Source organism: Passer montanus, unplaced genomic scaffold (assembly GCF_014805655.1).
Source record: "Passer montanus isolate IOZ18808 unplaced genomic scaffold, ASM1480565v1 scaffold58, whole genome shotgun sequence".
Lineage (NCBI taxonomy): Eukaryota > Metazoa > Chordata > Aves > Passeriformes > Passeridae > Passer > Passer montanus.
This window is the reverse complement of record NW_024370816.1, coordinates 588,759-660,847: the sequence shown is the minus strand read 5'-3', so window position 1 is coordinate 660,847 and position 72,089 is coordinate 588,759. Positions and strand designations below refer to the sequence as shown.

The following is a 72,089-nucleotide window of genomic DNA, read 5'->3' as shown; positions in this document are numbered from 1 at the left end:
GCTTTTCTGTGCTTTTCCATTGCACTGTGTGCCTGAGGCAGGTCAGTGTCTGGACAGTACAGAAGAAAAATAAATAATGTGGTTCTCAAGTTCTCTAACAGACTTCTCCCATTCAACTTTTCTGCCTTTCATTTTATGCTATAGAGAACTTACAAGATGTTGAGTATAGAGACCTTACAAAGAAAACCCTGGTGGGCTGAAGTCTTTTTCTTTGTTCCTCAGCCCTCAGAGATTTCCTGCTCAAGAGTATTTGCAGTTAGATTTAAGACTTCCTAAAACAAAATATTAAGCTATGTAGGTTCATTGATTACAAAGATGATGCAATATTTGATAGTCCTTGCACAAAGATATTTCTGTAATTGCTTAGTCTGTAGAGATTCAAGATCCTGGCTGAGACATTGCTCATTTCTGGTAAATAGTTGACAAATTATCAAACTTAAAGCAAGGCTGCAGATTAAATCTTACACAGATGACAGCAGTGAATGTGTTTGGACATCCTGTCCAGCCGTTGCATTCTTTCTTTTCCCCCACCATTGTTTCCTAAACCTTCTTTGTCCAACTTATGATCTGTGTATTTGTCATAATTTAAATAAGGATAAATGCCTCTCAATGAGGTTAAGAGCTGATAACATATATTAATTAATTCTGGTACAAATTGGTCTTAATTGTCACTGCATTATGCTACCTGCTATAATGGCATGTAGCTGTTTGGCAGCTCATGCAATGACTGAGAAGTGTGTTCATTGGCACAGATGCTCACTTATCCTCCATTGCAAAGGTCTGTGGTGCTGTGGTTGTCCTGTGTGATGGGGCCCCTCCCTGATCCTGTTATGCCACTTGCTTTTGGAGGAGTCTATTTTTCTTGGATGAAATTAGAGAAAATACTAGCACTCACGCAGCTTTGCCTGTGTTCTTGCTGGAGCAAAGGGAGGGTGCAGGCAGGGTGTGTGAAAGACCAGGTTCCACACGGGAGTGGGCTTAAACAGTTGGAGATGCTGAACTGTGGCAGTGGAGTGGGCATCCTCTGCACTCTGAGGGCACAGATGCCCATTTCAGGTCTTTGTGTTTGGGACCAGTTCCTCATTGTGCTGATAGTTCATTTTAGCTTAGTATTAAAGCAGGAAAAGATCAATCAGAAACATCAACTAAAGAAAAAAAAAAACTTTTGTTGTTGTGGATTTCCTGTCTTTAAGGGACAGTGACCCTGCTTGATTCAATATTAGCTTTCAGATTGTTGTGGTGCTTCTCTTTTCCCCCCAGCCTACTATTCTTAAACTGCAGGTTATTTTAAGCTTATTGTTTTAAATTGCAGAGCATTTAAGACATTGTAGGCATATAGAATTAGCTTGGACAGTATTGAAGGTCACACTATAGAGAACTAAATTACAATGACAGCTGGGTAGTCTGCATGATAGTCTTTTTATCTAGCTTATGTATCTGATTCAAGTCTTACTAACCAGTGTTTATTCTTTATTACACTGGTAATTACTTCAATACTTCAGCAGGGATGTTTTAAACTTATTTTTGTTCAAAAAATTTTTGTTTGAGCAAACATCAGATTTATTTGGTTACTCTCATCTAGTCAAGTTTAAATGTGTTTCCCTCACCATAAATTTTCCTTGAAATTAAGCTTTTCTGTTGTTTTGTTTTGTAACGCTGTAATAATCATTGACATGGTGATAGATGAACAAAAACACTGGAGGCATAGTCTTCATTTATTACATGAAGTTTGGGAGAAGATGGATCTGGACAAAGATGTAACTGATCCTAGTGTTGCAATTGATTTCAATTAATTGTAGCTTTAAAGTCTTCTGACATTGTAGTAGCTTGTTAAAACAAAGTGCTGTGCTGTTCCTCATGGGCTTGGAGCACAGAGGTTGGCAGTGGATCTCTGACTTTCCCGGGCTTTTTGTGCAAAAGACACCTGAGTCTTCCTGCTCTGTGTAAATAGAATGATGGCTGATGAGAAACATGCAGGCTGTTGCTTCTCACTCCTTCCTGGCAGGGTCTCACATGCAGTCCTGTCCACTCCCACACGGTGACCTGAACTGTGGCTCCAATTATAATCATGGTTATGTTTTCCATCACAAAGTTCTTGAGCATCTTTTGATTTGTTAGTATATATTAATTATTTAATAAGCTGGTTTCAAAGTCTACTTAAAATCTAAATTTTACAATTGGCTACATGTCTGTAAATGGTACCTGCAATTGTTCAATAATTATTTGAAGAGCAAGGCAATTGGTATTCCAGACAATTGTTTTGTGAAGGTTGAAATCTAGATCCACTGAGAAATATGTAGAGAAAAAAACTGCAGATAGACTCCCTGGTGCTTCTCCTATAAAAAATTAAAGACAAAACAGAAAATGACAGTGCATAATTATAAAGAAATAGATCCATTTGTTAACAGTTCTATGGTGAAATTTTTTATTGGCACTAATAACAACATAAACATTTGCATTCGGCTGAAAGCAGTCAGTGATATTCATAATGTGGTCAAAAATGTCCCTGTAGAGTTCCCAATGAGAGGAGCATTGCTTTGAATAAAACCTATCAGGCCACTGAAGAATGTTGCTATTGTGTACTTCATTCCCTTTTTTTTTTTTTTCTTTTTTCCCTTTTTTTTTTTTTTCTTTTTTTTTTTTCCTTAAGGCCTATTCTTCTCTAAAATATTTTCCAGTATTAAGTTCTCCCACGGACTGGAAGCTATCTTCCAAACATATTTTCTAATCTGTATTTTTAAACTGTTTTTCTTTTTTTTTTTTCCTTAAGGCCTATTCTTCTCTAAAATATTTTCCAGTATTAAGTTCTCCCACGGAATTGGAAGCTATCTTCCAAACATATTTCCTAATCTGTATTTTTAAACTGCCTTTTCAAGTACATAAATGCACATGCTACAATTTATTTACTCATTATTCTTTAAACTTTGAGTAGGCTCTTTGAATGGAAGTAGAATAAATTCACTAAAGCATCTGCAAAATGAGGAGTGTTTAGTAAGTGGCTGGTTACTAATAAATCCCAGGAAAAACATGCAGAAATGAAATAAGATATTGATATAAAAAAGAGACGTAAGCAGCATCAGTACAGTGCAGTAGCTTGATAAATCTGGTTTGAAATTTTAAAAAAAGGGAAGACAGTACTCCTGCTCCTGAGAAGCAGAGCTGTAGCTGGGCTCTGTGAGTCTGGGGTACATGAGTTTTCCCATAGCAGGTCCACCTCCCAGCCTCCAGAAAGAGCTGGTGTCAAGAGCTGGGAGAAGTGATGTCCCTTTGTAGCAGAGAACATTGCACTGTGAATGCCAAGTGTTGATAACGCTGTATGTGCATCTATTTTTTTATAGTATGGGATTCCTTCTACTGAAAATCTTGAAACTCTGAAAATATTACACAGGCTTTGCAGTAGAAACTGTTATATGCCAGAAATTCAGCTGAACACTTTTTGGATTTCTCTGTATGAACACCATGGAGATGATGTCTGTCACAATTGTACAGCTGCTGCAAGTGGTAATTTTCTAATCAGATGAAGCATAAGAAAAATAATTCCTTGTTACATACCTTTATGTTACTGCATTTAACTTCTTTTCATTACCATGTAATTATCTTTTCATTCTATAGATGGTGTGATAATTTCCAAAGTTGTTTGTGTCTGAAAATTAAGTGAAGTTGTGACATGCCTGGAACAGTCTTACTTCAGTGACCTAAACTACTCAGCTCTGGTAAATGTTCACAATAATAAAAGCTGCCTATGCAATGCCCAGTCATCACAAGTTATCCAAAACAGCTGTGACAGAGACACTGTACTTTAGTCCTGATAAAATTCGCAGCCTCTGACTCTTTTATCTTTTTTCTAGTTGCGATGATGTCTTTTTTCTCTATACTGTAGTTGCATTTATGGTTCTTGTAGCTGTTGTAGAAATCAAAAGGTGAAGTTGTGTTCTAGGCCTGTTGTTTTCAGTAATCTTTAAGAAGATAGGGAAACTAGCATTTTTCTGTCAGAAGAGTATTTGTTCGTTTGAAGGAGATCTGAAGAAACACAAAGGGATCTAGCATAGTAGAAGGAACCCGAACAGCAGATAAAACATGGAGAAAACAAAGGTAATTTTAGTAGTATTTGAGAGGTGTTTGAATTCTGTAAAAATGGTGCATTACTAAATATATTGTTTGAGAAAAGAATTATAAATTATCAACAACTATATATATGTTCCAATCATACAGAAAAATTGTGTGTAAATAGTGCTTATCAAGGCCAGTAAAGAGTGTTAAAATAATTTAGGACTACTGAGTCTGCAAGCAGTGTGTTAAACAGACCACTGATTTGCTTATAGTAAGCCAGCTATTAAGCAATTATTAATCTTTTAAGAACTGATATGGAATTAATGTAAAACATATCTGAGTCTCATCATGCTGGTGTAAAATAAGATTTATTGTAGTTTGTCAGGCGTTTTCTTCCTTCCCTCTCGCAAATGTTGAGAAGGATACTTTGATAGAGGAAAGAGATTTTAGACTTGCACATTTGGCTCTTTTTGTAGTCATTATTACAGGTAGGTTTAGTACTTTTGTAGGCTCCATCAATTGACTAACTATATTATGAAAAAATCATGTTTCTTGTTTGACAAAAAAACAAGGAAAGAGAGAAGATGTATCAGTGTATGTGTACGTAAGTCAAGAACAGCTAACAGCCAAAGGGCAGTAACTCAACCAGAAATGGATATTGTAGTTCTCAGAGAGCAATTGCCTTGGCAGTTATTTCCCCTAGGAATGGGATAAAAACACTTCCAAAATACAGACACTTGCCTATATGTGCTTCTAACCAGTTTGGGTTCTCCCAGCCTACTTAATTGTGAATAAAACCCAAGTTAAAAGATTAACCTGCTTTATCTTAACCTACCTCTTTTGAGACATGCACATAAATGTTTCTTTTCCTTTCCTTAGGAGTATTTTCCACTGCCCTGAGTCTGTTTCTTTGTTTGCTGCCCATCGTGCACAGCCCATGTGGTGAAGAAAGCATCATGTCTGGGGTAATGTGGCTGGAAATCCAGTAAAAATGAGATGTGGAGTGGGGTGGGGAGGTTGGAGGGATGGGGAAGCCAGAGGAGCAGCAGCCTGTGGGGCTCAGAGTGGTTCCTGCCGGGAGCTCCGGTTCCTTGTGCTGCCTCCAATGGAATCTGATCCAACCCATAAGGGAATGGAGATTTAGCAAGCTCGTATCTGCTCAAGTGCTGGACTCTGTGTCTGCTTTTATGATTGATTGGCCAGTGGAGAAGGCTACTGTAGAGAAATATGGCAGTGAGATGACATGAGATGAAATATTTTTTCAGTTAGAAGTGACCTCGTAATTCCCAAATGGTGGTATGAAGTAGTACTCCAAATGAATTATGTGGGGACATCCTAATGAGTAGGAGTTGTTTTGGATCAAGTTCTAGCCACTACAGAATTTCTAACCTTACGAGAAATGCATTTCCTATCACAATTCACAGTACAAAATACAAAATTGAGCAAGCTTTGGAGCTATAGCCAGCTTAGTTTATTTGTCTATGAGGTGATAATGATTGGCAAATGAGGTTGAATACAACCATGGCATTCAAAAGTTCAGGCAATGTTCAAGACCATGCACTTTTTGTCCTTGCTGTAACTTTAGATCATAACAGACTCTAAAACATATGTTCATTTCTTGCAGGTAAGGCTTGGGGTTTTAAGTACATCTATGTTTACTCCTGATGATTTTTTTACAATTACATTTTCACAGACTGATTAAGTCAATAATCATTTTGCACAAATCATTGTCTAAGCTAAAAGATTGCTTAGCTGAGGTTTAGCTTCTGCAAGAGACCTTAAGGGCTGTTTATATACAAGTCACAAGACTAGTGGACACAAAATATAAAAAAATATTAGTGACAACTTACTCAAAAAATCTGCATTTTTTTTTTTATTCTACAGAGAGCACTGAAGAGTATAAGACTTTTTACTGTTCTGTCAGGTCTCTGCAACATGATTCTTACACTGAGATAGATGTAAGTACCTTGAAACCGCTTATGTAAAATAACTAATTTCATAAAATCTGACCTTTATTACAGTTCTCTTCATCATGGTGACATAAGGAGGCTATGTTACCTGTCACTTTTATTAACTCACACAACTAGTCAGCTTGAGTGATGCTCAAAATTTCTCCTTCAAAAGGCTGTAGGAATGAAAAGGTTAAATGTAATTTTAAATGTCACTTTCTAGCAAAATACTTCCACCATGGGAAGGAAGCATAAAGTAAGCAAAACTTGCTTAATTTGAAGCTTGGAGTGGACCCTGACATGACTATTTCAAATCCCTCCAGGTAACCTGGAAGAACTGCTGTAATTTCACAGCAAAATGTTACTTTTACAAGACATGTACCAAGAGATGCAGTGTAAAGGAAAACTGATTTACAAGTATAGCTTTCCCTCATGATAAAGATAATGAAAGTTTTTTTTGAAATTTAGTCTAGAAATATGCAATGCTTTATTTATTTGCTGTCTTGGATAAATTATTGAGATGCACACTTTTTTCACAAAAACCTCAATATAGAGAGCTAGAGGAGCACCAGCATTTTTTATACAGATAAGAGATCAAACTGCTTTCAGGCTGGACATTCCCAATACCATTGATGGCTGGAAAAAGAATAACAGAGGTTGTATTGATGGCTGGAAAAAGAATGACAGAGGTTGTAAAACTTTTGACACTAAGGGTTTTTTTTTTATCATAGTGAAAAGATAAATAAAATGATTAATGATAGATCCTAAAGCTAAGTGTAACAGTCCTGTTAAATATACCTCATACTTTATTGGTGACTCTTAAGTATTTGGGATATGCTAATAGAGATACTGGTCCTCAGTCGAGGTTTTTCCAGAACAGAAATATGTCTAGTAGCTTTTCTGCTTGATAAGGTCTTGATGTCATGTTGCTTTTCAAGATTATTTAACTAAAAATCCTCTAAAATTAGTGTGTTCAGAGAATTTATTTGTCTGACTCCTGATTTGGTTGGCAAACTCCTCTAAGAACACCAAGTCTGCCCCTTGGTAGGTTAGTGAAAGGTTATAGGCACTCTGACAGTAGTGGAGAATTGGGTTTTTAGCAGTTTTAGATTTACCAACTTAAAATAGGCTAAGAGGTTTCAACTTGAATAAAGTCATGCAGAAAGTATGTGAGATTTATTGGGAAGTACAAACCTGACCAACTATACTGCACTGCCCAGACATATAGTTCATGGCGTAAGTAGTACCACAAAAAATGAGGAGGAGTCTGAATAATCAGCAGTTTTAGTCCCTTTTATATTTATTTAGAGCATTTTTTGAGGTGTTGAAGTGCTCTGAAAGTGCATTAGAGTTTAGGACAGGGGGCCTGGGGGACGTTGCTGCTGCCCTGGGTCCTGCACTGCTGGGAGCTCTGTGCTATGGTCGGGCTGGCTGAACATGTTCCAGAGTGGCATGGGCTGCTGGGCTGGGCCTAGCTTACTGCAGCAATGATCACCTGCAACTTTATTAACCACCCTGACTGTCACCACTTGAGAATGTGTCTGATTGTCCTTTCATGGCCCTGAATAATATTTTGTTTTACTATCTGAATTTAACTAGGCTATACTGGCATTTATATGTCTTATTTGTTCCGGAGAAATGCTGAGGGGAAAAATATAGATGTGTAGAAATATACCTTGAATTTATGATATACATTTACATTCTCTGCAGGGGTAAGATTATCTTGCTGTAATTACATAGTTCATCAGCTGGCCACTGCTCGTGGGGCTTGCCTTGCCTACTGCCGAATGTGGGGACCTGTACATTAATTTTAACTCTGATGATGATTGGCTGTAGTGTTCCCTGTTGTCACTGCAGCCGTGGAGATCAGGCCTGATGATATGCCACAAAATCAGTGACAGTTTGCATACAGACATGGTTTACTCAGGTCTCAGCACTGCCATTCTCAGAAGATGAGGAGGTATTGAACTGTCAAACTGAGACTGAGCAGGTGACAGCTGATGCATTTTAGATCAGCTCCCTTCATGACTGATTTAGTAAACCTAACTGAGAGCAAGCAGGCTGTTTCTCCTTCAATATTACACTCTTTAGAAAAATAAGACGAAAACGAAGCTGTGAAAATGTGGGGTTTTTTCATTTTTATACATTACCCTTTATTCCTTCTTTTCACTTTGGAACCTTTTAGTGTAAGAATGATAAGGACGCAAGATCTGAGAGGATTTTTTCTATGGAATGAATTGAGGTAGAGAAGTATTTTTATCCTTTCCACAGCTCCGTGGCAATTTAACATCTGACTCTCAGTCAATCACTCTACCTGCTGTCTTCTATATATCATACAATTTCTTTAAATAGGTAATGCTGAAAATAACATAGACAAGCAACAACATGTGGAAACATGCAGTAAATACAAAATGTGTTTCCTTCTCTTCCCTGAATTGCTTCCTAATCTGATAGCATTGATTAAAAAATGAAGGTAATTCATAGTACAGTGAGTTAGCCTAGGATGAAGCCATTTCACAAAACACAGCAAGGTTTTAGTAGGCAATGAATACAATGGTGAAGCAGAACAAGTGGCATTGTCATTGCAAGTTGGTGTTCATAGAGCTGATTGCTCTGCCACATAGGAATTAAATCTTCTTGTGTATGCAGAGAGATGTTTTCAGTCATTTCTCTTGGATACCACTAAAATTTGAAGGACCTAACAGGGGTCTTCAGTGGAAAACTCTTTCCTGTCCATTACAGAATGTCCTTTTGGCAGAACAACTGCATAGTCACAGAAGAGGGAGAGAAATTTTGTAGATGTCATTTTGTTGGCAGCATCCAGTTGCTCAGAGCATTTTTTTGTCTCTTGTGTCTGCTCATATGCAAAATAAAGGATGTGGGAAGGGATCTCTTCTCTACATCTCTCCTTTTCTCTCTTTTTGACTGAAATATTCCCCTCAGAAAAGCTCTGCTGTTGCTTCCTGTGGTCTTGGGAATGCTCCTTTGTCTGATTTGACTAGCAGGGAATACAGTGCATAATGTATACCTTGGGTTCAGAAGAAAAAAGATTTTTATGTCAAGAGAATTTCCTGCAGTTTTTCTTGAACACTTAAAAATATAAAGATGAGATGCTAATATGAAGAGTGTGAAGTATATTTCCAAGTTGATAATGCATTGCGTATATTTGTTTTCTGTATGCTGTATTGTTTTTGAGAAATTGCATTTGGGTTTTTTCAATATGTTAAATACCGGAAAATTGGATCACTGGAGCAGTGAGTAAACTTTGTGCGTATAATGGCTGGAGATGTCCAAAACCTTCTGCATTTCTTTTATTTCCCCCCCAAAACTGCAAGCAGAAAATGAAAGTATTTATGCAGAAGTCACATAAATACTATTCTTCCTTCATCATCAGTGCAGCTGGGAGTGCATTATTTCTGGTGATGACTGGCATGTTCTCTCACCTCTTTGTCCTCTCCTCATGAAAATGCTTTGCCACTGCCGAGGAGCGCCGGTGTCGGACAAAGCGCAGAGTCCTGGGCTTTGCCTTTGGGAGGTCTGGGCAAGGCAAGGGCCAGCAAGGAGAGGAGCAGAGATGTGTTGGAGCACGTATGCCAGTCACTGAAAGAAAGGTGATGACCCGGGGAGGTGACAGTGCCAAATCACTGTGTGGCTTAGTCCCAGATGGAGCAGTTCTCTAGTGGCTGTTACTGTTTTCTTGGTGTATTAAAAAGATGACTGGGGGGAGTGGTTGCAAATTGCTTTAGAAATCAGACATATATATGTATAATTAGTACTAAAAGCAGCCTTAAAAAAGTAATAAACCACAAAATACTTCACTATTTCCAGGTAAGTGTGTGCAGGGAGAAAGAGGAACATTTGTTAAATCTCTGTTATATCTGCATGTTAGAGAAATGTCCTACAGTTCTTGCTGCAGGCTGACTTCCCTATATGTTCAAAATTCACTTCAATATTTATTGAAATTTAAGATTCTATTATTGAATATAGTGACACAAAACAACATTCCAGCAGAATGTTTGCTCCACAGACTCTGTGCTACCAGTCCTGCAATATCAAAAAAGAACCCTATTTGGATTATAGAGAACAATAATGTTATCAGGGGGATACTTGTGAATTGAATTCTATCAACTTCTGTGATATTTATTTCAACTATATATGTAATTTGTACGTTCTGATTCTTTGCAGGCTTCTTGGTTTTCCTTTAAATTATTCCAAAATATTCCATTTTTATTTGTTGGTAAAGTATCTTTCCCTATCTCTAATGGATTTATTAAATCCATACCTCATGCTGTTGTCCCTATACACTGGTCCCCAAATGCTGCTTTACTGTCAGTGCTATTTTTCTGTGAGTTGTGGGACCAGATACTACAGTCCTGTCACTTAAATCAGGAAGACAGCCTGGTGCTGGGCTTGAGCCCTCATGGCTTGTCATGATTCAGCATTCCTGCCATCAAGGGAAGAAGATAAAAACAGCAGTGAAGGGGGCAGAGGGTGCCTTAATGAGAATTGTTAATGAGGGGAAGGCATTTTTCATTTTAATGGTGCAATAGAATTTTTCCCCCAATTCCCTTTCTTCCTTTACCTCTGTGTATAGTTTATTACTCAGAAATACACACTTGGGATTAAGTTACCTGGAGAGATGTAGTGCACACCTGGGCTACAAGTACTTTGTTTCCAGGAACATGCAGAGGCAGAGGTTTATCGAGGGTGTGAGGCTCAGGGGGCATGAAATGGTGGAGTGAGCTTCCCCTCTCGATGTATTAATTAGCATACCATTTACAATTAGAGAGAATGGTCTGCTGAGCCCTTGCTGGTGGCATCAACAGTGATTTCAGCTTCTCTCATGTTGTCTTTCTATACAAAAGCAGCAAGAGAGTGCAAAACCAAAGGTATGCTGAGGGATGGGGTAACCCCATCAGATCAAGGTGTTTCCATGGCACTACTCCCCAGCCCAAGTCCTTACGGGCATTGTTAGCGGAATATGGACTGCAGGCATCCCTTTGCTGTAGGGCAGATATTTGTGGAACTTGCTTGGGAAAAAGAGACAGAAGTTCATTGCATTTGCAGAATGATAGATTTAGACCTTGCTCTAAAATTATCAAGTCACTTCAACCTCCTTGTATTTTACTCTATAGGCTTGTCATTTTCAACCTTTTTTGATCTGTGAACCTCTCAACCTTTTCCACAGAAGATACAGATCTCTGTATAGTAAGTTAAAGCCCCACTGACAATCAGCTTGAATTTTTAATATTTTCTTTTCAAGTTATCCTTACAGATATCCCCAGACCTTGAGTGCTTGGTGGACTACATTGTGAAAGCCATTGCCCTGATGTACCAGTCATGCTGAACTGAGCCAAAAGCTACTAAAAGTTGAAGATTCTGGCTGTGAGAAAATATATTCTGTTGAGGTAAAAGTGGTGATTTTGATATTGAGAGCTCATACTATTATCTTTGACAATATTTATAATAATTTTGAATTTTTCCTTTGCAAATTTTAAGCAAGCGGAGTCTTGGACTCTGGTGTTTGAGTGCCCAGCAGTGAGGACAGAAAGCAAGTACAGAGGTAGCTGGTGGTGGGGTGTGAGTGATGATTCCCTCAACAAAGCAGTAGCATGTCACAGCCCCTGAAAGACCAGAAATTCAGGTTTTGCTCTATGATCCATTGAAATATGAAGCAGATTTTCTGTGAGGAGTTAGAAGTTTGTTGAAAGAAACACATTTCAGGAATCAGTGTTTCCTGACTGAACATGCATTTTGTTAGTCTGTGTCACTCAAACTGAGCTGCAAGCTCAGATTGTCCCAGGTATTTTAGCATCGAGCCTGAAGTTACTGGTAGAAGGCTGGCTAGAGAAGCAATATGGAAAGGGTAGTGGTGACAGGGAGATGAAGTCTGATGGGATGGTGCTGAGCAAATAATTCTAATTATTCAATGAACTGACTTTTAAAATTACTGTAGAATTCTGTGAAAAATAAGGGGCACATAAAGTCAGCACAGGAATCAGCCAGCTAGGCAAATATCAGGCTTTTATTTTTCACAGTTTAATTTTCTTTGGAAACATGCTTCCTAGGAGAACTTATCAACAAAGACAGCAACTATTTCATTTTGCCCACAGCCAAAAAATAATTTTTTGTTTGTGCTTATGTCTGGATCTCCCTGCTGGCTGTGAGCCTTCCTTTGAGTGTCTAGGCAGGGACAAGTTAGAATTATATGGTGCAGAACACCTGCTTGCTCCAAGATGCTAAACTGCTGCTTAATAGAAAACTTGATGTCTTACTTGTGTAGTTCTCAATATGAATTTACTATTTCTTTGACTCCTGGCTGTGTGTGATGACTTCTGTAATAAGGAGGAATGGCTAAAAATCAATGGAAAGCTGTTTTAAAATTTTCACGCATGAATTGCTATGTGTGCTTGGCATAGATTCTCAAACACAGTCAGAGCAAATTAATGGAAAGAAAAGGATGCTGGCAAGGAGGAGGTGCATCAAGGAAGTTTGGATTAGATTATGCTAGGTAAAGCCTTTTAAAGCAGCATAGGAAGCCAGTGGTATTTTTTTGTTTGTTTTTAAGGAATATTTCTTTTCCTGTTTGTACTTAAGCAAGTCCTAGAAATCAGAGTAGAGTCAAGCACTTTTAAACTTTTGGGATCTTGAAGAAGAAGCTGGCAGTGAACCATGTGCATTTTATCAGCCAGCTTGTTCCAAAACTCTGGGGTCTACATAGGAAAGCAGATTTGCTTTTTAGTTTTCTGGCAGACAAAGATGGATTGCCTCCTTTACATGGCCAAAGGGGGAAGAGAGATTCTGTTTAAGGGGGCAATTTGTTTGGTTGTCTTTCTTTGACTGGAGCTGTGCTTTTAGGAAAAGGGAGAAGCTATGATAGCTGACATAGGCTTCTTGGAAAAACATTATGTGGAGCCTGCCAAGATGTGGGGAGAGCAATGACACTGACATAGACTGGTTCCACGCCTGGGGAACTTGAAAGAGAAAGTATTGAAGTGTCTAGCATTTGCTATTAGACAGCAGCTTTTGTAGGTCTGTGTAATGTAAAAACCTTCATTTTAGTAATGTCATATTGAAGTTTCTTTTGCCTCAGAGGAACTACTGCTAACAATATTAACATTAATATCTGTACTTCTTAAAGGAAATCTTTTGTACATTGATGCCTAAGTTTGTGATGGCTTTTTTCTGTTTTATGATTCCCATAAGTTCTGCTCAGGTTTAATTTAGTTTTTGAAATGTACCTACAACAGTGTAGAAAACAAAAAATATTTAGGCAAATTACTAACTGCATTTTTGAGTGGTCTATATGTGCTCATGTAAATACACACAGAAAGTGAATATTTGCAGCAACAATGTTTTGCACTCACAGTCAAACCTTGTTAATAGAAAGGATTGCAACCAACTATCTTTGAATTTCAGCTGTGGGCTTGGTAAGGAAAGATAGATTTAAAAAAATGATGATGTGAGGGGGGAAATAGAAATAAAGATAAAGGATAAAAGAAAAGAGTAAAGAGGAAGGAGAAGCAGGTAAACAGAACGCTACCTGAGGAGAGAGTTTAGGTCTCCCAACAGCCTTAGTGGCATTTCATAAGGGTTAAGTTATGTTTTAAATATTGCATGATGAAAGGTATTTCAGCATTTAAGAAGCAGCTTTTGGAAATAAAATAATATTGATGTGGTACTTCATCTGTTTTCTGCAGAAATGAAATAGCTACTGATTCACTTGTACAGCATCTTCCTGCACTAGTGGGAATAGACCTCAGGAGTTAATTAGTTGGTTTTGTGCTTATCCAGAGTGGGAGAAAACTAACTGCAAGTCTCCACAGGGTGCTGGTAGCTCTCCTTTCTTTAGGGATTTTTCTGATGTTTTATAGGTAGAGGACAGGCTTGGCAAAGCCAGGCATGTTTTATGGGAGTAAGAGATATGATGGCTGTCTTGGTCAGCTGAGGTTGATCTTGTGTTCCTGAATAATTTCCTATCCATGCCCCTAGATGCCAAAGTGAGCTGGCAGTTCAATAGCTGTTGCTGAGCTTCAATATTGCTAGTCAAAGTTTAATGTAATACTTGCTAAAATTATTAAAGTCGAGTGCAGACAGAATACATGTGTTACATTAGAAATATGTACTTGTGTATACATGTAGCTTCCTGGTTTTTGCTATGTTACTTGTTTAATGCATATGACTTTTTTTAAAACAAGGAGAAAAATTCTAGGGAAAAAAAATCCTTGCTGGGTCCTTTTATTATGGGCCTTATATCAAATTGCGTACTGGCTATGGAAGTATTTTCTTTTAGGAAAGTGGAAATTCCACAGGAATTTCAATTGAAAGGAAGTCCCATTCTGCTGCTCCACTCTCATCTGCCGGAAGCTGGAGGGGGACACTGTGCTCACCACGATGTGTGAGTGCTCAGTGATTGTCCGAGCCAGAGACAGGAGAGACATTTACTGGGCGGCTTCCAGCCGGGCTGTGCCCGGTGGGCTGCCTTGGCCAGCATAGCTCAGGGAGGCTCAGCACAGCATCCCAGTTCCCAAGCAGCTGCTAGCCACAGGCAACCTAAGCAAGCTCAAGTGATATCAGCTCTTAGTGATTATCAGCTCTGTGATTTCAGCTCTTTAGCTTGCTGGTGCCACAGCAGACGCCAGGAGAGAGAGGAGAAGTGCTGTGTGAGGTTCCGAAGAATTCTTTATTGGCGTCTTCCATGAAGGTTCTCAGTGACAGCTCTTCCGCTAAACCAGGCAGAATTAGGTGTTTTTGTACCCTACAGGGGTTTTGGAAGTTGTCCAATAATTTGGGTCAAGGGAAGGTGACCTATAGGCTTACAGAGAGATAAGCAGGGTCCCAAAGGCGGCAGAGAGGGGCTGCTGAGGCCCAGTCATCATGACTCGGCATTTCCTAGCTCAGGCTTCTGACCGCCAAGGAGGCCTTGCAGGCCCTGGGCCTGCTACAGAGAGGCCAGCTGCATGCTTGAAGTGACAGGAGCTATTTGATAGGATGGCTGGTGCAATTGTCCTGTGACAGCTTTGCCCATTCCCAGTATGCAAAGCAGGCTAAGGAAGTGGCCTGACATGTCATCAGGAGCTGGCACTAGCAGTGCCATGTGGCGACAAATGGAGCTGTTTTGGCCGGGTCTTTGCTCCTCTGTGTGAATGAGCTGTAGGTGCACACAGGGCTGGTGCTTAGTTTCCTCTCCCTCCTTACAGCTATCTATTCCTTATTGCAAGCTCTGGTTTCAAGGCACAGCTGCAAGACAAAAAAAAAGAAGCAGCAGATTTGTGATATAAGACCATAGACTTATTTTTTTGAGAATCTTTTCTGAGCAGTACTTGCACAAAGGTACTGTTAATTTATAATATTTTGGGAAAAGTCATTAGCTGGAGAGAAGTGCTGTCAGTAAATGTATTTTTAACTTGCAGTCTTAGTCCTTTATTTTTCAGCTCTATCAAGTACTTTCCCCAAATCCCTAGTTACACAGTTCAAAGAGATGAAGCTATTGGATTATTGTCTCTTTCCTGTCAAGGAGCCTACAAAATTCTTTCTAGAACCTAAGTGTAGCCTCTGTTAAATAGAATGTTTTGGTGGTGCACTTTGCAGCATATGTGCATAGCACATGTGAATGTAATTGTTGCAAACTACATTTAAGATAGAAGTTCTTGCCATGGTAGTATCTTCGGTATCTTAGGTTGTAGGCAACATTTGATTTAGTTAGGTTTCCTGAGGAAAATTTTCACTTCTCATCATCCTAGCCATCTACCTGTTCTTAAGGTTAGAAAAAAGAACTTGGCTACCAAGCAAATCCTCCTACCATTTTCTTGATGAGAGTTTCTTCTGCAGACAAGGAAACAGAACCAATACAAATACCTGTGGGTTGGGGCCGCTGGTCATTGATCAGCACTGCTTTGAACAGGGCACAGTACAAATGTCCAGCAAGAATAATCTCTCCATGGCTTTTACAAATACATAACAATAATGCATAGAAAATACATCTGTTTTCTGAACCTATATTCCTACATTGTTTCTACAGACAAACGAAATGTGTCAGGCAGCCTTGTAAAAAGAAGTAAATCCATGCCGAATTCACAGAATTCTTTGTATCTAATGAGAAAATTTTTACTTCTTTTTTTTTCCCTCTCAAGTCCCTTAATTGGGAAAATAGTCTTGTAAATTCAATTGGTTTATGTAAGAGAAGATACAATACCAATGAAATGTAAAGTTGAAATGTGTAAAATGTTGTATTTAATGAATCCATGGAGAACACTTATTGCTGCTAGCATCAACTAATCATGAGCTCAAAGTGAGGCCTGAAGGGAGGTTCTCAGGCTAGTACTAAATCAGTCAGATTGGCAAAAATACTTGTAACTACATAGGCTATTGAAGGAAATTATTAAATTTGGAGTTCTGGAACATTGGAGATTTGATAGACACTTTACTAGCAAATTCCTGCATTTGCTAGGCTTCCAAATTTTCAACGAGTTTAAACAGAGTTGTTACACTGCAAAGGAAATCCTAAAATGCAGGAGTAATAAAATAGTTTTAATTTTTTCTCATTTGATTACAATTTCTTTTCCATTTCTTCTCTCTCCCTAAATACCATAATAAAAACATTTTTTCAGGTAACATTTTCCACAGATACAGCATCAAAAGATCAGATTCTGTATTAACCCCAGAAAAATTTTAGCATTGGTGTTATTGCTGAAAAGTGACCCAAAGAAGTGTGAAACAGGAATTTTTTTCTTGTGATGGTTTGTCTACCATGACAACATATAAAAGAGATGAGAACAATTTTGTTTTTTCTTTTTGAAATGAAATATCTCTCTCTGAGAACACAGAGAAAAGATTGGCTATGGCCCCAGACTTTAAATGAGAAACAAGGATGATTAATCTCTTTAAAAAAAGAAAAAAAAAGACTCGTTCTTTGAATAACATGTTTGATTTTCAGTGAAAGAACTGTCGAATAAAAATCTAAGCACTTTCAACAATTTCAACACTATTTTGAAATTTTAACTAATCTCATGTTATGCTGGCTGTTATAATTGGATTGCCTCTCTTGAGTTTTCTAGGAAGAGCGTAAGAGACAAGAATAATTTTTCTGGTATGATAAAAGATATAACTGCCCTATCACATTACTTCATCCACTTTTTTTCTGCCAGATTAGCTATAAAAGCAAAAACTACTTTAAAAGAAAAAGCATTTTATAATATTTTGTACTTTCTTCAAGTTTTTCTTTGAGAACAATATACATCTTCAGTAAATTCCTCATCCTGTGTTGTGTTGTGCAACCATCTGCTTATCTGGTAAGCTATGATGAGTTTGGAGTAGTGCCACTTATTTCATTGGAATTTTAATTCAGATGATAAGGCAATCTTGATTTTTGTATGTATATCACTTGATTTTTGTATAAGTATGTTAGGGACTCATTTGATGGTCTCTTTTTGTGTTTACTGGATACATGTGTGTGGCATTTTTATTAATGGTAGTATATATTATGAATTCTAGCATTATTTTACAAACTACCCACTCCTCTGTTGTAAAGGCAAATATTAAAGGTCAGGAAATTCAGTAGTAGGTGGAGTCAGAAAGCTCAAACTGATGCTCACACTGCACCTGGTGCCCTGAGATTAGAACAACAGTGTGGAGAGAAGTGGTAGCAGGGGGCTTGGCAGCTTTGAGATCTCTGCTGGCATCCAGTGATCTTTCAGTATAGGACAATCTTTTCAGTCAATGAGCTGCCAGGTAGGCTGTACTTTTACAGAGGGGGGATTTGTTCTGAAGTGATGCCAGCACGAGGTCTTTGTTTTGTTGTTGTTGTTTTTGTGTTTGGTTTTTTTTTTAAATCAATACAGTTCTGAGTAGAGATGCAATTAAGCCAGTCTAAGAATGCCTTTAGCAGTATGTTCTGCTTTCTAAATGAACGTGACTTATAGCCACATTATCATATAGTCTATCTACTTCAAACTATGCAGAGTTCTTTAGAAACCTTGGAAGCAGTGTGAACTCCAGCTACAAGCTTTTATTGCTGCTTCAAAGATCAGTTTTGTGGCTTTTACAGTTGCACCTGGAATTTTGCCTTCCATCTTACCTCAAAAAGGCAATCACCGATAGGTATTTTGGGAGTAGAGAGCAAATGTGCAAGGAAGAACAGGGCAAGAAAACAGAAGTCTGGTGACATAGCCCCTGGCATTTCCTTCATCAGAGCTTCTCTCCTCCTCTCCGTGGTGTAGCAGAACATTCTTAAGTTCTTGATGCTTGCAACAAGGAGCATTTCTCTTGCATTTGCTCCTTTCTAGACATCCTCTGAACCCAAGCTTTTGGAGCTGTTTACGTGAAATATGAATGTAAATACACCACTGTTGGCTTCAGAATCAGATTTTCTACTTTTCCATACCTGAAATAAAGGTGTGAAGATACAAATAATTCCCTGAATCTACAAAAAAGCTATTTATACATGCCTAACTTGGTAGCAAGTGCACTCCAAGAATATGAAGCGGGGTAAAATATTTAATCCAAATAAATATTAGATAAAATACCTAGAGAATTTGAAACTCAAAGCAGCATGTCTATATAGTGTACCTGATACCTTCTAAAATTGCATTTTCTAAATGGTGGTGTCTAATCAATGTGTCTATTTTGGACACTTGTCTTTTTTTACATTTGACATGATACACACAGTGAAAAAAAAACTGTCCTCTTCCTCCTAGGAGCCTTAAAAATTTACCACTGGGACAAGAAAACCAGATTGAAAGAGGTAGATGGAACAGTAAGAAGAAAATGTGAAAGAGCATCCTAGAACAAGGTATCTTGTGTCCAATAGTTTTGTTTTCTTTGTTTATATAAGCTTTTCTAGTTCCAGATTCTGTTTTCAGGAAATTTTAATGCTTAATGTGATTATTTACAGATGAGCGTTTATTTCATTTCATGCATTTTCTTTCTCTGTAAAGGTTTATAATGGAAAGTGCTGCTGTACTCCTTTTGAAATTCTGCTTTTTCAGACTTACTTTCCTCTTCCCATCTCTATGGAAGTATCAATGTATCTCACTGAATGTTACTTAAATAGTAATTGATCTTTTATACCTGTGATCCCCCTTTCTGATAGCCACCACATTTAGGGCCATTGTGAAACCTTTTTGAACTGATTATGTGGTTCCAATCAGTTCTGCACTGAACTGCCCAGAGTGCCAGCTGATGGAGTAGCCATGGTTTAGAGGTCAGTTCTTGTGTCATTGACAGCAGCTACACACTGGCAGGCAGAGGCTGGTTTGGCCCTTCGTGATGAATTTGGGTTATTTCTTATTTTTCTATTTCAACCTTCATCTTTTTGTTTGAGACTGTTTTGTACCTGTTCCCAGATGATTTTTATATTCAGTACAAGTTCTTGCTGCGATCATCTCACTCTGAATGTCTCTTGCTGAATGAGACTTCAGTAACAGCTATATCTTTTTACACTTTAAATGTGAATTTCAGCCTTGGTTAAGCAAGAAATTAATTCTGCCCCGCCTTCTATACCAAACCTGCCAAATGAATGGCTATTAACTCTGGATTATTAAACCCCCAAAAGCTTTTCTGCAGCTTCTGGGAGCTGACCTGGAACTTCCTTTATGAAAGGGAATGAAAAGAAAATCAGAAGCTGCAGAGGACTTTTTTGGCTTTTCAAATTATTTTTTTTTTTTACAGGAGGAGTAGGAGTAGAGGGGAGTGCAGTATGTAAATATCAGAATATCCTTTCTTCTGGTTTAGTTTTTATTTCCTCAGGTTTCTGGCAGGACTGGCTACTGTCGCTTAGTCCATGATATTTACTGTTGGCTTTCTTTGTCTGTCCTGTTACTGGTAGGTTTTCAAGATCTCCCTAAAGACAGGTTAGATGAACTGACAGTTTGCTGGTTGTGGGCAGTTTTCCCCTCAGGCTTGTGTTTAACACAGTAAACTTGTATTCAGGAGTTGGTTTGTTTGTTTGTGCTTGGGTTTTTTTCCCATGTCACTCATTGCAGCTGGAATAATTTTCCTTGTATATTCTGGTTTTTTAATGTTGGACACATATTTAAGAGAGCAAACAAGTAAACCCTCTTCCAAAGAGAAGTAAACAGGTTCCCAGAGCCCCAAGACCTGCAGCTGGGCATTCTTGCTTGCTGGGCTCAGCACTGCTATGGGTGTGAGCACCTTCCTGTCTTTTAACTGCCTGGAACCAGCTCTTGGCTCTTGTGAACTGATGGTCTGTTCTGCAGATTCTTTCCTTCTCCCACTTTGCCTCTCCACTATTGCAAGAATTGCTGTGCTATTCTGAGTGTAACTGGAAATACTATTTATTTTGAGGACAAAGTAACCTACATCTAAGGTAGATGCATCCTCTACAGGCAGACTAATACAACAGTGATATTTAACAGGTACCAAGATAATTGACTGGTGCAATTAATTATAGACAGAAATAAGTAGAGACAAATAAAATATATACTCAAATCTGTCAAGCATTCTTAACACTGAGATTACTCAGCAAAGCAGAGCTGTTTTGGGGTGTTTGAGCAGGACTAATCTGTATTATCTAGTTGCTGTTTTATCTATTTGCTAAGCCTTTTACACAGAGATACTCACTTTTCTCTTTATTTATTAAACATTTGGTTATCCCTACTGAATGCTGGTACACTGTAAAACCTTCTGTATACAAGGTAAGATGGGTGTGCTGATTGAAGGCCTGAAGATTGACTGAGCTGGAGCATTCTCAAGGCTTCAAGAAAGGTTTTTACTTGACGTGCTTTCCCGCAGGAGTTCACATTTGCTGTTTTATCTCTGGGAGTGAGCTTAGTGACAGACACACACTGAGAGTCGGGGAGAAATGCCATGGGAGCTACTTAACAGCATTCAGATGCAGAGATGGCATTTGATTCCCAGGCTTCTTTGCTGCAGCCGCTTTATAAGAAATCTAAATCAGGAAACTCTACAGGGTATCAGGAAAGCAGACCTCTGATCTGTGAGCTCATGCCATTAAAAAGCAGAGTCCGGCTTCTGAAACAATAAACAAATCTAAATGTTATTTTGGAATAGCTCCTGTTTATTTTGGTGGAGTCTGTGAAGTGGTAGAATTGCAGGTGTGTGGAAACACCACCATGCGTGGTAGAACCATGAGAGTTCTCTGACAAGGTGTTAACAGGTTGCCTGACATACTCATTGTAGCTGCTTCCATTTCATGTAGTCTAATTCCTACATGTTGTTCAGGTAAAATGTTCTGGATATGTTTAAAAGCAAGTGCCAGTCTTTTGAAACAGTTGCCAGTACCTGCGTTACAGACATCAAATATTCTTTTAGAGATAGCAGAGCTTGAAATATTTCTTTTGCATTTTAGTTTTTATGCATTCATTTAAATTTATATTTATAAATATCTGGAGGTGAGTAATTGAAACACCTCAGCAATCCTTTTTCTTTCCCTTGAAAAATCCAAAATGCCTTGTGAGTAGACATGCTAATGTTGTGTTGAAACTTTGCCTCTCATTCAAGGAAAAGGTAATTTTTTTGTGATTCTTTTGGCACAGTGAAAGTAAGAAAGTCACCAAAAATAAACACAAAAGCACAAGACTAGATGGCAAAAGTGATAAAAATGTAAGCACTGCAGCTGTAAGATAACGCACTCCCTGATGTCAGAACTGTGAATTGTTGATGAAGTTTGAAGTAATTCTATTTTGCATAATATTTTTAAATTCTCATCTAACACAATTGCTTTAAATGTGGAAACTTTGAAATACAAATAATTAACCTCACCTTCCAGACAAGATGCTTAAGGTTAAAAATAATAGAAACATAAATCTTGTGTAAGTCTTATTAGAAAAGAAATATCTGCACTATCTGAGTTAGATTTCTTTCAACCAAAACTCCTATTCTGAAATGCTACCGTTCTGACAGTGTGACAAATTGCTGGAACAAATGCTAAATAGTTAAATGGACAAGTGATGGATGGCCTCATAAGCCTTGCAGGGCAGCCTGTGTAAGATACTAATTGGTTCTGTGGAACTGGTTTTGGTCAATAAATTCACTTGAGATATTTTTTTTTGTATGTGTGTGTTAGATATCTTTAAAGAATGCAGTCTTGTAGGTGACAAACCACTTGCAATGTATTAGGCCACCAACAACTTTATTTTGTCTGCTCTACCATCTACCTTCTTTCAAGGATATAACCTACTAAAAATCTATTATTGATGCATTTCTGTCTCTCAAATGCTTCTGAATTATGAGTTTATTTGGAAGCCTCCAGAATTTTCTGATGCTAAAAAATGTCCACGTTAAGTTTTCCACAGTGTTTGCAATTGCTCCTTTTTTTTTTTTTCCCCTTCCCCTGGAATAGATTCTGCCACTATTGCTCACTTTGAGCAATATATTCTACTGCAGAGAGCCTAAATATTAGTGTACTCCCCTCGTAAAAAATATTGCCAAGGTGAGAAAAGGCAGTCAGACTCTGGACTTGGGGACCTGTGTTAGAAAAGAGTTGAGCCACCAATCTTTGAACTGAACTTGGAGATAAGGGAGTAGCTGCGGAAGGGTTTTCAGGATTCTCACTTTGAGTTCAGTCTCTAGCTGCTCCCTGTTCTACAACCCCTGCACTTCCCCGAGCTCTCCTGGCTGAGCCATGGTTCATGGTGTCTGTAGCCCAGGGCAGCCCTGTCCTGACGGGGCTTGCAGGCTGAGCTGCAGCCTACACTGAGCTCCGGGGGGCTGCAGTGCCAGAGGAGGCTGCAGTGCTCACTGTGGTGGCCGAGCCACAGCCCCTCCAGGCTGGTCCCCAGCCTGTCCCTGCATCCCTGCTCGGCTCCGTCTGCTCCGAGGCACGGCTGGGATGCAGGGTGCTGGCCGAGGCAGAGATGCTGTCACAGGCAAAACCCCAGCTCTTTCACTGCTCCAAAGTCTGGAAGAGAAGCTCGTTGCTATTGTTCTGGTCCTGAGTAGATCAGCTGCAGGGGTGAAAGAGCAGTGCTGTTTCCCAGTGATGTGTGCTTCGTTTTGGACAGCTCCCTTCCACAGCCTGGCTGCTGCAAACCCCGTGTGAGACTCCTGCTCTGCTCCTGCTCTGCACAGCATTGCACAGCCCATCCTGGGACCTGCTGCCTGACATCATCTCCAGGCATTGAAAAGACAAGCCCTGAAGCAATTGCCTTTCAAGTCCTTCAGTCCTTTGTTGAATTTGGACCTAAGTGATTTCAGTAGAAATAAGAGATGTAGAGTTGTTGGTTTCTTTTGTTTTAGTTTCACAAGCCCTGAAGCAATTGCCTTTCAAGTCCTTCAGTCCTTTGTTGAATTTGGACCGAAGTGATTTCAGTGGAAATAAGAGATGTAGAGTTTGTTGTTGGTTTCTTTTGTTTTGGTTTCTGGGTTTTTTTTTTTTGTTTTTTCTTTTTTTTTTCCCTTTCACTGGGTTTTGTTTGTTTGTTTGTTTGGGTTTTTTTTAATTGCCTTTTATTTTTCTTTCCCTCTCACGTTGGTTTGTTTGTTGGGTGGATTTTTTTCTTTTTTAAAAATTGTCATTAGTGCTAAGTAGAATTTGTTTTCCATGAATGCTAAAAGAACCCCAGAGAACCAAAGCCAGCCTCAATAAGCAAACCAGGGAAGCAGAAGGATTGAGATGGTTTCACAGTTTTTTCCAGATAGCAATTTCCTGTTCTATAAAATAGAATAGGTTAATTCTAAAAACTTTAGAGTTTAGAAGGCTAATTTTTGATATAAAGGAAAAATCTGAAATTAATTTAGAATTTAAATAACGCTAAACTTAAACATACATTGTCTTTGTTTGCTTTGCATTCTTGCTCATGTTAACATATATGAGATGTTTCATGATGAAACCCTATATTTCGACTGCTGCATATTTAAACCAGATTTGACTGCTTACACTTACTAGCTACCTTAGCAGCAAACAAGGTGTTTCCAGAAGGATCCATAAGTCTAACATATATAAATGTCAAGAAAACTTTCCGGGAATGAAAAAGCATTCAACTGCTTTAACATTCAGTTATTTATTCAGTTATACTTAATATTCAGTTCAGTGCAGTATAGTCAACTCTTATAGAATGCATATTTAACTGGAAGGTAAATGTGTTACTTTGAGAGACTATGAAGACAAGGCTCCATAGGCTCCTTGTAAAGTTTTGGGAAGAGGTAGATGTCTCAAGGAGAACTTGCTGTTTGTGGCATACAACCCAGACCCGGCTCCCCAGTACAAGAAAAACATTATTTGTCATTGTGGAAAAGTACATTCAAGTAATTATGTGACAAAAAACTAATAGTTTTTTTCCTTAAACCCTAATATAAGATTGGATTTTATGACCAAACAACCCCCAGAACAGGCCTAGTGAAAGCTAATTTTGTATCAGTTTTCTGGGTAGTAGCTTCCTTGTGCGTGGAAAAGTACATTCAAGTAATTATGTGACAAAAAACTAATAGTTTTTTCTTTAAATCCTAATACATGATTGGATTCTATGACCAAACAACCCCCAAAACAGGCCTAGTGAAAACTAGTTTTGTATCAATTATCTGGATAGTAGCTTCCTTGTGAAGATTAGTTGATTGAGGTATGCAACAAGCTGAGCATATGTGTTGTTGATCCAAACAAGCAAGAGCTGAATTAGAAGAGTTCAGAGCTGTCCTGTTAGAAGCCTGCTGGATGCGTAGCCATCTGAGAATCGAGAAATAAATAACAGTCTATTTTCTTAATTTATTCAGATTCTGTGGCTCCACAGAAAAGGCTCCCAGGTCCCTCTGGAGAGAATTTATGATGACTGTTTTAGTTTATTAATACAAATTATTGTGACTATACACAAAACAGATCAAATAAATGTCATGCAATATATGATACTCTGATCTCTATTTAGGCTTGTGTAAAAGCCGAAGAATCACTTAGGATATTGAGCAGTGACCTTTAACTACTGAATTGACCAGAGATGATAGACTTAAAATTTTCTGTGTAAACAAGATAATTTTTATTAAAACATTTAACCTTTTTTTTTGGTTTAAAGTTAATTTTGAACTTAGGACTGTATATGTTGTGTTCTGCAATACAGAAAGTGCTGCTACAGGTAACCTATCAATCTGCAAGGGTGGCTGTGCCAAGAAAGACCTTGCAGCACAGAGCACTCCAGTTAATGGTTACCAGGCCATAGATTTATTGTTGTGAAGCAGAACTTGATGTTTAAATACCAACATTCTTTTACTTGTAAATCAACTGGAAGTGAGGCTCTTTTGGGTCATTTGGAAATTGGAAATCTGTCCTTTGAATTCAGCTGATAAACTTAGATGTTGCAAGTGTAAAGTACATAATTTTCTGTAAGGAACTTGTAAATACTATCTGTGTCTAAATAGCATGATGTGCATCCAAAAAGTCTTTCAGTTCCTGTAGTAACCTCTTAATCACCTCAGCGAGGAAGGGTAAAACTGTATCTCGGGTACAGTTGGCACAGAAACTGCTCTAAAAGCTTCTCTCATTTTCCAAAGTTCCTCAGCTAGACTTCAAAAATTAAGAGTATACTTCCAAATAGCTTATGAAACAAACATGGAGGTGATGAGCTGATATGTTTTTCACACTTGTGTACTTAGGTAGCCATGTGTTTATAAAGTGTTCTGTCACATCTGTGGGAGACACTGCAGCTGTTCATAACTTTGACCGTAAGAAATCTGCTGACCCGCTGGATTCCTTAACAGTTTCAAGTTATTGCTTAACCTTTCTGAAAGATTTTTTTTTAAAATTTATGAAAGTATACTTTTTCAGAAAATCTGAGTGTGTGATATTACAAGAGAAAGTAAAGAGATGGAAAGAATAAAACTGCTGAATGTCAAGCTCACAAGGACCTACTGAAATTCAGGACAAAATCCAAATTCAGGTAATTTCTTAAGTTACCATCTGTTCTGTTCACAAGTATCTTTTATATACTATAAATATACCATACTGTAACAGCTTCCCAGCTGTGAAGAACCCATTTGCCTGACTATTCTTGTAATTCCTCCATAAAACTTTGGTTTTGAAGTTGGCCATCTGCCTAGATGCCAGTGCAATAGGCATTAATAAAATATAGTATAAAGGATAAATTAAGGCATCTGCTAAAATTAATATGAAAAGGTTCTATTTGGCATAGCAGGAAGTACAATAGCATGGGGAAACTGAGTAGTCTGAATTGGAAATCATAATTTTGAGATATGGAGATAATGAAGGAGGCACTTGGGAGCTGGTCCAGAAGTGCTTGCATTCATACAGTGTTCAACTATAAGCCTGTGAGTTACCCCATTCTTGGCTCACTTGCACATAAACCCAACACTAAGTGTGTTATGTGACAGAAACCGTTTTTATATCCTGCTGCAGCTCTAGAGTTATGGGAGATTCATTTTACTGTTGAGGATAAGCCCTAGCAGGTGCGGCTTGATTGGAAAGGTAAGGCTGTTTCCCTCTGTCACCACCGTGTGTGTGTGTGTGCTGGGCTGCAGCTCAAGCTGGAACCATGCAGCCCCCAAAGCTCAGTCTGGGCTGCATTGACTGCTCCTGGCAGAGAAGCCAAAGGGCAGGATTCTGTAAGCACCTGCCGCCTGCCAGAGCCAAGTGATGGATTTCCTGCAGGCTGAGAGTTGCAGAACATGAGTGTACCGTGCTTTCAGTACAGGCAGCGTGTAGGCTCCACTTGTTGCTTATGCTGATCCAGCAACAGGAGCCTGGCTTGGGCTAAGCATGAAGAAAATCAGGGAGGTGATCAGCATAAGTGCAAATCTTTTCATTAGAAAAAGGCTTCTTTGTGAGGAGGGTGTACAGCACTAACAGAGTATATTTCAGTTGTGTATTTCTTCATCCTTAGAAGTGTTTGGACTTGTGTTTAGTCAGCACTGGGGCTGGAAACTTCTAGAAATGTGTTCCAACTTTCTTGAGACAATGCTTTTTCAGAACAAATCTCTCTCTCTAGCAGAGATCAGGACCAGGCACTTAAGAAAAAACGAAAGATGAGACATACATATTTGTTCTCAATATTCTACTATAATCTGGCAACAATGGGATGGGCATTTCCCAAACAGAAGGTGTTGTCTTTCTATTTCTTTAACAAGTATGAAAAAATTTGGTTGAGACGCCTTAAGGTTTTTATTTAAACCTAGTAATTATTTCAGTTCTGAGATATAACCTCAGATAAAATAACTTTTACTATCATTGCGTATTGCAGTGGCACTTGATACCACTGCACTAGTTAAGGGTCTGTGAGGAGTATTTCTGCTATAAATCTGGAAGATTATATCTCTGTCTTCTCATATTGTATCATCCTGAAACCTGACAAGTTGTCAGTGGAGAGGCAATTATTTCTACCATAACATGGAGAACATAAATTTTGAAGATCTGTAGAAAATATGAAATCCATGAAAATATTTAGGAGAAAGTGATGAGGTTGTTGGGATTCTTTGTTTCTGTTTACTCCAACTATAAAATTTGCATGTTGAAACTTTAAAAGTGATCTTTTTCTTGCTGGTAGTTGACAATGAGGTTTAATTGTATTTTTCAGTTTTCAAGGGTGAGGGAGAGGGAATGACACAGTTCAAGCCTTAAGAAAAATGGGAGGAAAAAAACCCAAACAAGCTGGTGGGGCTGACCAGAAGATACTGTTCTATCCTATGAAAGAGAGATAATGTTATTTCCAGTTTGTTGTTGAGTTTGGGAGCAGCTGGTGCTAGAGGAAGAGGCTGTGTTTCCCAGCAATGACTCACTGGATCTCAGGAGCAGCAGGGAGAGCGGGAGTGAGCAGAGCCAGGAGCGGCTGTCAGGGCTGGGACACCAAGACTCCTAGCAGGATATAGCTCATTATTTTTGCTTTGCAAACTCCCCAAAAAGTGAACGTTTTGGAAGGGTAAGACAAAGACTAGGGAGGCAGGGGAGCAGAGACAATGTTTGGAGGGGCAAAAGGAATCTGAAGAAGAGTGAAGGTGCCTCTCAGTTTACCTGATAATATGCCAGCTTAGAGCAGCACAATGCATCATCAGTGTGGTTATGTTGTATGAACAACATAACCAACTGAGAGTAAGTGAACTGCAAATTCAAAATTCAGATTACCCTGTATTTCTGGATACTTGTTTGTGTGAAGAAAGCCAAGTGGCCTTAGAAACGTTAGCAACTTCTAGTTCCTTATTGTGAATTAGCTTCAGCAATGCTGATTATTGAAAATGGATGAAACATTTTTCTTATTAGAAATCTTCAAGGTAAAAAAATTCTTTCTCTCTGCCTTGCTGTGAAATTGAAATTTAACCTTTCCTATCTGCCACCATTAAAAAAAATGGAGGAAATGAACCTGTATTATGTCCCAGCAGTGCACTTATTTGGAAAGATGTAGGAGTTTGATTCACATTACCATAGTGGAGGTATCTCATTTACTGGCTTGGAACTACAGTTCTTCACAGACCTCTGCTGCATGACTACATCTAATTCTTAGGACATGGAAGAGCCAAGTTCAGTTCTCTGCTCTATTATTCTTCTGTCTCTCCTATGGCCTTATACACCTTGCCTTAACATTGGGCTCTGTCTCAGTAACCCTGTTTTAATATTTTTGCTTAAGGTTGGTCAATATATTAGAAATTTAACTGACAGTTGGAGGCAGAAACTAAATTGTTCATGTCTTGTACAACTGCAGAGGGCTCCATAGCTACTTGTCATTATATGGCAAGTAATTCCTAGTGTTCTAATATTCTGGTTTTAATCAGAAATATTCTGTATACTTGCCATTCTGATAGCTTTCAGAGATACATTTAGGACCCCAATAGCTCAATCAGTATTTTTTTAGGACACCTTAAATTGAAATTGCGACTACTAATATACAGTTCAGAGAATTTTCAAAGGAATTTGTAAAATTAGTTTTCTTTCTTAAATCAGAAGAATTAAACAGAAACTTGAATCAGTAAGAAGAAAAGTCTTCATTATTTATGGATGAAAACCTTTATTTCTCACAGTCAGATATGGTAATTCTACATACAATTTGTATCATTATACTGCTGAAGGGAGTGAGGCAATGAAAGCAGACACCACCAGGTCTGTGCTGAGTGGATGGGAAGCAGGAGCAGTTTTGGGCTGACAGATTGTAGAGCTGTGGTGGTGAGGTCAGGACCATCCCTGCTGCACTGGCTTTTGTATTTGTATTCATCTTGAAATCATGAAACCATTTTCTGTGGTTCCTCTACCTTTTTCCATCAGCATTATTTCCCTGAAGAAGAGTGGTCAGCTGCTTTACAGAATGAGGGGACAAAGCGTGCAGTTATGAAGTCATGTCTCAGAGAGGCTGCTGTGGTTTGGGGCCACCTGGGGAAGGTGCACAAGGATGTTCCACCAAGGAGGTGCAGACACATTCCGGGGGTTGATGAATATGACAGCTGATACTTGTTTGGTTAACAGCTGGGACCTTCTTTGCTAGCTTCATCATCAGTGGAGAAGTGTTTCATACATGTGCCATGAAGTATAAACACCAGATTGCCTCCCTGCCTGCCAAATTCCCAGGGCATGGGTGCCTGAGAAGTTGCTCTGAGTGCACTGAGCAATCATGATGGCATTTGCTACGTTAGCATTTGTTCACGGGGCGTTAACATACTGAAACAGGAGTAGTGCATTAACAGCTCAGTGTCACAGCGAGGTGGCCACTGTTAGCATGATCTCACACCCTGCAGAAAGTTACACTGATCTCAACAGCACTTAAAAAGTGCCCATCATAATTAATGAGGCTGTTAACTTCCTCCTTGGAGGAAGGCTGAGGGCCACAGACTCCTTCTTGTGACCCCAGCTAATAGGAAGGAAAGAGAAATGCTAAATTTTGAATTTTGTGGCTATTAAGAGCTTTTGTACACTTGGCAGTTAAGCAGCTCATATCATGGATTTGCTTCATGCTTCCCATTGATTCATTTCCTCCAATTCCCAGATCAGTAGACTATGGCCACTGAGATCTTCTGACTGCATAAACTGTTTTTTGATTGACATTCTTTGTAATTAGCTCTTTAACCCCAGTGGCCTTCCAAGATTGCCTCTTGCCATCCCTGTATTAGTTCCCAAAAGCTTTGCTTTTGCACATCTTTTATGCCCTTTTCTCCAAGGTTAGTATTTGTCAGCATATCCTACTTTTGTAGAGAGTTATTATATATTATATGCATTTACACTCTTGAAGGTAGAATTACCTCCCCTTTCACTTCAACATTGCTTTATACTCCTGGGCTACCTGGTAATCCAGAAGAAGTCATTATCAGAATTAAGAGCTCATCCACAAATCCTTTTGTGTTTTCTCTTTTGTGAAATGCCTCTTGACAATAAAGTTGAATTCATATCATAATTTGAGTTTAAAATTCAGTTACCAAGTTAGACATTCCTAAAATTAAAATGGCTGTTGGAAAACATATTCTCTTCTATAATTCTCAGCAGTGAAAATCTGAAAGTGAGAAAACAGAAGAAGTGGGAAAGCTGGAACTCTGTAGCAGTAGAAACAAAGGATGCACAGCAGAAGTTTGAACTCTTTCCATTTTGGTGTGCTAACACTTGATTTGAACAGTTAATTGCTCTTGTACCTTTAACCCTTTGGCAACCATTACTTTTAGGTGTCTATTACAATGGGGAAAATCAATTGCTTAGTGTAAAAGGAGTGAGGGAAGTACTTTATTACTGGTCTCTTTCTATAAATAAAAAATTATGCTGTTACCTTGCTTAAAAACCTCTCTCACAGGGGCTTTTCAGTTAGGTTGAGCATCAACTTCTAAGAAGTGACAGTGCCCCTATGAAACCTGTTTTCTAGACAAGGCCTCTGCAGTATAGACATCAAGTTATTGACTTTGAGGGGAAGATGGTAAGATGGGAAAATTTTCATTCTCTTATTCTTGTATCGCTAGGAAACAAATAGAACAAGAGCTAAATGTTGGTCAGAGGTGTTAAGTAAAAAAATTAAATTTGTAGTGCTCTAACTTACTCCCAGTGAAATCATACAGTCTTGTCTTGAAATGCACAACGGGTTTCCGCAGAGTATTTTAAGTCCAGGAATCTTAATATATTTTCAGGTCAGATTTAAATGTTTTACACTGGGATGGTGATGGTGAATGCAAATATAACCCCAGGTATTAGACTTTATCCTATATTTTTAATGATCTGGAGAAAAATAAAATTACAGTAAAAATAAATTGCCTTATTTTTATTATAGCAAACAGAACAAATCAGAAAAAAACTCCCACTGTTTAATATTGTCTTTTCCTGGATTTCTGTTTTATTGTAAATCACTATTTTTAAATAGGCAATATATCTGACAGTTTTCCATAGAGATGTCAGTGGCTGCATGCGTGACTGATCTGTAAGAGAAATCCATGTTTAGTGTTTGGTTAAACTCTTAGATCTTGGTAAGTTGTCTTCAATTTGTGAACTTGTCTTCCATCTGTGTAGTGCATGGAGACAGACAGCAGCCTACGGAGCCAAATGGGAATTTCACTGCTCTGAGGAGTCCCTGACATGCTGATTCTTGTGCTGCATCGTTGGCAAGACTGTGAAGAAGATACATGACCAATGTAAGAAAAAACAGATTATGACATGCATTAGGCTTTAAGTGTCATAGTTTGCATAAGTTCTGAGTGAGTTAAAAAAAAAAATCCCAAAATAGGAACACATAACTGGCTCTTACATAGCTTCTTACTTTATGATGCACATTTAGCTCAGCTGAGGAACAGGCATATAGCAGTGAAACTTCTCACTGTAGACCTAGTTTATCATCTCAGACTCTCCACAAAGGACAGCTTGGAAGTAGAGACACATTTGTGCATATGTTTACAGGTCACAGACTGCTTTGTCCTCAGGTATGTTTTACAGGAATGATGGAACAATTAACAGAATTGCTATGTTTTCCTTTTGGACATATCCTGTTCTTAATTAAGTGTGCTTCTTCAGCATATTTTTGATGTTTAGGGATAGGCAAAGAGGTTCTGAATGCAGAAATACCCATTTTGTTAACTGCTTTTCTTTTACTAGTATAATGGGTTGGTTTTGACATTGTGGGACAGAAGATATTACACAATTTGGTCCAAAAACTGATGCCAAATCTGGGGTTTGTGAAAGTTCTTTTCTGTGTGTGCTTAGGAAAGCAGTGGGGAAAGAGGGAGTGATGGGGGGATCACAAACCTGGGTGCAACCATTTTTATACCTTTTTTTAACCAGAAAATGTCTTCTAGTGCCTTGGACAATCAATTTATTATACTGGGTTTGAACACATAAAGTGTCCATTGCAGCATATATAGAGATTACTTGTGAGCAGTGCACACCAGGTGGCTAAGAAAAGCAAACCTCTGTTAAGCTGACATAGATTCAGTTAACAATAGTTCATATTTTGAATGAAAAAAATTCAGAGGTCTACAGACTCCCTGGACTAGTCTGTTGCCTGGGAAACTGCACTTCATAAATTAGGGTAAGGGGAAAACGTGGTTATTAGATATGTATTTTTTATAATTATTGCTGTAATTTTTACAATAAACATCCAAGCCAGGGCTGTGCCATGGACTTGATCAGCCTTTTTGTGTTTGTACATCCCTGATAATAAGGTTGGGATATTTTTTTGTAAGCAGTGCATGATTGCATAGGAGGTTAAATATTAAGTAAAAATAGTTGTTTTCCAAGTCTATCAGCATATGTTTTGTAGATATAAAATCTCTTCCTCTTGTTATTGATGACTTGCTGTGTCTGCTTTAGATGCAGAATGGACTGCTGGAGGAATGGTTGAATCCCTTCCTCCCAAACCTGACATAATTGAAAAAGCCAAGAGGGAACAAGGATTGCTTAAGCTCTTATAGCTCTAATAATTTTTTATCCTGTAGGTGTCCCCTCTTTTCTTAGCACTTGTACTTTAGAGAACATGAGCTTAAATTTTTATAAGGGATATATAGAAAGATTTACTTAATACGTGGGAAAGCATAGAGCATTGACTTTAGAAATTGATAAAATAGAACTCTTGGACTGGCCATTCCAGACGCTGAAGCTTGATTTGCATATCTTTTCAAATGAGGGTTTGAAATACATCTAGGGCATAAGAGTGTAAGCATATCATTTTTAACCTCAGCTGAAAAGAAGAAGAAAGCAAGAGCATGCTAAAATGCTAAACAGCACCTCCTGCTTTGGCTAACCAATTCAACGAAACCAAATTGTTTTTGCAACTCCCATCTCCGTAGGAGACACCAAGAGGGACATGGTGTGCATTGAGGAGAACGGAGAAAATTAAGGGGAATGTTGATTTTGCTTGAAATCAGATACTCATAGAGAGATGTTGAAAGCTCAAGTCAAAATGAGTTTCAGACAACTTCTTCCTCCTGCAAGTGCCTCATAAGGTATTTCTTCCAAAATCTAACTGTAAGAATGTCTTTTACAAGAGCAGCCATGCTGCTGTCTGGACAACAACTGGAGCATGTGCAGCCAGTCACCGCTCCCAGTCTGGAAAGTTCTGTGCAAGGTCAGAGCACCTTTTCCTGTCTGCTGTCCCTTTCTTGGCTTTGGCACATGGCTGCTGGCACTCTGGGTTTCCTTGCAGCAGCAATAGATCCTTCAGTGGCCACACCTGCCTGCTTGGTTGTAATATCCTGGCCCATGCTGAGCACTTTGCCCTCTCAAGAGAGCTGCAGGTGGCCCAAAAGCTACTTTTTGAGTCTGGTCTCTCCACATTTCTTTTTGCTGGGCTTTTGCTTTTAGAGGCAAAACAAACTCCTTAGCTCAAAAGGAATTATCTTTAAAACTGTGTCTTGACATTTGGTTTGGAATGGCAGGGAGAGAAACTGCAATTTTTGTATTACTGCATATGCAGCAGGAGTCTCAGACTCTTTACTTCAACAAGAAGAAACTCACTGAAAAACTAATGGCTTTCCTGGTAGTAAATCCATTCTTTTCCTGGGGTTAAGCCATTCAGTAACTGTGGGCACTGACCTCTCTGTCAGAGTTTTCCAGACATTGTCTTTCTCTAAGTGTCAAGCTAGAATTGGAGAATGAATGCTTCAGTCCATAGTAAAGATTATTTTCCAAGTCAAATGAAATTGTGGAATTGAGGAGTTGACATTGGCATAGTCTCCAAACTGTCACACTTGTGTACAAAAACTAATAACACAGGACACACTGCAGTCTTCTGGACTGGTAGAGTTTATTTTTAACTCTGTAACTGAGGTAAGTTAGGGAAATTTGGTATTCATTGCCACTCAGCTTCCTCCTCAACTCCCTGGTGGTAAAGATCTACTTGTCTTGGCTGTCATTGTGCTGTTTTTACTTACATTCTCTATAAATCCTCTGTATTCATTATTTTTTTTCTAAAACAATTTTTTTTTCATTCAGGAAAATTATGCTGTAAAAATAATGAGATCCTGTTTTGTTACATAAGTATTAAACCTGGACTGTTCCTTCCAGTTCTACCAGTGGCTTAGAGTGTTCTCCCTGAGATAATTTAGTAATGTGACTAATCTGTTACAAATAGTTTGTTCTGTCATGTTTTCTCTGTGGAAAAATTGTATAAACATTGTAGTGTTTCTCTGTGACAAGATGTTGCTTATGTTTGTGAAGGTTCGTTATTTATGGGTGTGTTAGGAAAGGTGGCTTGGAGAACAGAGCTGGCTTGCTTCCTCTGTTTTTCTGGAATTTCATTTCATTCCAGGACTCCTACTATCCCCTGAGTAACGTCGTTGCTACCCCAGTAATTGTTACTGAGCATAGTTACTGACATGACTGAATACAGTTCTTTTAGAGGTGCTTTCAAAATGTGTTTTAAGATGATGGTCCAATGGGTGAATTTATGACAAAATCTGACAACTTTTGGATAGTTTGGTAGATCTTTGCTGTAACGCCATCCAAATATGGCGTTATCCAAATAGCTTTGGGACAATTGTAAGTTAAGTTACTTCATAGAAGTGGCTTCAGCAAGCTTCAGATAGATCAGTGTAATCCTCTGAATATGTCAAAACCATTAGTGAGAAGTTCCTTATCAAATTTGACTTCAGGTGCCATGTTTGATTTTGAAATCTGTATTCTCTATTTACATTTTCCTCATCTTTGATGATAACACATTAAACAAAACTGCTTCTTGCTTTTACAAAAAAAAAAAGTGTTTTAAAGATAAATGTGTCTCAAGTATTGACAGTTTCCTAAACCACAGGTTGTAGGCAGCCTTCTTGTTCGCAGTATCGTTACTTTTAAACATAAACTTGATTTCTGATGGAGAGGCTTTAAAGCTTCATTTTCTTAATACCATGTTTTCTCTTTAGCCTTTGTTACTCTGCATCTCTGGGCTGGAATAGACATTATTCCAGCTTCTTTAATCTCTTTATATTGAACCACTAATTCTATCTAATGTTTATGGTGGGGAAGATATCTCTAGGAAATTTTTTTCTCTGAAAAAACACAATATATTGTGTTTCTAAAGAATAAGATTCAAAGGCCTGAGGAAAAAAACCCACCTCATAAATGATTACTAGGAGCACACATAGAGCAGCCATAGTGCTGTGAGCGGGCCACGCTTTTGGGGAAATGAAAAATGTAACAAGAAAATGTGCTGCAGAAGAATACAGGAATATTTTGTGCCTCCTAAATTCTGAATGAAAAAGGTAAACACCTTATTAAAAAATCCAGTATATCTATCAGCCAACTGAATTGCTTTCTGGAAACACATTAGTTCTAGGCTATGTAAGCAGCAGTTATTAGTGTTCATAGTCAGTTTTATCCAAGAGATGTGTCCTCCAGCAGGTCCATACCAATAAAACTCTGCCTTAACGAGGTTTTACATTTTGCTTATACATGTCCCATCTTCTTGGAGTGTCTCAGCCCTTGTTCCTAAAATGATTATCAGAATATCCTGTTTTTCACCTCTGTTTTCTTGGAATATCATGATTTACTCCTCAAAGAAGCACGAGTTGAATCTACCTCAATCTCAATCAGGGTCAAACATTGACATGTACTTAACTGAAATTATGTTGTTATCTTGATTTTAATTGTTGAAATTGAACAATGGAATAATGTATTCTATTCACTATTCTAAATAATTCAAGTGACTTTATTCAGATTCCTAAGAAGTGACTGTCAGCAGTGTGGGATTTGGAATAGCAAGTATTGCTTTATGCTTAACAAAACACAGATAACTGACAGCCCCTTCAAATGGGGAATGGTTCATTTTGTGATGCAAAACAGATAGCTTGGGTGGGAATAATATTGTGTATCTATATGCAGGATTAAATCCCAGGCAGAAAGCATAGGCAGATGAAAAAATTGTACTGCTAGTCTCCTTTTTTCCTGCAGTAAAACTGAATATTTCACAGCCCTCAGGAGAGTAAGGCAAGTGGCTGATTAATGCATTGGCTGTGTTTGACGTACCTTATAACTATTTTTGAACTTTCAGCTCCCTTTTTTAAACATGAGCAGATTGTTGCTGTGATTGAATAGCTTTCTCCAGTAAGAATCTTGTGATAGGGGATTTACATGTTAGAGAACAGTGTACCTTTAACAAAGGTAAGCATTATTTCTGACATCATTGGCAAGCAAAATGCTCAAGAGCTAGACAGTCTTCAGCAAAGACTGCCTTCATCCCTTTCATCATTCTAGGAAAGCCTTGGTTTCAGGGAGTTTGTTTTTAAATTTATTTATTTAAAGTAGTGTGTCACGCACGTTTTGAGAAGCTGAAATGTGCATTCATAGAACTCGTGGTCCATGGAGCTAACTGGTAGCCAAAGCAATCAGATGGTGCTTAGGAGCCTATTAGTCCAGCTCTTTGCTATTGCACTGTGTCACAATGGTGAGTCCTTCAGTATCTGTCGCTTGCAATCCTGCCAGCATCTCAGTGCATGAAACGTCAGGAAAACATTTCTGGGGATGCTGCCAATGGGAAGGGCTCTGTGCGCTCAGCCCTTTCCCCCTCTCTGATGGCTCTGTGGCTCTGTCTGTGATCACTGCTGGGGATCAGGGCTCTGTGCCAGCCGGGGAGGGAGGCACACGTGGAGGGCAGATGGGTGTGCTAGCAGCCTTTTGCCCCTCTCATCCTTCTGGGCTGCCATGCTCATTACCCAACTGATCCTGCAACCACTTAACATATGAACCCTCTTAAAAGGAACTGTTAGACTGATAGGTTGAGTGAGCTCCCACTGACATTACACAGAAAATGCTTTGAAAAACATTCCAGAGCCCAAATGAGTTAAAAAGCAATTTATGCATTTTGAAAGCTGCTCTGAAGGGGAATATAATATTTTTTTATTGTTCTGCTGAAAACATATGCTTAAAGAGATGTTTCAACCTGAAACAGGCAGCATGAGAGCAGGTGGCAGCTTTGGGTGTCTGGGCACAGCTCCTCTTGGTGGTTGGAGCTCTTTTGCTGGCAGGTGAAGGGTCTGCTGCCTTGAGCTGTCCCAGAGGTGCTCCTGGTTCACTGTGGTTGGTCACAGTCAGGTTTGCTCAGTTTAAAGTGTAATTGTTCAAAGCTACAGTCAAATACAAACCCTTCAATCAACTGTTTTATTAGATTGCAAAAACCCAAAGTTCATAGAACCACAGAATAATTTATGATGGAGGGGTCTCTGGAGGTCACCTGATTCATTTTCCAGTCAGATTCTGAATATCTCCAAAGATGGATATTTCACAGTGCCTCAGGTCTTTTCCATTGCTTATCTTATTGTGAAAATTTTATTTAAACCACAGCTGCATAACCACAAAAGTGCAACATTCCCATATTTACCTATTCTAGTGCCCTTCTCTGTCAGGCGGAGCAGGAAAGCTAGTAGGAAGTAAATAGGAGCCTTGAAATGTGACTGTAACCTGGACTCAGGAGGATATTAGAGTTTATATCAGTATAGATTATTTCTTATTTCATATAGTTCCCCAAAAGGCTTTTGACTTTTCCTGCTTAAACCTCTGAAATTGAATCTCTAATAGCTGCATCAAGATTCTTAAATACTCCATGAAAAAAAAAATCCAAATCCACTCTTTATTGGAAGGGAAAAAAGCAAGAGTATTTTTGGGGAGGTCATACCTCGTAGAAAAAATATACAAAATCCTTCGAGGCTCTTGCTTGTGGGTGACCTTTTGTCTATTTTGGCAAGTGGTCTTAACTTATTTTCTGATTTTTCTATCTATTCCCTAAGGAAAGCTCACAGTCACTGTAATCCTGGACATTCTGTGCTTAATAGGTAGTGTAAAAAAACCTGATGAGGATGTAGAGTAACACCTGCGTCATCACTCATACAAAGGACACTTTTGTGAACTGCATTTCTGTGAGGACACAAAATTCAAAGGGGAACTTGAACGTGCATTTTGTGTTCAGAGGAGGAAAAACGCGCTTCTTGCAAGTCCTGAATCCTGTCCTCTCATTGAGCTGCTCCCCAACACTTTCATGTTCAAGGGTCCTTCCTTCTTTCCCTGTCCATATTGTCTGGTCTGCCTCCTGTCCCAGCCTGACTGTTATTTGGGCAGCAGCAAGGAGAAGCCCCAGCTTGTGCGTGCGTGCCCCTGATGGAGCGGCATGTTCAGATGGTGGCGTTTGTGCCGCAGGTTTACGATCGCTGCATCGATCGGTGTCTCCATTTAAATGATTTATCCTTGCTCTTGGCTTGCTGTGAGCTTTTCCATGAGCTGCAAGGAAAACTGATTTTATATATGTGTTTTTAGCAAGTTACTCAGCTTGTTACTCATGTTATCTGAAGGAAATGGGATAAGAGCTGGGAAGTAGCGTGTTGGGTGCCAGGGCACGTGCAGGACCTGGAGCTGTCCCAAAGGATTGTGTGGTGGGGGTGGCTGGAGACCTCACTCCCTCTGCCGTGCGGTACCAAAGCCACGCCTGGCTCTGAGATCTGTCAGCAGCCTGCTGAGAACTACTATGTTGGGAAGGATCAGTTGCTGCAGGTTTTAGAAAGCACAGAGTTTGGAGTATTTAGAAGTCTGTCATTGAATCAAATCCCCAGGGAACAATCAATTTTTGGTATATCAAAATAAGTATATTTTGCTTATGTAATCAATCCTTGGATGATAAATACTTTGTCATCCATTCCAGGCAATTTACTTCATTGATTGGCATCAAATAGATATTGTATGGTCAATATAATTTTCATACCTCGCCTTTAGCTGCAGTTTCACCTACTTTTTAAAATTTATTAAAAACTATAGTTCAGTTTTCCTTTTTATTTGAACTCAGAAGCCTCATTTTGTTCTCCTGATTAAAAAGTATGTTGTCAAGACTAACCTGGAGTTACGTAAATCAATAATGCTACACAGAAAACGAGAACAAATTGTACCTCTTATTTGCATAATGGACAAGATCTAAAATGAATTCCTCAGGTTAATGAGTGTCCTCAGGGTTGTTTGTGAGAATGTACAGCCTTCTGTGACACCAGTGTGCTACTGATTGAAAAGTACTGCTCAGAGTCAAAGAAAAGAGGGAAAAAAAAAATCAGGAGCAATCAGGTTGGGGGACTCCATACTAAGCTTTTAGCTTTAGTGCATTGATTTTTGGATGCCTGCATTGAGCTTCACTATAAGCTGAGGATACAAATTCAGATTTACCCTTGCTTTGAGGTTCAAACTCAGCCTAATCTCACCTGGGGTTTTGGCTAAAATGCAGCTGAGTCCCCAGGTTTCTGTCACAGTGACATAAGGTTATCTTTGTCTTTCTCAGAAAGAGAACAGTGCTCCCCAGAGGGAAGGGAACACGAACACCCACTGCAGCGTTATGCAGCTTGGTTAACTCAGAAGAGTCTGACTCTTACATAAGACAATCACGGGGCCAAAAATTGCTAGAAGCATGCAGTTACAAGAGCATTAAAATGTCTCATATTTCCTATTCTGTTTCAGCTCCATTACCTTTATCCTCTTATTCCAGGCAGTTAGCCTCCTCTTGCTCCTATTAGCTTGCTGTGAAATGGTAACATGGCTGGAGGAGCACAGAATACTGCCACAGGTGGCCATTCCTGCATGGAAAGGAGAATGGATAGGAGGAACCTTGCTTTGGCCGGAGTGCTCTGCAAATGGAATTGCTTTTGGAAGCTTGTAGTGTGACTGCAGTTGTATATGCGTTTATGTAGGTGGCAAGAGGGGATTCAAGGCAGAAGGGAGGGCCTATTACCTCCCCACCCAGCGTAACATTTTTTATTCCAAACAGGAGGAAGCTGGTGCTACTCAAAGTTCAATTGAAAATAAACAAAACAAGTGTTTTGTTCTTAAGCCTTACTGATAATGAACTATAGTAAATGAATTTTACCTTAACTATACTGTGGAAAGGTCATAAACTACTGAAGAAGGGCTTCTACAAAAATTAAATTACACGTTAATACAGTTCATATAATGTGAGAGAATTGACTCTATAGATCAACCACTGCACAATGACTCTTGCTTTTTCCCTGTTCAACGTGGACCTTGAATATAGCACTATAAGGGATGATCTTCTTCAGAGGATTGTTCTGAAGAAGGAAAAGTTCAATGGTCAAGTGAAGAAGGTGTTTTCCAATTAACAGTACAGTGACTCGTGGAGATTGGGGCCACTCTTTCTTCTTTCTGCTTCAGGACTCGAGCTGGAAAGGCACCTATTTGCAGTAGGACTGCTGCAGCCTGGTTCCTGTCACTGGTGCCCTGACAGACCTCTCACCTGTGCAGCAAGTCTCTGGGAGTTCAGAACCAGACAGGCTTTTTCATCTGCTGAAACATTTCCTTGCTGAGAAATAGGACTTGCTATACTGGGAGTCAGCAGGTGTATTGTGCTGGTTTATGAGGTCTACTCTGTTTTTCTGTACAGGCAGAACATTAAGTAAACATTTATTTTTTTATTTATATAAAGAATATTTTTTATTTAATTTACCATACACACCCACAGAGTTACATCTTTGGGTTTCTTTTCTGATTTTTACATGGCCTTTTTTTCTGTGTAACACCCTTCTTCCAATTCTGTTGCATCTTGCCTATGATCTATAAAGCTAAGAATTATGGAAAAATTCCCAGGGATTTGTAACTTCTGAAAACTGAATCCTACTGTAGAAACTTAGTGAATTAAATTGCCCCAATGCTTATGGTTTTGAGAGTTTTGAAGCCTTCTACATAGGGGAAAAAAAAAAAAGAAGACATTAAGTAAGGAGAAGTTGTGCAAGCTGAACCCAGCAGAGCTGCTGTGCTTTACCTATCATTCTTCAAAAGGTGTTTGATCCTTAGATAAAACATTTGTTAATACTTTCAAGATTTCAACGTAACATCTTTAAAGATTTTCTCTTTTTCTACAGTAAAAACCTAATAATATGTCATAATTTTACTTAAGTGTTAAACTTCTCTCAGTATCTGGAACTATTCACCCTAGGCATTCAATAACAACAGTGTAACACAGAAATCCTGAATCAGGAAGTAAGAGGATGAAATAAGGCTGGGGTAAATGAGTTGAAGGTTTAGAATAATTTCAGATTGATTTAACTCCCTGACTCTCTGCTAGCAACATGAAAAAGATAATCTTTTCATGTCATTGATAGGCAAATTTTGGGAAATGCTGAATGCAGGGCACAGAAAATAATTAGAAAGAGAATTAAAAGATGAAAATGTTCTTTCAGATATAAAATCATGTTATTGGGTAAACTAAGGTTCTGGAAGCCTTATTCTCTCTCTCTCTTTTTTAATCAGTTTGCAGGAAATGGAGCAAAGCAAAGCAAACAGAAAAGAGTGGCAGGGTGTTAATTGCAACCTGATAATTAAAGTGAAGCATAGTCAAGGAACAGATATCCTCCCAGCTTTCAGCATGAAAATGATGATGGGCAGCATCTCTGGACGCTCAGCGCTGTTTTGATAACCCTGGGAAGCTGCTGCAGGGAGAGCCTCAGTGACACACAAGTCTGTGTCTGAGAACACACATTACCAGGTGGGGAGTTCCATAAAACTGATTTTTTTAATTGATCATCTTGTTTTTTTTCCATCTCTGCCTTGGTGTCTGGGCTGTTGATGGGTAGGAAATGGAAAGGATGAGCTCCCTTGGTGATAAAAAGCGTGGGCGAGCAGGCGACGGTTGCAGGGTAATGGCAGCAGTGCCTTGTGTCAGTCACAGATGAGTACTGAGAGATTAAATAGATTAAATGAGAATAAATGTAAACTAATTGAATTCAGTGATATAGGAGAAGAAATCAGAGGAGTATAAAATTAGGCTCAAGATGGGCATTATTATTTTACTTTTTGTCAGCTCTCTTTTTGGCTTGCCAGAGTCAGGAGCTTTTTGAATCAGAAGTGAAAACAAAACAAGAATACACTCTGAAAGAGAATGAAATACTTACCTGTTTTGCAGGTTTTAGTTTTTTTTCTTACAACAAAACAGTTTTGCAGAAGGTTTGCAATGTTTTAAAAAGATTATGCTTTGACACCATCTTAGACTGAAGTTGCTTGGATTTTCTCCATATTTTTAGGTAAGATGACCTAAAATTTGAGTTTAGAGTCTCTCTTTTCAAGTTATAATGTTCAGAAGAGTGATGAACTGTGACAATACAACTGGGATTAATTTTCTAGATTTTGTTCTGGCTCACAGAGGTGGTGGTTAAACTCCCCTTCTCCTGACATGACCTCCCCACTTCAAGCATGTGTGTTTTATGGAAGAACATAAATTTGTGAACTCATGAGTTTATATCCAGTCAGCAAAATGGACCACTAAACTTAGGAACAGTACAGAAAATAAAATGGACATGAAAGTCTAAAGAGCATAATGGGGAGAAGGAAAGTTTTAAAATAATCAGAACAAATTGAAAGCCAAGTATGTGTTGTGTTTTTCTGGGCCTTGTATTTGAGAGAAGAACTGTGAACTTGAAGCAGAGAATGAAGGGTTTGATTTGAATATGAATGTCTCTCAGGGTCTTAGCAGCATGAAAGGGATAATTTTAGCAGCAGCTTTTGAATAGAGTGGTTGGGTACAAGCTGAGATATAAGTAGGCTACACAGGCTATAGCTAAGATCAAGGATAAGGTAAGGAAAAACCACAAAAAGCAGGTGAAATTCACCTGTGTGCAAAAAAAGTCTTGCAGAAGCATGCATGGCTTTCACTGATACCTGCATCCTGGTTTGTAAATTTTATTGGAATACCAAGGGTTTGGTTGGCAAACAGATTTCTCTCAGGTAGAAGGTATGTTTTATGGTATCCACTTACAGGCACAGTACCTGAGGGGGCTTGGTGAGCATCTGAAACATAGGAGAGGTTATTAGGGTTGGGGTTCAGTTGAGACTTCTCACCAGATGAAGGGATTTGTAGTAAAGATGAACTTTACTATGTGGAGTCAGAGGTTATGGCAGGGTGCCCAAGAGAAGGGGAAGATATAGCCAGCATTGTCTAGACTCAATAACAGGCTTAAAAGATTTTTTCACACCTGAAAGCTTGTGCTGTAGAAGTAAAATATCGAAACAAATGCAATGATTAGTAGAGCAAACCAAAACAATATGAAGTGTCTAGCACTTTTTCCTCTTTTCTAACAAATTCTTTTTCAATTCCTCAATGATGAATTTTTTTCAGAGGAAAATACCATACAATTAAAGTTTAGTAGGCATAGATGAACATTGAAAAAGGCATGCACTGTAAAAGACTTCAATAATGTTTACAGCCAACCCATTTTGCAGATAAAATACTTTTCTCTACTGCTTCAAAATTTTGTCAGAGGCACTTCACTTTTCTTGGTATATAGAAATGTTTATTATCTTTGATTTGAAAACAAACTAACAAAAGCCTTTTTCTTATTCATATTCAGGTCTTACTTTCATCACAGGATATTTAAAAATCTGGCATTGGCTTTAGCAGAGGAAGGAATGAGCTCTTTTCAACTCAGTTGGAACACTTGCAAGTTTAGTAGCTGATATAGCTTCCAGGACCTAAGGCCTTACTTTACAGGTAATGGAATCCATTAAATCCCACCATATATCGTAGAATGATTTTCATATTTATTAACAAAGTAACCATGGATAATTGGGTTGTTTTTTGGGTTTTTTTGACTGATGAGACTCAGGTATTAAACTGATCAAAAATGAGAGAGGCTAAATTAATTTATAATGTAATGAAGTGAAATTAATATTTTTTATATAGGACTGTATGCTGTGTATTTGAGAACACTCCTTATAAATATCAGTGACCATAACGGGTTCTTTCTCACCTCTTCATTATTCCAGCCAATGTTGCTTATTTTTTTCATGAAGCACGTAGAAATTGAATATATTGAGTGTTCCTCTACCTTGTAATATTACTTTATTGTCTATGATGCCATGCATTTATCACATGTTTATGATCTCATAAAATGGTTTAGGTTGGAAGGGACCATAAAACCATCTGGTTTCAGTTCCCCTGCCATGGGCAGGGACACCATCCACTGGACCAGGTTGTTCAGACCTGGCCTGGAACACTGCCAGGGATGGGGCAGCCACAGCTTCTCTGGGCAACCTGTTCAAATGCCTCAACACCCTCACAATAAAGAATTTCTTCCTAATATCTACTATAAATCTACTATATCTCTTTCAGTTTAAAGCCATTCCCCCTTGTTCTATTAATATGCATCCTTGTAAAGAGTCCCTGTAGTTGGCATCCTCCAGGTACTGGAAGGTGCTCTAAGGTCTCTCCAGAGCTTTCTCTTCCCCAGGCTGAACAGCCCAGCTCTCTCAGCTTGTTTTTGTAGGGGAGATGCTCCAGCCCTCTGATCATGCCTGTGGCCTCCTCTGGACTTGCTTCAACAGGTCCATGTTCCTCTCTGCACTGGGGACCCCAGAGCTGGACACAGCACTGCAGGCTGGGTCTCAGAGCAGAGGGGCAGAGTCCCCTCCCTGCCCTGCTGCCCACACTGCTTTGGATGCAGCCCAGGCTGCAGTTGGCTCTCTGGGTGGCAAGCTCACATTGCTGGGTCATGTTCAGCATCTCAGCCCCCAGGTTGTCCTCCCCAGGGAGAAATGTGAAACGTCCACTAATTCAAATACATTTTGGCAACAGATGGTATTCTTCAAGTTAGATATGCTTTCAGTGTAAAGTAAAATAGATGGGAAGATAATTTAGAATCAGCAGTCGTATTAGAATGTACCACCAATGAATATGCTTGAAACTCAGTAGAATAGGGTTACATTTTCCCCCACTAAAAATAATGAGATCTGCTTTGAAATTTCTGGCTCAAACTAAATTTCAGTAAATAACCAGGCAACAGAAAATTAGTCTAGTTTGCAACTTTCCTCCCCCATTGTTTTTCAAATACCACAAATAAATTTTTCATTCAGAATTTTGGTAAATTTAGGATCAGAAATTTGGAGAGCTTTCACTGATGATACAAATATGTGAGCTATTTCAAAACCTGAAAATGTGTTTGTGAGTTCTGTAAAAAGGAACAATTGAATGCTGAACTCTAAGAAAAATCTGGCCAGGATTTTGTGTGCCAAGTGTTCAAGAATCTTTTCCTTAAAGTGTGTAAAAATATACACTTATCAAAGCCAAAAAATTTGAAAATCATTGAAAGTATTATCCCCTCCTCCTTCATGTTTTTGTCGTCTTCGAGTCTGAGAAATTCAAAACCACAAGCAGGCAAACCACCATTTATTGAAATGTTTTTACGTGGCATGTTGTGATGGGGGTAATGTCATGTCCTACAATCAACTAGCAGTGGAACTTCCAAAATCTCACCTCATCTGAAAAGGCTATTAAATTATATAAAAAATTATAAACTTAAGAGACTTGGAGAAGCAGAGCTATCACATACAGATGCAGGTTAGAGATTTCTTTATCCTTGAGGTGGCTACTAATTCCTGGTTTGCACTAGGAAGCAATTATTTTTGTATTATTTATCTATTATTCTTATTAGAATTTAGCTCATTTAGCTAGACAAAATATGTATTCTTGTTATTTAATATAGTCCTTCAGAAAAAGAAAATTTGACTGTTTTTTCATGATAGTTTTAGTAAGAGGCATATTATGACTTTTGAGCTGTGCATCAGATATTACTGGAGGAGAGATGGAGCTGAGGCGATGTTTCCTACATGTCAGTAGCAGAAGTTCTGATTTCACTGATAAAGGAACTGTAGTGTCAGCTAAATGGGCTTAGAGCAAGTTGGTTCAGGTCAAATGCACTGCAACTATCAGCAGTCTGAATCCCAAAGAAAGAGGAAAATAAAGCCTTAAAGCATCAGAAGCCTGTGGCTGAAGCACCTTTTCTCTAGTTTTAGTCTTTAACTGTAAGCACATATATAGGAAACTAGTGGATACAGAGGCTTCCCTGAACTTTCTTATGGAATAGTTTAGGTTGAAGAGAAGATTCTTCAAGTAGAAGAGAAGATACTTCAAGTAGAACATGGCTCAATTTTTCTAGAAGTTTTGCTGATTGAACACTGTTATTAGTTATATATGAATGAAACTTAGTTTATTTTGTGGTTTTTCTAGGTTTACATCACCACAGATAAAGAACAAACCGAATCCATTGTCCAACTTGTCCTTTAAACCTTTTATTGCTGAATTCAATAGACAGCTTTCTGATTCTGATGATAGAACCAAACTCCTCCCATCTAGAATGTTAAACAAGGATAGCTGAAAATAACTGCAAGTGTGTTAATTGTCCTTTGAGGATCTACAGGGAGAGAGACTGAAAAAGAGCATTGAAAAATTGGAAGAATTAAGTTAGTGTCTGGAGTTGAACATATATTAAATATATATATTTTATTATTTCTTAAAACTTTTGGATTGTCTATTTAATGTGTTGTAACTACAGTATAACCTCTTCTAGATTTTTTTGGATCAAAAGTAGTGAGGAAGAAATAATAAATACAAGGAGTAAGGGATCTTTTAGGCAGAGTAAAGAGATGGAATTAGAGCCACTTGCTTTCTTTATGTTCATTTGTTCCTATGGTTCTTCCTTTCAGAAAGTGCTTGTATGCAGACATCAGGACAGTAAGTCTCATGTAAGTCAGATCTCGTTACAGCTCCTCATACTTGGCTTCAGTCTGCCAAGTGTTCTTGACAGCTTTTAGAAACTTTAAATAATTGTGAAGGAAAATTGAAGCATCAGCCATCAGTATGAAACAAGAATGTTTCATTTTTGCTGCATGTTTGCCCATAGGTTTTGGAACCATGTTTTTTATGTATGCTTTGTTTGATGGAGATATTTTATGGAGATATTCAACTGACTAAGGAAAATCCATACCGCAACCTAGAAAAAAGTTTTCCTATTACACTTTGTTTTGCAATTGGCTTTCATAGATTTTTGTTGCGGGAAGCTTATTCATGCAACCTAGTATAGATTTCACATGCTTGCCATGTTTAGACAGCAAGGTTCAAGTTATTACAGAGATGGGTAGTAGTATAAATCTTCTGGCAGTGACCTCCTCTAGTATATTCTGTATATACTATGTATATTTGCATTGTAATAACTCCTTTATTAATATCCAGGGAAATAAAAATTAAATCAGCATGAGATCTGTTTAAAAAAAAAGTGTGAGATTGCATCCTTCAAGGATCTTTCATCATTATTTTAACAGGAAGAGATACTATGCGAGATATGGATAGTACGTGTAGGAACAAAGGATATTTCATCTCTTACTGAAATCTTCTCAGCTTTGGTAACTCCAAAACTGAACAGGACCTTTGTAGCTGCATTGTTTGATGATATTTCCATAACATTTGTGGCTGTCCAACTTTGTTGTGAAATGAAAGTCAAGAAATCTGACTGAATGCATTGTTAACTTTCAAGAGCCTACATTTTCCTTCTGCAAAAACCTGTGACATTTTGGTCTGTAAACGTCCTTGTCCTTAAACTGGGGCAGAAAGATAGGGACAGGAAAGGAACCTAAAGGATGACTGTAATTTAAAGGTTTTCCTGGAGACGATGAGCAAGGCACTGTTTGGTCTGCCAGAAGCTGAAATCAAACAAATGATTGCTTTAACATGTTGGGTGTGATTTCATTCCATCATCATCAGCCAGATGGAAAACATACTGACAAGCTTTGAGTGACCAGTGACAGGATCCAAAGGGCACTGTGGTCACAGTACGGTTAGCTGGCACAACAAGGACACCTTAGATAACTAGTCATGCTACTAGTGTAGTGCATGAATTTTTGAAGAATTAACATTGGTATTAATTATGATATTTTTGATAAATTTTTTTTAATGTCCAGCTTTTCTAGAATGCTCGTTTTAATATTGTATATTGTGTTTGCTCTTTTTATTGTATTTTAGAGTCACATTCTGTTGTGTGACTGTCCAGGTGGGTGGAACTACAGGCTGAGTTGTTTGGCTTTAAATGCATAATGAAAATGCATACTGAATTTATGATGTGTTTCTCAATGATTAAATATTGAAGTAAAGAAGGAAATAATATGTTAAAAATTATTGTAATCTTCGTACTTGTACATTTTTGTGAAGATGATGATTTGTTTTTTGATGGTATTTGAGATTCTTGTAATTATTTTGTGGGCTTTCCCAGCTGCCCTAATACCAAGCTCCTTTGCATTTTCCTCATTCCATAGGTGCTCTAGGGAATACTCTGTTTCACAGCAAGCGTGTGCCTCCCTGGCTGTACTGTGGAAAGAAGCATGCATTATGATTTCTTTTGTAAAGTCCATGCATTTGATCGTGTAATGAGGTCGAGGTGTTCCTCACAATGCTTTTATAGCATGATACCCATGACCTGATATGCCCTAGAAGAGAGAAAGAGGTAGTTAACTATTTATTAGCTCTCTCTGTATATGCAGCAGGAGATTACAAGCAGTCACCACTTTATTAAAGCAGTCTCAGCTGATCATTCAAGCCTTTTATTTGCGCATTAAAGCAAGACCGGAACATTTGTAGTTATCCTTTCCTAGACATCCTCTTCAGATCTCTCTCTTCTGGGAGACTGGAGCAGTGTGGGTTTTGCCCCTTGGCTTAGACCTCTGATATTTCTGACCAGTTTATCTCACCTTTTCTTGTGGTGTTGTTTAAAAGCTGGTTCAACTATTTTTGCTACTGCTGTTTGTTTGCTTAACTAATCCTTTAATCCTATTCATAGCTTCTGTTAGAGAGTGAGGTCCTCATAATCCTTTTGGGCAAACTTGTTTTCCTCTTATTGTTTTGGCTGATGTTCATTCAGGAGTGGTTACTAGCCATAAATATATAGCAATTTTTAAGATAATTACAGAGGCAATAATTGGAGATTTTTGACTTTGAATTTTACTGTTCTGGTAGCAGGTATGAGCTCAACAAATTGTGCTGCATGGCTTTGTTGTGCCTGGTCCCATAACCACACATTTACATCTCCAGTTAAAGGAGGGTAGCATAAACCTTCTCACAAGGCCTTGGAAATCTCTTTCCAGACAGAAAGCAAAGTGTTAGAGGATTTTAGAAGAGGCCGTGTTTACATATCACATTGCTACTTTGCTGGCAGTAGATCCAAATTAAGTAGAAGTTCCCAGCTTCTTAGAAAAGATACTATTTTCTCAAGAGTGGCTGAATTAAGAATCTGAAGCTTTGCTTCCCTGCCTGACAAGCAGGAGGCCCTGAGCAGTGTCATTTTCTGCCAAGAGGGAGGAAGTGGAGCTGACAGGATCTCTCCTGACAGAGAGCTGCTGACCACCAGGACATGGGCTGTTGGTCTCTCTAAATGTGGTATTTCTTTTCTAGGGGATGCATTGTGAATTTCAAGCTTTGCTCTTTTTCCTGTTTCTAGCATGAAGGCTCTTGGCAGTGTTATATTTATTGCAATTTTGTTGTCTTGGCAAAGAATTCAGAAGTGTTTGCGTGCCTCAGTGGACCAGTGATAGACTAATGATATGTAGCAGCAGTAAATGATTTTTTTATTTTTTTTTTTTTTTGCACTGCACTCATGTTTCATAGGTGCCATGCTGGAAAATGAGATAAATGTTTGAGTCCACTCTGGTGGTTCAGTTGTGGATATGCTGCTCTCAAGGGAGGCAGCTCTTGAGTACAGTGGACAGACCCCAGGGACAGCCTGGCAGTTTTAGCATCACCATTTTCCTGATGGAGTTTTTCTTTTGCCTGGAGAAATATCTGGAGACATAACTGTGATTGTGGATTGCATAGGCTTTGAGTGCTGCTGTGTGCCCCAAATTATGGACAGCTCCTCTTCAGATGATCTGATAAAATGATGTTGCAGTAGTGCTGCACAAGTTGCACACTTCTGAACTGCTGATGGTCTGCAGCTGCTCAGTCAGCACAGAAACATGAGGTCCTTCAGTGTGGCCTGCAATCAGTTTGAGTTTTCTGGGTGGCATTAGACGAGGAAAAGCCCCAAAGAAGCCAGGAAAATCTATCCTGCCAAAAGCTAAACACGTGCAGGAACTCTTTGTACACGTCTGGCACAGTGCATTTCCTGCATGTGAAACTTCTCTTACTAGAACAAACAGCAGGTTGATGGAGACATGTGTTTCTCCAACTGAACCTTAATGCCAGTTAAAACCAGCACTTGTTTATTAAGAGCAAAACTTCTACTTTTACTAGACAATTTTTTGTCAGTCTATGGCATCAGAAGAATCAATGAAAGATAGTGAATGTGTAAAGTGGCAAGTTATGAAAATTAGATAATGAAACATACTTTTCAAAAGCTATGAAGGATTATAATTTCAAAACTATTTAAAGTGTTGATTTTTAACCTACTTTTTTCTAATGGATTACATTTTTTTTAGGGTGGTCTCCCTTTTAAAAAGATCTGAAAACCTGGTGAAAATTGCCATAGCTATGTAAAAATATTCCTCCTCAGAATATGAAACTCTTGAATGATATGTTATCGTCTGCTAATAATTTTTAAAAATTTATTTAATATAATGATTTATGAGATTTTTAATTTAAAAACTTAGGGCAATTTGACCAAAAAGACCCCCCAAAACCTTGAGTGGTGTAGGTGCATTATTCCTGGCATAAAATAGAGTCTAAAACACTGATACATTACAAATGATTTCACACCAAAGACTGCCCTGACTGTCCAAAAGCAGGAATTAATTCCCTTATCCAGGCTGAGATCCCTAGGCACCAAAAAAACCATTGGAACAAGGAACCGAGGCTGAATTTTTCAAAAATGTGTAACAGCTCCTGTTTTTTCACTTGTCTCATAGACCAAAGGGACACATTGAGTGCATATTTGTGCAATTTTTTTGAGTTGTTGAGTTGCAGTATCGCAAAACTATCTGAAAATGTACCCCAATGAAACTTCCCATTTTTGGGGAAGGAATAATAAATGTCCTTTAATGAGTTTACTCCATCTGAATGCTTTGTGAGAAGGCATATACTTATGACACGGAGGGGACCTAAAAGTTTGTGGGATTTGATCTCTGTCATCCTCAGGTAATGCTGAGGGGGATCAGGTATAGTGGTATGACTTTTGTTGTTAACCCTCTAAGCTTGTGTAAATATTAATTTAACCAGATTAAATGTGTGATTGACTTTATCAGCAGGCAAAACCAGATCTCATTCCAGGCTAGCCCTCTTTTGTACCTGCCGCAGAACTGGCATTGCAGGTGATGCATGGATTGAAGATGGGACTGAGTTCTGTTCATCTGTCAGGCTTAGTCCTCAACCTTATGTGTATAGCATGATAATATTTCATGCCATGTGACCTCCTCCATTGGAATCCTGCTGAGATTGTGGCAAAGTGAGTATCCCACAGTGTTACCCAGGAGTAACACACTGTCCTGGTCACTTTGGGTTATATTTTTCCAGGTTTGTGTTTCAAGTCATGAAAATAATTGGAAAACTACAGCTGCACAGTAAGGAGCATGCTGTGCAAGCAGAGGTCTAAACACACTCTACAGAGACATCTAGATACCAGGGTGTGTGTAAGAAAAACTGCTTAATTATGGACACAATAACAAACACATCTGCAGGGAAACACAGAATTCACTGCAAGGAAGTGTCACTGGGATGTAATCTACATACATTAATTGCTAGGTAATATTTTTACATTATGCAAATAGCTAAACAAAATACAAACATGCTATAGCCTTTTAACAAGGAGCTAAAGGCCTAGGATATCTAATAAAAAATTCTGAAAAACACCATTTAAAACGGATTATGCCTCTATGTTATAATTTTTAAGATCCTTTGCATTATTAGCAAAATTTCAAAGGAACTGCAGTCTTTGTTCTCAGATGTCCACTTTTCAGGAGCATGCATGCAGCTTTCTGCATGGCCAATCCAAAATGCATGACATCTGTGATTATTCAGATAAGCTGATACATATGCTGACTTTCAAAACTTTGAGTGATAAGCTATTTGGTTTTTCTGTATTTTCCTTTTTCTTTTCAGTATTCTTCTCTGATACACTAATCTTCACTACACTTATGTTATATCCCAACCACAGACATTTTCTGTTCTAGCAGACACAGCTCCTCTGGCACTAGGCAGCTTTTCCACCAGTTTAAGCTTCTGGATGCCTCTCAAATCTCACTTGAACAACATATGGAAATCATACTACAACTAGTTATATTTTTTTAGATATGATTTTGTAAAGAAAATGTGTTCTGTTTGAAACTTGGGGTGAGGGGAGATAAGGAAAACAGAATATAATAAAAAAGGCACTTCTGAAAAAAATGGTATGATCTGACTTCTAAGCTTCCCTATTCTAATTCAGCAACTACTTTTTTTACATGCAGCAAATCCTTTTATTGGTTATTTCTTTTTCTTTAATGACTTCACTACAGGGTTGCATGGGTCGATAGGAATGCCTTCTCCAAAATCCATTAACATGGCTCTTGACTGAATGCAGTTCAGGCATGTTAATCACCATTATTCTTCAAGAATGTCAGACCTCTCAAGTTTTCTATATGTGAATTTCATGTCTGAGAATCGATGTGTTCCTTATTTATACACAGGACTGAGTACCTTGCTGGAAATCATGGTACAATTAGTTTAAAAATCTGCTATAGCAAATATGATCAAGGTGAAGAAACTTCTTTAATGTTGGGAAAAACTTATAAACTGAAATTAAAATTATAGTATCATCTGTGCATTTCTTATCTAGATGATAGTAGAATTCAAAGAAATTTGAATTATATGTCTCTTCTTTTACTCCAATACATGCATATTAAAGAGAAACTTTTTTTGATGTGATTGCATCAGGAGAAAAGATATAGCATGATTGATGCCAGTGGGGTTTGACAAATAGCAACTCTACAGAAATTATACAAAAATTTCCTTCCATATTTCCTCTCAACTGTTCTGCCACTTTGATGAAATGGTAATCTCTCTAATCCATTTCTCCAGCTAGAGAAGCTGTTTCAGAAACATACCCTTCCCTGCAGTTATTACCATGATGGAACATTTATTATCCAGCAAATGAGGCATCACACTCTCCGATAATTCTCCTAAAAAAAACTTAGGGATAACTGCCATCTATTGTGCATATCAAAGATCAATTAAAATGTGAAAAAAATTGTTGTACATTCTGTACAAGGTGGAATACAGACTGTTTCACTGATCAATATCCAGTGCAAAAATATGTTAAATTTTGTGTGGACAAATTCCTGCCTCCTGCTGAGGGGTGGTTGGACACCCCACTCACACCCTAAACCAGTGAGGCTGTAGAATGTAGAGTTGTGAATTATTGCTTTCACATACAAAAGCCCTGGTCAATTTTGCCTTGAAAAATATGTCTGTAGTTCACTCAATGATTGTGGCTTTTGGCCCTGTCTATTCCTGACCTGTTAGGGAAGAGTGAGAAACACAGCTGTAAAAAAATGTACAACCAAAAAACCCATCAACCAAACAAAGGAACCCTTCCTTTAATACCCCTGCAAAAATCACCAGTGGACCTTGCACAAAGCTAGTCGCTGCTTAACTATTTACTTTATTTTACAAAAGGCAAATCACAAGGGCTAAAGCCACACAGGAGCTCTAAACCAACCATACTACTTTAATATCATATTTTTTGTTCAGTCACTTATATTTTTATCTACTCAGCTTCGAAGCATGCAGGTGAAGTTTAAGCTATTCAAAAGAGTTAATTTTAAGTTTAGGGGGCATATTAGGTATAAAAAAAGAGAAAAGTTATTTTTGTAAAATGGTCTAATAGTAATGTGATAAAATATTTGCTGAGTGATATGGGTTGTTTGTCTGTCTTCAATCCCATTTTATTTTATGTGTACACACATACATATATATGTGTGTACCTGCTATATGCAAACACATTCAAGTATACAGCAGGTACTGTTTGTTAACTTTGGCCAATATCTTTATTGCTTTCCTTGAAATATTCAGTGGTTTCTGCCCTCTGCAAGTAGTTTAAGAAATGCTTTTGTGGCACTGTGTAACCAAAACCTCACTGAATTACTGTTCTATCCAAGAGAAGTTTTTAAACACAGTTGAATATTACCTTGAAAATGCAATTTTAAAATAGTAATGATTCTTAAAAGTCTTTATTGTGGATTCTCTTCCTTCCTATGTCTGATCTTTAAAAATAAATTTCAATTATATGGCCCGTTACAAAGCCATAATTGCATAATGAGAAAATTTAGGTTATTAGTTTCTTTAACATTTACTGCTGCCTTTTCTTTTATTAAACTAAAGCAAAATATATTTTTTTTGCTTTTTTTCTTTAGCTAAAGCAATAGGTGACATGATGTTGTGTTTTGCCCACTTGCAGGTTGCTGATTGAACACTTGCGCACCACCTCTTCTACCACTACATTAGGAACCACCTCACATTTCATTCTTGCACGTGTAATGATTTAACAGAATTTGAAAGAATGTACCATGGATGGAAACAAGACAGGTTCCTGAAGAAATGTTTTATTCAACAAAACTTGCCCAACTTGAGCATTTGCCAGGTAAAGGATCTGCCTTTTTTAATTTTTTTATTATTTTTTTTTTTTTTTACTTGTTTGCTTAAACACTGTGGAGTAAGTGACCTAAGAAAAGCTTGCTGAGTCAAAAATGCTTTCTCCCAGAGTCATTTGTGAGAAGGGAACAATACCTAAAATAGTAACCTGCTTGGAATCAAACCTCCCTGATAATGCCATGAATATGTGAATATTTTTTTCTTACGTAGTAGAAAAAAACCCCAACCCAATGATCTCAAATAGTTACCATAGTAACTGATGTAATGGTATATTATTTATGGACATATTGCAACATAGTATTCATAATATGTTACTTTTTTCAGACCTTACACTTCTGGTTGTTCAGGTAACATTTGTACATCTGAATGAAAATGCCAGATCTTTTCACTTGTAGCAAGCTAACATTTCTCTATATTATCAAAAAGTGCAGAACGATGTATTTTTGAGACCACTAGAAAAAAATCATAGGTTTTAAAAATTATATTTAGATAATCAGTGTAATACAGCAAAGCAGTGCTGCTAATTTATTTTTTTATCACTACTATGTTTTATGGGCTGGAGGGCAGGGGGTGTAACACTGCAGCCACAACAAGTAGTATATTCCTGATCTGCTCATGGAAGGGAATGACATTTCATTAAAAAGTCAATTGAAACTGCTGAAAAGAAAGGAAACAGAAATATCACATGACTGGCTCTACCGTAGTCTTTCATAAATGCTCTTTAATAATGTTACTTATGATGTGAATGAATAAATTAGTTTGTAAAAGGCAGACTAATTTGTTAAGCTCGTGTTGATGAAATTTCAAACTAATTTTATTTTTTAGGATTATCTTCAGACATTTATTTATTAAAACAAGTACCCTATGCTCTTGGTAAAAGTAATTTTCCCTTCCTTCTGCTTACATTTTGAGGCAGAAAGAGCAGCTGGATACTCTACTGCTAAGGAATGATAATGAAACTTGGTCACCTGGCTTTGCCATTCCCAGCCAGGGGCCTGAGTAGGTGCTGTCTCTCTCTGCCCTCTTCCTTTTTATACAAATGCAGTCTTTAAAAAATCAAGTTAGATATTGCTATGACTGTCTGCAGAAGAATGCCATTGAATCAAGGGGAACAGTGTGGGTGTCTGCACATCCAGGTCACTCTGAAATGCTTTGTCTTTGAAGCTGATCTCATATGTGCACCAAACTGAATATTTGGATATAAATATTTAGACACTTGAGTTGATTAAGTTTACTTAACACCCAAGTATTTTTACTTGTTGTCTGATTTCCATGTTACACAGAACAAGTTTTTCAAATGAGGCGTTGCTGCCAGCAAGTGCCACTCCTTCCCAGACAGGAGCTCAGCTATCAGTTGATATTCCCTTTTCTGCTTGTCATTTTCATCATTTGGCACCTGTAACTATTTTGAACACAATTTATGTCATTTATACATGAAGTGTGTGACACCTAAATGCCACAAATCATGCATATGCATCACTGCTGGCACAAATTTACATCTGTAATTATCTATCCTTGCAAACTGTCATTGTTATGAAGCCTTGTTGGAGACTGGCTGAAGAACATGACATACTTCACTCATCCTCTACACGCAAATTATGTCCTGTTGCAGAATTTTTTTTCTGTTTGAAAAGTTATTAAAATGTTTTAAAATCAAAATTAGTTAACAATTGACATGGATGAAAGAGAAATATTCTGTGTGAGGAGTATTTTTCATCTCCTCTCTGCACTGCATTTTATTTCAACTGTGAATGGACTTTTCAGAAAAGATATTAATATTTTATTGAGAGCAGTCCTGTTCCATTATTACTCTGACCATGCAATTATCCCATTAATGAGCAAAAAAAGGGTGTTTCCCTGTATAGATTTCTTTTTGCCATCAATATTTACATGGATTCTGGTACATCCGGTTGATAAATGTTCTCGTAATTCTTGGTTTGCATTGCAAAAGAAAGCAATAATCACTCTAGTTACAAGTGTCCAAATCTGGTGGTTGCACAGATCTGAGATTTTCCTGCTATATGTTCTTGTAATTCCTGGTTTGCATTGCAAAAGAAAGCAATAATCACTAGTTTCAAGTGTCCAAATCTGGTGGTTGCACACATCTGAGATTTTCCTGCTACGGTTATTTTTTGTAGGAAGACAGTTCACTCAGAGGTAGGGAGGTTTTTTTGCCCATTCACTGTCTGATTATTGATGCAGCTTCTCTACTACAAACTGATAATTTCTGAAAGGGACGGGAAAAACTTCTTCATATGTAATCCACAGTTCTTTTGTTAAATTTTCACTATGCAATAATTCACTTGTAAAGTATTTGTAAATTGTAAGTACAGTCTCCTCACAATGGCAACATATTTTTTTGATCAAAAATGCTGATGTTTAAATAAATCCAGTTGGATTTGGATGCTGTTTCTACCACTGGAGCTGTGATCTGAGAGCTCATGCACACGTCACAGGCTTTCAGACCAAGTATTTTGAAACATACTCAACAAGGATCCTTGAAGGGAAATTTTTGTATTGCCTCTCTGCTGTTTGCATCATGACTTTTTTTAGTGCTTGCTCTTCCTCCTCCAACTCCAGTCTTTGAAGTGCTGTGTCTCTGTAGCCAGCTGATAGAGTTCATAGTGATTTTGAGGTTGGGAGTATCTGCATTTATTTGGAATATGTATCTGGCACAGAAGACTCTTAACAGCCATTTCAGAGCTGTTTTAGAGCTGGCTGTTGCCAGCTGGTGTCGATTTCTCATGTGCTGATACGTGCTACTTATTTTTAACACCAGTATTTTCTAAATGATAAGAGCAGAAGAAAGAGTTGGTGAGCGTAAACATCACTGTCTTCTTTGAAACTTTGTATTAATAGAATATTAAATGTTAAGGAAGGAAAGGCTAAGGGAAGGATTAAAAGTAGAAAAAAAAAGGAACAAGTAAAATAATTGAGTTGAAAGGAAATTTAATCACTCACTGGGTTATAATATCAGTGCTTCACACACTCCAAAAAGACAAAACAGAAATGAAACAATGGGTTTACAGTTGCACAAATGGAAATAAAAGCCATAAAGAAGTCAGAAATTAAATCAATATTTTAGTGTACATAGGTATCTCTTTCCAGCTGACTTATGACACCTGATGTTTGCCTGTGCATTCCAAATAATCCATCTGCCAAGACCTGTTTTTAAAGTGGGTTAACTTGTGTGGGACTTGTGTTTTTAAGCCATTGATGTGGACAAATTTTGAGAGGTAGGGTTTGCTTGGGTTTTTTTTTTTTGGTATAATGACTCTGCTTTCTTGTAGTGACCAATGTTTCAGTCTGCATACAAAATTGCTGTTTCACTGACAGGAGTGTTTTTCCTCCTCACCACAAGAGGAGTTCTAGTCCAATGTGAAATTGGAGAAGCCTTTGCAGAGTTTGTAGAGATCTTCCAAGCGACTCTTTGAAGCTGTCGTTTTGTGGTGTTAAAAGTACTCTCATGCAAAGAAAAAGCTGCACAAAATGTTTAAGAAAGCACATTAATTCTCAAATGAAACTTTGTAGAAATGCTTAGCAGCTGGTGTACAATCTGAAAAAGGTTCTTTCTTTTATTAGAAACACATAACATTGGCATTCCCACTACTGCCAGAAAAGGTTATGCCAATATGAAGAAAAGAGGAGGAAGGAAAGAAGATTAACAAGTTTTCCAGCTTTCCATTTCTACATAATAATATGGCTTGAAGAAAAACAAAACTAATTTTCATTATATAAAGGGAAATACCTTTTGCATTTTGGTTTGCCTAGTTCCAAAACAGATTGCATGATTTTTGCTCTTGTGACAGAGTTTATTGTATTTTGGAAAATCGATCTGTTAATTGAAGTCAAGTAGCTGAATGCTGGCCTTTTTGGGTTTGGGAGAGCAGGACACAAACAAACCAAAACCCCTGACCTTGAAGGTTCAAGGTTCAACTTCCATTTTAATAATTTGTATGGTTCTGCATTTGTGGTCATCCTGGCCAGTTTGATAGATAAACACCAGTAGAGATTCATTGACCTCAACTTTGACACCTAAGAAACTATAACAAAATCTAAAATATGGAATTGCTACAGGAAAGCATGCCAGTAATAACTGTGACTTTTAAATTCGAAATATGCAGATATGCATTTAATTTCATTTTCTAATTTCCTATTTTCTTTCCACTTTTCTTTCCTTGTGGCACAAGTGATGAAAGCCAAAGTGAAGGTTTTAACCTCAAATCAATTCACTGATCTTAATAGGTCATCTATACTAATCTGATTTTTGTGATATAAATCTATTTATGCCATTATAAAAATTGTGGAAAGCATTTCTACGGTGCTGCTTCCCACAATGTGGGAAACAGCTCCTTTTTTGATCTTGTAACTAAATGAACAAAATGCAGTATAGATAAAGCCATGTGTATCTCATAGAGCCTCATTTTCCTCTGAGTTAATCAATCTCATTAGCCTTGTCACACAGTTACTTATGTCAGTTGATTACACACCACCACAAACAAAGAATGGAAACAGTACCACTATTCTTGGGACTAAATTATATTTACATAGGAAACTCCTTTGTTTTCCCTTTGTTTCCCCACACACAAAGACATCCAGCCTTGCAGCCTGGGGACCCTAAATGTGCTGCATTGCAAGGGCTTGGAGAGAGAGAAGAGGATGAGGAGGAGCTGTGATCCCGACTGGCTTTATTCCAGGGAGGCTGTGATCAGTAGTGGAGAGAAAGAAAGGACATCCTTCCTTCAGGGTTGTCAGGCTCTTTCTGTGTTTCAGATCAGGTAGGATTACTCACAATCCTGCCTAGTGTTATGTGGTCTTAGGACCCATAACTGAACCCTTAAGGTTCAATTTTGTCTGCATGTGTTGCAGAGGCTTACTTGAATTGCTACCTCTATTTTAATTTTGCTGCTGACCAGTTTTTTAGTTGCAGCTACCTTCCACTCTGTTGTCAATTACTTTGTAGTTAGATTTGGGCCCAATCAGTTCAAGTAGCAATGCCTTAACTTAGTAACTTAGATCCAATTTAGCTACCTAGAGAAGTGACTATTAACATTAATCACTTAACTAATCAGTACCTTTTCAGAATGGCTGAGTAGAGATGGAAGATAGAATGTTCCTTCCTGAAGGCAGGTGAGTTAGAATTTTTTGGCCAAGCAGATAAAATCCTAACATTACATTGTCTTCATTGGTTGCTACATTAAGTAAGATGGGAGATGAAATTCTATGACCTTTTAAAAACGGGCAATTACCGTTGCTGAGAAATTAGCATACTAGAAATCTGTGTAGAATTGCATAACTGAAGTTGTATGAATGATTTAACATCGATCCTACCATTGCCTTGCACATACATTTAGCAGAGATTAAATTTACTGTAGATATTCTAGTTTTCACAAATCTGCATGTTAATCTGAATGTCTTTTATATTATACCTTTACTAGATAAAATGAAGTGTCAGGTTAAATAAAGCAGTAAAATATTTATTCTAAGCTGTTGACAGCATCAACAATGTATTAGGAGCCAACCCCAGGAAGCACTGACTTCTGTCTCATCTACTTTAATGTGAGTCTGAAATAAGCCATTTAAAGGTAAGGGATATGTTAATAGAGTTAAGTTGGTGTAAAATTGGCATGAAAAGAGGATGAAGATGTAATATTGAGTCATTGGTTCAGAACAAAATACAGACCCCGCTAAATGTAAAAATTCTCATGACTGATGCATGGCATCTGCTTCCAGATGAAAGTTGTTCCTCTGATCCTTTTTAAACCAACCGTTGGGCATCCTTGTATTTTGTGTATCTTGAATATCTGTGTCAGGGAACTGAAAATATTTGAGTGCTAAAAATTCTAAAGAGCTGGTTTTGGGAGTTTTCCCAGGAGTTCTGAAAGATTGTTTAAACTTATCATGGTGTTCTTAGTATGGATAAGGATATTTCTTTAGTCAACTATGCTTGGTAACTTAATATGACTGCTCTGTTTTCTTCTGTATGACATGGCATGGAAAAGTTAAATATTTCAGGTTGTGCTCGGTAGATATAGAAAGTCACACAATTGGCAAATGCATCTCAATATAATATGACATGAATTATTACAATTTTAATGCAAAAAATCACAAACTCCTGCATATCCAACTGCATCATCAGTGCTGCTTCATCCTGGCTATGTCAAAATGACTATAGATACATGCCTGGTGAAGCCACAGAAGTAAAACCCCCATTGCAAGGCACTGCCTTCCTGCAGGCCCCTCCTGCTGCAGAGGAGTCCCATGTACCTCCTCTGCACATGTGTCTGGCTATAGGTTGTCCCCACTCTGGCTCCTGGCCTGAGGGTTGCAGGGGGGCTGTGACTGTGTTCATGTCCCCTATAGCTCTGCAGGAGGGCTACAGCAGAATCCACTTTCTACACTTCACCTTCAAATGGCTCCTGTAGCTTCCCTGGAAGTGCAGCCCAAATTGTGATCTTAATATAGCACCTATGTGCAGTTGTTAAGAGGGGAGGGCTATATATCCAGGCTTCTGTTTGACATTCCTATAGCCTGATGCAAAATGTACTGCTTGCTGTAATTGGCTGATAAGTGGAGAAGATAGAAAGTGGTCTGGCTTGACTGCTACAAAACACTTCATGATTATGTTGCATAGCTCACCTCTTTGTTTCCTGTATCACTGCATCATGATTATGATTCTAATTAGTTTATTTTAATCACGATCAATACACCAAGGAGAAGCATCAGACAGCTAATATGATTTATTACATATTCCAAGAGCATTTGTCTCAGATTTGGCATTTCTGCTATCTGTCTCCAGAATGCCCCTGCCTGCTTGACAGCAGCCTGTCAGTGCTGCGATGATTGCTCTATGCAGTGACTTTAACTGCCAGCTTTTCCTGCAGCCTTGGAGAGTGATCGATCAGCACTACAATCACAGCTACACAGAATATTTTAACACTTGCCTATGGCCCTGCCAATTATGAAAAGATGGAGTATCAATGCACATTGCAATCTGGCGCTGTAGCACTTAAGCATCAAACACAAGACAAAAAGTAAACAGTGGTGACCACCTTTATGAATATCTTTATCTTTTGAAGCTTTTTTTTCTTTTAATGATGTTTTACTCATAGCTCTGGAGGAAGATCAAGAGCTGTCTTTGTAACATTAAGGATTCTTGGATGTACTGTTAGTACTCAGGTAGTGGTAAAGAAATGCAGTGATGCTAAAGATTTTCATAAACTGTCTTTCAAACCTGTGAAGGCAAAGGTCAGGTGAGGTGGTAGGTTGTTATTATTAATGAATATAGGAGCGAGGGGAGATATTAAGGTTTCCTTCAAAATATACAGTATTTTACAGCTTAGTTTCAAGGCATCTTCTTTTCCTAAACCTCTAGTATGGGTGACTTGACCCTGGTTTTATTGATTAAACTTTTATTCTTCCCCAATGAATAATTTAAATTATGAGCTGTAGTCTGGCATGATTAGCAGGAGCATAGGAGAGATTTTAAAGTAATACACTGTATCACTGTATGCTTCTCCTACTGCATTGGATTCCTCTGCATCACTGCACTCTGGGCTGAAAACTTTACAGGCAGCTTTGTAACTTGATTACTGATTCTCTTCGGTGAGAGGCCTAATAACAGATTTTCACTCTTTGATGCAGGAGCAGGATTACAGAGCTGGTTTGAGTTCCCTGATTCTCCTGTTGGTCTCCAGCCCTGTTCCCACAGTTCAGCTCACCTAACACAGGTGATTCAGCTGTGCTGCAGTAAAGCACCCCTGATCTCTACTTTTCCCTGAATGCAACATGTGTCAGTCCTGTTGGATGGGGAGAAAAGCATGGCCCCCTCTTTGCTTCAAACACTATTGCAATAAATTGTGCTTTATCACAAGGAATTTTTATATAGGGGGTGTAGGAAACCTCAATATCATGTAAATCTGTAACTTCATAAAACTGTGAAGCACAAAAGGCCAAGATTTGGACTGTGAAGAATTATTTTAATGTCGCACATAATGGTCATTATACTCTCACTAATGCTTTCTATCCTCAGATGCTCTTGCAGGTCCCGCTCATATACCCCAGAGCATTAGTGTGTGAGTCCTGAAAACAAGTGTAGCTCAATGTAGTAACTGCATGAGTATATTGTATACAAGAGATATGCAGGTGGCACTGAAAAACAATCTCAGATTGTAAATGGTATTCAGAGATATGATTTTAAAAATGTAGAAAAAAAAGAAAAAAGACAGCAACAACAAAAGAAAAAACACAAAGCGCTTCCCTTCTACTAAGCCATAAACTGCAGCAAAACTCAGGAAAAGGGCCAAAAATAATTATACCAGTTCCCCAGGAAACAGGTATTTTTAATTACAAAGCTGTATTAGCTGGCTAATAATCCCTGTGGTGAAGCTGTACACAGGAAATTGCCTGTTGAAGTTGCCAGGCTGCTGCTGCAGAGTCTGTTGTAGCCCTGCACCAAAGTGCCTGGAGCCTTGATGCCTTGGGCTTTAGCTTTTATATTTTTCAGATTCTCTGCTGCTTGGCATGTAACCCTGAAAGTTCATATTAGGTGTTAGTAGATTCTCTTCACAGGGCAGTTAAATTAAACAATCCTTTCCCCACAGAGAATTGAGGACAACTATTGCCCAAAAAGCATAAACAATGTAAAGAGAAGGGGCAAGCCAGGGGATGACCTGGAGCTGTAATTGGACAATTTAATCCAATATGTAGATGAACCAAAACCTGTGAAAGTGTAAAAACTCGTGACTAGGGTCCATCTTGGATTCAACCTGGGTGTAGCTCTGGCCAGCCCTTATGCTGCCCAGGGTGTATCCCTTCAAGGCCTTTCAATAAATTCTTATTTTGTCCATTTAGCTCTGTTCCAGATCAACCTTTCTAGGCATCAGCCTCAGTCCAAATGCTGTTGTCAAAACACTCCTTGGAGTCCTGAAAGCAGCCAGGGCTGCGCTCACAGCCTCTTTCCACATCCCCTTTTATGAAGTGCCTTGGTGTGGCAGGGATGAGCCCCTGTTCTCAGGACAGGGAGATCCCTGCTGGTGCTCCCGCTCCCTGCGCTGATGTGAGCAGAAGGTGGTGCTGCCTTGGGTTACAGGGGAATGGAGCACCTTTCTGGAGGTCATGGCACGTGTGCACAGGCACTTGGCTGTGGAGCAAGGAAAGGAGAGAGCACAGCCTACTGCCTCAGGCATGCTTGGTTTCCCAGCCACAAGCAGGAGAAATAATTTCTTGGGACCTAAGTGTTTTTAGTAGAGAGAGCGTTGCCATATCTTTACTTTTTTTTTAATTTCAAATGATGACTACGTTGGAGTTGGTTATTTACATATATATTACAGTCTCTGCCCTATTACAAATTCTGTATTTCTGAAAGAGTTTATAGAATATGTTCTTTAGAAAACCTTCTGAATTTTTTTAGTAGACTGTTTTTCTAACATAATAGAAGTATATATTTAATAAAAGAATACATTTAATGAAAATATAGTACATTTTCCCTGCAAGCTGTTTAATGTACAGGCATATTTCAACTATCAGAACTTGGCACTTTCCATATGGATTCAGTTTTAACTCAGTCTTAAACAGCATTTTGTTAAATATCTTTTGGCATTTTTAGAACTTGTTGTTCTGAAATAAAATCTGCCATAGCAGCAAACCCATTTGAAAGGACAGTTATAGGGGCCATCCAAATCTTAAAATTTTAGAATTGATCTGAAGATGGCATCAGACAATATGCTTCAATGAAGTCTTTCCTGGGAAGATGAAATGCTTTAAAGAGAAATTGTACCATACTAAAGTTAAGATAGGACAATCCTACCTCTGTACATCTAAAATTTTGGAGCCTAGAAAAAACAAAGGCATGGCACATTCATGTCTGCTCACCTTCATCTCACCTACAGTATTACAGTACTTCATTTGCAGGGTTATTACTTTAAAACAGATTTCAGAGAATGACATGCATCCATATTTCCATCAAATTGTTGGTCTAATATAAAATCAATTGTGATCTCAGAGCTTTGATTTGTATTCATTGGAGGATTAGATACCCTTGCCAGGTAGTCTAGTGTGTGTATGTGGGGAAGGGGATTATCCCTTGAGTGGGTCACAATCCCAGCTGAAGCTGGGCATTAGAAGTGCAGCACTGAGGAGATCCAAGGTTGTGGTTTTCCAGGAGTGTTCTTCTGGCCACACTCTTGCTGCTGATCCTTCAAAGAATGTTTAGCAGCTTCTGCCAGCTCAGTCTTTCTACAAGTGGCTGTTTGCAGTACTGAGGTCTTATTTTAAATCTTTTCTGATGTCTCAGGTTTAGTGGTTTAAAACTTTCTGACAATCTTTATCCTTCAGTAATTTTCATAGAAGGGTCTCCATCCTAAATTTCAGAGCAGGTTAATCCTACATCTCTGTTGTGCTGAATAATTTTTACACAGCTATGAACTTTTAACAATACACATTTTAATGTATCTTCCTATACCTTGGCAGACTTATAGGACAATTTATTAACCATCTAGGGAAATAGCAGGAGAAGTTCTTTCATTTGGAGCCTGGAGGCTGTGAATTGGTGTTCATTTTTTCCAATGATCTGCAGTCACTGAGAAAATACTTAAAGAATAGAAAATAAAGTACCATGCAAAGATAAAAATGTGATTTATGGATTGAATTTGAACTTGTGATGTTGGTTATTATGTATATATAGATTTTTAAAAAATCTTTTGTGCTATAATGGGCTATAAGTGCATTTGTACATTGAAGTTGTAAAGAAGACATTGATCTCTTCTTAAAATGATTTGCTAGTATTTTAATATATCTACATTCATTTAGGCTATAGAAAAGACAAAGAAACAAATTCTATGCTGCTCTTAATATATTTTAGTATATGAAGCTCAAGATCCAAATGCAGCTCTCAAATACAATATGTTGGAAGATTTTACAAGGAACAACAAGGAATTGGACTTAAAATTGTAATTTCTTCTGTAATTAACTCTATCTTTTTTTTTCTATATATTTGATAATTTAAATGCAAACAAAATGCTTGGATTATAGAAATGAAATTCAAATTAAGGCAGTTCAATTTAAAGGATGAGTATTAATAACTAAAATGTGCTTATTATAAGGAGGAAATTAGATATATTTATGGTAAAGACAGCACTTCCTAATTAAAACGCTTGATGTTAAAAACTGAGCAATGCCTGTGGGTTCCCTATTGTGCCTGGAGACTTGTACCCCTTTCACTGAACATGTGAATTTCTGCTGGTGTCATCTGAGTTTAATAATCCTTCTGCACTTTAGACAGTGTTAGTTTGCATGAATTTCTCTGCTTTGTTCCTTCATGTTTGTCACTTCCTGAGAGGAGCAAGTAGAGTTTTCATGGATTTTGAGGTAGAAATGACAAATTTGCATTGTTCTCTATTTGAAGTGTAATTTTGTATTGTTGTTATACATTTTATTGGGTACTTTTTCTGGTATCAATTCCAGTCAGAAAAGTTGTGGATCAAATGCAAAGTTTGTTTCACCTGAAATCTGTCACCTAATATGGTTTGCTGTAATCCTCAAGTAGCAGATTAAAGGTCTGGAATTAGTTTGGGCACTCTTGCTGCTTTTGCTTCATGGAATACAAGGCTTTTTCTTGCCATAGTTGGTTGTTTTTTTTCTTTCCCCTGTATAATAATAGAAAGGAATAACAGAATAATTCTTATGTGAATAATTATTGTATTTAGATGGAAATAGTCTCTGACATAACGTTTTTATAATCATGGATTTTTAACATTTTTAAAAGTCTAGCTTTTCAAATTAAAAATCAGGATGTACTGACTGATATTTTAATAAGGAAACCTTTTTTTTAATATAATAAGAAGGGATAAAAGATATATCAATATTGTACCACTTTTTTTGGACCATATGTGTATGGAAAGTGATTGTATCAGAAGTCAACCTGATTAAGTGATGTAATACCCATGAAAATAAATGGGGGGATGGATCTTAATTTATTGTTTCACTGTAACAATTTAACTTCCCAAGCTACTAAAAAGTGGTGGGGGCAGGGGGTGTGGGGCTAGGTTCTAATGTAACTTTCTAATTTCTGTCTTTGATAACTTTGCACTTTAGTCTGAAAAATGGATATATGTTAAGATTTTGCTGGGGTGAGTTACTTTTCCACGTTCCCACCTGTTTGCCATGGTTCCTGCAGGCCTCCAGAAGACTGGCAATAGTTAGTGAGTCTCAGTTTAGTTCACAGGAGACTGTAGATTTTAACTTTCTTGTAGAGCATAATTCCTTTGGGAAAAGACTTTAAGGGATTATTCTTGTGGGAGTTTTCTGGCCAAACCATTTCAGCAGGCTAGAGGCTTTTGCAAAACTGATGATGCCCTTTGGGAATGTAGTTTTCAGCATTGTTTGTATCTTGCCTTGAGAAATAAAGAGGACAAACATAAGGAGAGACAGTGACTTCAGAGCTTTCTTCTGTGACTGTTAAACCTTCTGTGAACATTTCAGGAAGATTTGGGCCCCAATCACAGAGTATCCCTTCAAGGGCAATTGAGCAAATTTGCTTTATCATCTGAGAGATTAGTTTCTAGGTCTGGTTCCCATGAGCTGTGGGAAGAGAGAGACTGCATGAGACTCCTTTCTCTTCTTTGCTTTACATCCCTTCCTGTAAAATCCAAATGGGAATGGCCTATATGTATAAGATCAGTGAGGAAAGTTTCATATAAGGTAAGTAAAGAAAGCACTCCCTCCTTAAATTAAGATTTGTAGTGCTCTAATAAAGGACAAGCAGCTATAATGTGCTGATATTTAAGTAAATGTAAAGAATATCATTAGAGAAAGCAGTGAATATAGCATTGCTGAGTCAAGGATAAGCATCATCAAAATAGGAAGCTGTGATTTGAGATTAGTGCACTTGGAATTCATGATCAACTTTTGTGTTCCTCTCTGTTCTGTTGAAACTTTTCTTAAAGGAAGGGATGATGAACTTTTGAGTGTGTACTATAAAAAAAATGAGGAGCCCTATGGCAGGGGTTGTTTTCTTAGCCAATTATGTGACAAAATGTTAATAATATGTTCAAGAAATCTCAGTAATATAATTCCTTGTTTTTGGCGTTGCTAAGATATTGGTGGAGCTTTCTAAATATTAGCATATTTCCTGTCACACAGGGCTGAGTATTGTCTTTGGAAGAAAGAAAAGCTCTTGTCTTTTCAGCAGGATAAGCAGATTCATGTTTATCCAAATTCAGGATGTAGATGTTTTCTGTAATTAGATTTAAAGTGCTCTCTTAGTGAATGATGTTTTTAGCTACAAATGCCCACAGGGCATTGTGCCTGAGTGGTATCATCTCTCATATAACTTTTGTGGAGCAAGGAATATAGACCCACAAACAGCTCGGGAGCCAGCCATGACTGTGGCCCCATGGTTTTAGAACCATCTTTCACTGGTAGATAATTTTGATAACTGCTGCTAATAATAACTTTGGTAAGGTTGATAGCCCTAAAATCTAATCTGAACAGAGTTCTTCCTTTCCACAGTTGCAAGTAAGAAAAATACTGAATGCATTACTAAATTCAAATGTTCTATTACCTTAAGTTGTATCCTCACAGTGGGGTAAATCAAATGTCATTACTACTCAGAAATCTATGTGTAAGCTGCATATGAACAAAGTGGTTAGTAATCATTGTTTTTATGGTAAGAGAGGGACACAGATAATTTGTATTCATGTTATCAGGACCATTTTCAGGGTTTTCCTCAAAGCAGTAGCAATGAGTGTGCCTGCTGCCTGTTGTGTAAGGCTCTAATATGCTTTCTTATGGTCACTTGTTTTGATTGAAGAGGAATTACTAGAGCTGAGAGGACAAAATGAATGCTATTACAGAGAGTGTTATAGGCACAGAGAAAAGAACAAAACTTAGTGAGCCCTCCGTACGTGAGGGCTGCCTATTACCTCTGCAGCAGTGCAGTGAGCATCCATGAGAGCCATTTATAAAGTGTGTGCCTGCATGGGGCTCTGATGGCACCCTCTGATGATGAGTTAATTGAACGGTGTCAGCAGGGCACTCCTGGCCCTGGGAAGAGACTGACAGGATGACGGCAGCAGTCACTACTTCATTACTTAGAAACAAAATCAGAGATTCTTCATTTTAAAGGCAGGAGCTGCCAAGCAGTTTAAGAGCAAATGGTTTAATGTGTGGGGGTGGATGAGGTTAGGAGCTTTTATGTGTCAAGAGCTTCACTTAACCCTGTGGCAGCATTCCACTCTTGATCTGTCTGTGGCATCTGAGCAGACAGGCCAGTCCTACTGTTTTAACACTGGTTTTTGATTCTCACCAGTCAAATATATTTTAATTGTTTAACTAAATTAATTTTCCTCAAGTAAGTCTGTTTTGCCCATGACAGTAACTGGCAAGATATTTCCCTGTCTTTATCCTGACCCACAAGGTTTTTCATCTCATTTTCTCCCTGTCCTACTGAGAAGGGGGAGTGATAGAGAGAGTGGGTGGCCATGTGGCAGCTGGAGAAGGTCAGCAGACCATCCTATATATTGGGCTGCCTCAGTGCTGCTATTCAATGTTTCATTTTCTCAAATCCTTTACCAAGATTCTGTGTGTAAGCAGAAGGGGGTAACAAATAGAACGGGCAGCTGCTTTATTGCTTGAAAATTCTGCCTTCTTCAGTGGTCATCTTATAAATGGGATTTATTTCCAGTGTTGGCTATGTTTTTTTTCCCTACTCTTTGCAACCCTCTCACACCATTCACTAGAAAAAGAAAGAAAAAATGTTAAGAAGTGTCATTGTTTTGTTCTATAGGATCATTTGGGATTTGTGTTTCTGTTTTCAGTTGTGGATCGAGTTTGCTAGCTGAGCAGTATTTTCCATAATTAGTTCTTAGAAGAAGATTGTTGTCTAAGAAAAGTAGGAATCACACATAGTACAAGGTTCATAAGTAAATTTCACCCTCTCACACACACCCCTGAATTAGTGCCTTTTAGATATAACTCAGTATTTCTCACTTCACAGGTGTTTCGTCTCTTTGGTGACAACAGTTGGTCCTCTACAGGACATTTCAGTGAGCTGCACGTGCTGGGAAGTGCTGGTCAGGTGAAGACCATCCTGTCAGATCTGGAATGGGTACGGCCACACTTGGATGTTCAGTTCCTCCATCTCAGATGTACCTGTACCCATGAGGGAAAAATGTCTCCCTTCCTGATCCCTATGACAGAAGCAGGTTTGGCTGTGAGGTAAGGTCCCAACAAAAGGCTGGGGAGCAGGGAACAGGGCATGGGCAGCACCCCACAACCCCCCTGAATGCCAGCCAGGTGCAGACTGTCCCTACCCAGCCTGTCAGGGATCACAGTTCTGTCTCTATGCCCCTTTGAACTACTGTCAGCTTTTATTGTGTGTAAGCACAATTACTGGAAGAGAGGTCATAGTATACTTTAACATTTTTAATGAAAGAGAACATTGGATGTGCAGACTGTAGTCATGGTAGTAGCTTTGGCACTGATGTCAATGTAAGTAAAAAACTGAGAAAGGACAAAATGTCTCTAATTTGAAGTTTTAAATGTTGAATGAATTAAATGGTAAGAAATTTTCAGAAGCAGTGTCTCATAATTCCAGTAAATAAATGGAAGGTCAGATTTCAAGACATGCTTCATCCCCTGCAACAGAGTTATTTTACATATTTTACTACTTATTTCACTGTTTTCATACATGCTAAATTCTTCTGAAAATACAGTTTAAATGGTCTTTGGAGCATCCTCTATAATCTATAGATGGTGAAATAGGAAATTTCTAGACTGAAAGTTTGAAAAGACTGCTATTACTATCATTTTCAGCAGTAGTGACTGTCAGTATTCAATCTTGGATTCCTCCAGCTGGCCAATAATAGTTTAGTTTCTTATCAGCTTTTCTATTTTTATAACTTATTGGATTTGGATGTATATTTAAGATTACATGTGAATTTTTCCATTTTACCTTGCATTCAAGAGGCCCTGCAATTTTTGTTACTTGTCCAGTTTTTAGGGATTGTTCATTGAATTAGACTTTGGGAAATTACAGCTCATGTAATGACAAAAGGATGGCATAATTGAAATAAGTAGCAGCATGAGAGATTTTGAAAAACAGTTTAAACTCCCAAATCTGGTGGTTGTTGCTGGTGATTTTTGCTTGCTGGTTCATTTATTTATTTAAGATTAGATTTAATTTTAGATTTGTGGCCCAGAACCAAATGATTCCTCCCATAGCAGCCCCAAAATGTTCAGTCTGAAGGGGGTGAAGTATAATAAGAACAAACTTCTAGCGGTATTTTCTTAGGCTGCTTTTCTGTCATCTGCCATTTACCAGATTTACACTGTTTAATTTAATTTAATGAGTGGTTTTGGTGAGGCCTGGAAGACAGAAGTTATCCAAGTTTCTTTAAGAAACTCATGCACTATTGCTCCTTCTGCTTCCTTTGCCTTTTATCAGAAATAATTTCAAATACTTAATGTTTTGCTATGTGAATGTCTTTTCAAACCTTTGATTATTTTTGGAGCTCCTTCAGTCTTTTACTAACCTTTCTTAGATAAAATGACTGGAAGAGTGTTTGAAGAAACAAAATCAGTGATGTATGAAAACATATGCATGTTTTGATATTACGTTCTGTCCTATTCTCGGGACAACCTAACATTTCTTCTATGATTTCTTTACCTGTTGAGAGAAACTCTCACAGAGCTGCCCACAATGATAGTTCCATTCCATTCTTGTGGTGCTTTTGTGATAAGAGAATTGTAATTGGTGTAAAATAGATTTAAATTTTTGCCCGTTTGCCTTTCTGGATTTGCATCTTTGACTTCCATTTCCATTGTGTGGTCTTTTCCTGGAAAATGAAGATTCTATGATATTAAAATATTTCTCAAGATTATAGAGATGACATCAAAACATTTTGTAGAAAGCAGGTCTGGCAGGAGAGCTGGCCACATTGCAGAGTTTCTAGCCAGCCCTTTCAGCAGCAGCACTGCCAGGCTAGTGAGCTGCTGTGCAGCTCTTCCCAGACTTTTCAGGCTGTTTTGATGCTCTGAACCTTTCCTTTGAGAGAATCAGTGTTGCAAGTTCCACTCTCCCAGGATGCCCAGTTTGTCTGTCCCAGCTGCAGGCAGAGCTGACAGCTCCCTTAGGGACCTGCACCTCATGTTGTCATACAGGAGAGTGGCTGACACTGCCCACCAACACTTCACCTTACAGCACCTAGAACTCATTCCTCCTTTCTCAGCCATCTCCACAGTACATTGCTGACAGCTTTCTGAAAGATACTTTGAAGTAAAAGAAATCAGACACTTCAAAGTGATAAACAATTGGCCCTTTGAAAAAAGCAGGTCTTCAGCATCACTGCTGTACACATCTTCAGCTGGTGGGGGGATGTGCCAAATGGAT

General features: G+C 38.2%; 1 long non-coding RNA gene across 1 annotated transcript; it reads left to right on the top strand.

The window, feature by feature from the left end:
- The first annotated feature begins 18,715 nt into the window (after positions 1–18,715).
- LOC120510498 lies at positions 18,716–69,910 on the top strand. The gene is made up of 7 exons (XR_005629518.1): positions 18,716–18,789; positions 25,729–25,840; positions 31,378–31,499; positions 41,578–41,812; positions 43,671–43,810; positions 54,507–54,689; positions 69,696–69,910. It is a non-coding gene; the product is annotated as an uncharacterized LOC120510498 (long non-coding RNA).
- Positions 69,911–72,089: the final 2,179 nt, after the last annotated feature.